The sequence below is a fragment of the Agelaius tricolor genome, unplaced genomic scaffold, assembly GCF_023055355.1.
Source record: "Agelaius tricolor isolate 1412-34295 unplaced genomic scaffold, bAgeTri1.0.p SCAF_34, whole genome shotgun sequence".
Lineage (NCBI taxonomy): Eukaryota > Metazoa > Chordata > Aves > Passeriformes > Icteridae > Agelaius > Agelaius tricolor.
This window is the reverse complement of record NW_027269294.1, coordinates 3,837,215-3,907,891: the sequence shown is the minus strand read 5'-3', so window position 1 is coordinate 3,907,891 and position 70,677 is coordinate 3,837,215. Positions and strand designations below refer to the sequence as shown.

The 70,677-nt window shown below is 46.5% G+C and overlaps 1 protein-coding gene and 1 long non-coding RNA gene across 10 annotated transcripts; one reads left to right on the top strand and one right to left on the bottom strand.

The window, feature by feature from the left end:
* Nucleotides 1-36,844: 36,844 nt before the first annotated feature.
* On the top strand, nt 36,845-45,010 carry LOC139602494 (uncharacterized). Of its 9 annotated transcripts, XR_011683255.1 has the most exons (6): nt 36,845-37,293; nt 40,467-40,591; nt 41,261-41,386; nt 41,980-42,246; nt 42,599-42,753; nt 43,857-45,010. XR_011683255.1 is itself a non-coding variant. In XM_071452386.1 (4 exons), exons 1-3 carry the CDS (start codon nt 36,860-36,862, stop codon nt 43,973-43,975), a joined length of 678 nt encoding a protein of 225 aa, XP_071308487.1. In that variant the 5' UTR covers nt 36,845-36,859; the 3' UTR covers nt 43,976-43,982; nt 44,353-45,010. The 9 variants fall into 9 exon arrangements, 4 of the variants coding, with proteins under 4 accessions (XP_071308487.1, XP_071308485.1, XP_071308484.1 ...); XR_011683252.1 differs by lacking the exons at nt 41,261-41,386; nt 41,980-42,246 and having other exon boundaries at nt 43,857-43,982; nt 44,353-45,010; XR_011683251.1 differs by lacking the exons at nt 41,261-41,386; nt 41,980-42,246 and having other exon boundaries at nt 43,857-43,982; nt 44,320-45,010.
* Nucleotides 45,011-56,054: 11,044 nt separating this feature from the next.
* Nucleotides 56,055-70,127, bottom strand: LOC139602498 (uncharacterized). The gene is made up of 7 exons (XR_011683257.1): nt 70,017-70,127; nt 69,147-69,221; nt 66,084-66,292; nt 62,698-62,849; nt 60,927-61,943; nt 60,064-60,150; nt 56,055-56,437 (listed from the first exon to the last, which is right to left on the bottom strand). It is a non-coding gene; the product is annotated as an uncharacterized lncRNA (long non-coding RNA).
* Between the last annotated feature and the right edge of the window lie 550 nt (nt 70,128-70,677).

Genomic DNA, 70,677 nt, shown 5'->3' with positions numbered 1-70,677 from the left:
GTATTAGTATGATTTAGAGGAAGAAAAAAATCAAGAGCAATGCAAACCAGATCCCTTTGATGGCTGAAATGGGTATTTCTACTGCCACAGCTGAGCAGTGTCTCTGCACTCTGATTTGTTTGCCATCTTTGCACTTCAGTTTCACAGGCATGATGGAACAGCCCAAATTCCAGCTGATCTGCAAACCTGTGCACTTCCCTCTCTAGCTGTAGTAGCAGTGTGGTGGTTTGCTTGTCTGTCCTTCTACCAGGCTTACCACAGAATCTATTGGGCAACATTTAAAGGCAAATTATGTGAGTATCCCTCAGCTCTAGCTGAATTATACATTACCTTTGAGCAGAAAGGAAAGGTGAGTTTATGTTTTAATTTGGGGTTGGCTGCTAAAGTTTGTGCTTCCAGGTGGGAGCTGTACATGTACAGACTTGCTGTGTTTTCTAAAGTTGTGTTAAGGAAGTAAAACAAACTGGTCATCTGGCAAATTAAAGACAAATGCAGGGTGGAGTAAGTTGTTTATTATTATTATTTATTTTGTAGCTAAGCCTTTTTAAGGTCTTTCATTGAATTGTGTAATAAATTTTAAATTACAGAACAAAATTTCTTAATTTTGTTTGCTAAAATGTGCAAGAGATTCAGGAACCTTTGAAAAATCTGAAGCTTGTAATTCTGAATGAGTTTGCTCTGTTCGGCAATTGGAGCCATGTTTAAAGAAAAGGAAAATCTTTTATTTTACTGAAGAAAGGATAAATAGGATTGAACTGTAGCCACGACCTCCCCAACCAAGCTGAGTGACTGAGAGAGTTGTTGTTTTACCAATCTCTTGAGGCAATGAATAAATCTTAAATAATAAATAAATCTTCTAAATAATCTTAAATCACAGTCTGCCCAGGCTTATTTACAGAGTGCCAGGGCAGCCAGACAATGACCATGCTGCTAATTATAAGTAAGCAAACAGTTTGGTTCATTGGCCACTTCAGCACTGATCTTTTTTTTTTTTTCCATTTCATTTCCAGCCAATTTACATTTAAGCTTCTTTGTTCAAGGAATCCTCTTCCTAAGTAAGAAGCAATGACATTTGAACACTTAATTGTATAGTGTCATAATACTTACACTTCATTTTTATTGAAAAAAAAAGCCCATTTCTAAGTAGAAAAATTCAACCAGTGCATTTTTCTTTACTTAGGTTTTCATTCCAAGGATTGCAAGGGGATGTTATGGAGAGAATATGGTTCCTAAGCAGCCCTGTTATCAATAAGCAGCTAAGAAGGTACATTAGGAACTTAGAGATATTAAATGCATCAGGAAGAAGAAAAAAATTGGATTACTGTGGTCATTTCAACTCCTGGTGTTGACATTGCCAGGTAAGGCTGTAGTATTTAAAAGCTCTCTTTTGTTCTTCCCATGATTGTTTGTGTTAGACCTCACAGACTCCAAGCTTTTTTGTATTTCCCCAAAAGCCATCAGAGCTTGTGGATATCCCAGTGGGATGTAAATTGCCTTGATGTCTCAGGGTCAAAATCAGCATGGCAGATGCAATGGCACATCCCCTTTGGAAAAGCAAAAAGGAAGAAAAGCTGCAGGAGTGCCCAGCCCCTCAGAGCAAGCTGGTGATGGATTGGGAGCAATAGAGGAGGGATAATCCAGGGCAGTTTGTTGAGACACAGGAGGGTTGAAGATGGATGACATCCCTAGTTTTGCACAGTGCTCCTTCCACACCTACTATTAAATCCAGACCCGAAAGTGAAGGTAAAATACTGTGGGATGTGCTGAGTGTGGCTTTGCACTAACTTCCAGTGCTGTCATCATTTCATTGCAGTGTTGTCTTTAATTCCATCCTGTAAAAATGTTGTGTTGAAAAGATAAATCGAGTTGATCAGGTATATGGTTATGCAGGACTGCTGCAGTTGGATTTGATAAAGCAATACCAAAGTTTCTCATTGTCCTATTTCCACAAGAGAAAACAAATGGTTATAAAGAATGGAACATCAAAAGTAGTCTTTAAATAGTTTTCCAGTAAAAAATATATGGATTTAACTTCTAGTCCGGAGTAACATGTAGTATCTGCAGAAATTGCTTGTTTTGTCAAACAAAGATATCAAAAGAGGTTTTTGTTGTTGAGTTGTAGATTTGATTTTTCTCAGAAGTCATCCTGGCTGTTATATCCTCTCTTTCCAATCAGGTAGTAATTGCATTCCACCTTCTCCACAGCGTTTCCATTTCATGTCAAAATGGTGCACATCAAAATGAAAACACTGGGAGAAGGGAGAAAGGTCTAAGTCACAAACACTGAGGATGATGCTGTCACAGAGACAGGCCCAATATCCACCTCAGTCCTAACCTCATATCCTAAAACCACCAAGAGTTCATGCTTGGGAAGAGTGCAAGTATTTCAAAGCAAATAGTGGTAAAAGGAAAGACCTCTAGGGAAACTTATTTGCAGTCTACCTGTCTTAGCCTCTCTTGGTGGACATTACTTAAAAGTCATAACAATCACTTCCTAGTTATAGAGAAGAGCAGAACTCACCAGCTATTGTGCAAATTTATTTCCAGTTTGAATTTTTTTCCATTTGCTGAAAGAGTAGAATGATTAAGTAAAATCTTTAGAAAAAACAAATGAGTAATATTTTTGCAAGGAGAAGGCATAGAGATATTGCTAATAAGGCTGCATTCCTTTGATGTCAGGCCTCACGCTGCATAAACTTCATGAACCCGTCATTAGTCCTTGTCAACTCTTAGGGTCTTTTGGCTTGGGGCCAAACAATTGATATAGTGGAGAGCTTCCAGCTAAAATAACAGCCTCTGCATCTTTATCTTCCCATCCATCAGATTGTTGGTGGAAGATAGGGCTAATTTGTCACTCTACCCACTTGGAAAAGTTTGATAAATGGCTTAATTAGATTTTTTTTTTTTTTAAGAAATCACGTTTCTTGAGAATGAGAGGTTGGGAAAACAAGGGCTAAGGATTGAATTAGAAAAGGAAAATATTTTTTCTTCAATACAGATCAGAGGAAGCACAACCATTGCACAATCAGGAGAAGTGGAAAGATTACAGTTGTTTGGAAGGATTTCCAAGGACATAAAAACCAAACCATCCTAACACACAAATGATCTGTGGGCTATGCAGCTGCCCAAAGACTGTGGCAGACCAGTCTCTATAGAAACATTCACCTGAAGAGTGCCTTTTTAAATATGCTGCCCCCCAAATTGCAAATTGTGCGCCTCAAAGCACAAAGTTGCTTCTGTGTTTAGAGCTCTAGAAAAGATAGCCAGAGGCAGCCTTATAGCTAAATGAACATGTAAATAGAGAATTAACTAACTCTGTGTGATGCTTTTCCTGTCTTCCAGCAGGCTATGGACACCAAAGGGAACTGTGCTGTCCAGGAGGCTCCTGGGGTTAGTGCCTGCACCACTCAAAGCTGGGACTCAGCTTCAAATCTCCCTTTTGGGATAAAAAGAGGGCTGCTCCAAGGCCATGGATCAAGGGCTGAGCAAGTCCTGGTCACAATTTTCAATGTTCCTGCTCAGGATATGCTAAAGGTAAAAGGATATTTGCGTCTTCTTCTTTTCTTCAGGTAACTTTTTGACTTACGAGTCAAACAGCCTACGTGGATTAAAATAATTGGTTTTGATGTTTTTCAAACTTGAAGCCAGAAAAAGGGAGAGAGAAGCTGAGTAAAATTTTTCTCTTGACTGTTGTTTCCATCACTGTGTTTGGATAATTATCCTTCCACTTTGCATAATTATGGCATGTATTCCTCCATGTGGATATGTTGGTGACAGCTGCCAATCTTAACATGTTAGAGATGTCTGGGCTTTGCATTTCTAAGCATCTCTTTATGTGACTATTTCATTTGGGTCACCAGGGGAATATATTTCTCCTTTCTCTGGTCTGACATAAATTAATAAAGCAAGAGACAAACTGCATCCTCCCTTTTTTTGATAAACTGTCCAGAAATTGGATGTAATTCAGAAATAATTTAAAAACTCTTGAACCTCTGGGCAGAAATTTATAATAGTAAGGAAAAGAGAAACATTTTTCAATTAAAAAGATTTAGAATCCCTTTCTCTGCACAACACTAATCTGCAATGACACTGAGGGGTAATAGGCCTGGTGTTAGTGCTTCCCCAAGGAAATGTCTTATCTTTTGCACTTAATTAATTGTGTCTTTCTCACACATCCTAAAGCTGTCAGTTTGGGCATTCTGTGTAAGGAAGCTCATGATTTAAAGTTTCTGAGAAAGAAGGCAAAACATAAGTGTTTAAACAATGATGACCTCTTATGCCCCACTCTCCAGGACCCGTTCTGAAGAGGATAGCCATTAACATTAAATCATTGCCATTCCTGGGAAAGTCATAGGGGCAAGCTGTGGGAGCAGTCTCTGTGTGGGTCAAGTCCTGGAGGTGTGATGTGCAAGAGCACTGCAGCAAAAGCCAGGATAAAGTGGGGATGGCTTGGGATAACACAGAGGTCTGGCAAGGGCACCATTGCAGAGTTCTGCTGTCCAGCCTCTCAGCACAGTTCCAATCAGAGATGGTCCCTCCTGACTCCTTGGTGGCCTCTCCAGCACCAAATCATCTCAGTGCAGATGGCACGTGGAAAGAGTGCTGTTCCCCCATGCCAAGGTGACAGAAATGGGACCTTGGTGACCCAGTGGCAGCTGGCATGGCCTGCCAGGTAGGATGGAGCAGGGGCTCCTGGAATGGTAGAGAGTGGTGGAGCTGCTCCATCCCACCAGGGAGGCCATGCCAGGAACACGGCTTCTTGGAAGGGTGGGTGCAGACACCTCACAAGCACCGGGACCTGGGCTTTGGTACCTTCCCTGCAGCAGTTTCTGTGAGTGGCTGATGAGTCTCCAGAAGCCTTGTCAGGGCTGTCTTGGCCTGTTCTCCATTGCTGCCTCCACCCAGGCAGGAGGGCTGCCCCGGCCTCCAGCTCAGCAGATGCTGTTTGCAGAGCCACTGTTGCAGAAAGTGCCCCCTGTGCTGTTCTGCATCACCCTGCTGCTGGCATCTGTGGCCAAGTGCCCTCTGTTGATGCTGGGAGATCAGAGCTCTAAGGCTGTGCTTGTCACTTTAACATAAGGGGAAAAAAGGAGGTACAAAGGCATCTTATGCTTCCACGAGCTGTGCAGTGGTGATGGCTGGACCAGCTGCTCATGGACAGGATCCGCTCCCAAGACAGGAATTACCCAGATCCCTAATGAAGTGAAGAGAAATTGTATTTACAGCTTTAGATCTGCTCTAGGAAATCTGATTTATCTAATTGTAGAATCTAAAAGCTCAGCAAAGTGGCTGCACATTGGGACATGGAAAGTGCCTTTACAGGATTATTTTTTTGCATTGAAGAGAAATCAAGCATTTTCTTCTGTATAAAGAAATGTCTTGGACATGAGGAAGAAAAGGAATATGTTAATCCCTGTGTTACTGATTTGCTATTTTAAAGTAAGTGAATATATCCAATATGTTTTACTTTGTTTTAAAAGTAAGAACTGTCAGAAATAAAACTCTCTTAAGTCTAGAGTAATTCTTTTTGATTTAGAGCCAGTTGTGGTTATTAATGTGTTAAATGAATTCAATATGTTTTGAATGGCTTTGCCACTTGGTTTACTTGGAAACTAAAACCATTTGTAACAAAACAGTTAGACTGGTTCTAAGTCAGACCAGTGTTTAGGAGCATGTAAAACTAATGGTGCACTTCAGACAATGAAAAACCAATCTTCTGGACTAGATAAAGGACAATTATTAGAAACCAAACCTAAAACTCTTCAGGTACTTGGTAAAAAAAAGTAAATCTCTTTTTAAATTTGCAATTTTAAAAAACCCCAACTCAATTGAAAGGAAACTCAAGGGTCAAGATGAAATTTCTGCACACACTGAGCAGCCAGGAGAAACTAGCAAGAGTGGACAGGAACTAACTGGAAGTTTTGCAGCAAGTCTGCTGTAAATCCAGACATAGATACAGTTTTCAGCCTGCATAAATGTGTGTGGTAGGTGATCTCACAAGGTGTTGCTTCATTTATGGATTAGATACTTCCCAAGAATTGAGGGAGATGAACTTGGTTTCTTCAAGCTGTCAGGTATCCTTTTTTCCCCCCAGTTTTACTACACATAGAACAGGCTCAGATACTTTTTTACAAGCACACTTTTAATACCTTTTTCAAAATGATTGTAAATCTGCCATCAGTTTGCTTGTTTATACATGTGGCTTTAGAAGAACCTGTTACATGTAATAAATAGAATGGAGATTAATAAATAGCTCCTAACATGTGCAAATCACTGTGCAGGAATCATCTCTGGCAGTTTCTCCTAAGACATGAAATGAAGCATGCTTTCAGTACTTCACCTTACAGTAGACTGAGTTTTATTCCAACCAAAGTCTTGAGAGTTTTATTTAGAGCCTGAGCTGAAATCTGCACTCCTAAACTCTTCATAAAATGCTTGGAAAAACTGAGTTTTCAATACAGCTTTTCAAAATGATGCCTTCATTTTTATCCAGTGGAAAAGGGTAGAAAAAACAGAAGTAAAAGGTCAGATTTATTGAAGTGTAAAAACCTGTACAGATGGATCTCAGGTGGAGTTCAGTCATGAGCAAGGGTTTCAGGATTTTCATAGGGATGGCCTTGTGGATTGCTTAGCTCTGGACCCAGCTCACTTCTGGGAAGAGTAGGTGGAATCTACCTTGAAATGGAAAAATTGCCAACCCTCAACCCTCTCATGGCCCAATGATCTTTGAATAGGAGTTTTAGTTATGGGCAGATCTAGCATTGGGATGTGTCAGATAAATGGGAATTTTGTCTAAGTACATGTGCATTGTTAAGGGTTTGATCATTTGGATGTTGTCCGAGGGGAGAAAAACAGCACGGTGAGTATTCAAAAACTTCAGTGCTTCATTGTCCCTCCAGTGACTGTGACAGTAACAGATCTTGTAGTTCCTCTGGCCTCATCTACTGACCAATAAATACAATTTCTGCCTGAAATATCTAGCCCACTACATATTATTATAAATTAAATTAACTACATTTTCTTTTCAATACAGATTCCAGTTGTCCCTGGACCCACTAAGAATGTGAGAGGGAAACAGAATGATGAGGGGCTATAAACCCAAGGGCCAGGACATAAAGCACAGGATCCGTATGTACTCAAAATGGTTTATGTATGTTTGCTTTGATCTTTAAATGTAAACCTAATGCTTATCACAAGTTAGTGATTGCTTGCCAGAGCCAGATTTGCCTTGCACTGTAGCATCAAACTTGAGGCAGTGAGAGCAGCATGAAAAACAGCTCGGCAGAATGAAAAATAACTTCCAAGTTGTTAAAGCCTTGGACTTTCTTGGCTTTTCTTTGCCTGTAAAACCAGAGGTGAACCTATCATCCTTTTAAATTTCCTTGATAAGTCTCATTCCCTCTAGGATTAAACATTCCTGAACATTTTTATGCCTCATTGAGCTCTTTCAGAGAAACAAAAATTAATACTTTAGCTCAACCTTTATACTCATAAGACCTTATTCCCCTTGCCTGTAGTTATTGTAGCCATGGCCATTCCTGCAGAGTTACACTGTTACTCTCCTGTCTGCTTTGTGCACTTAGATTTTATGTACAGAGATTTTGTATGGCTCTGACCAGTGGGAAATGACTCAGCAGTGTCCTGCAGGGATGGGTTGGATGGGTGGATGTCAAACACGGATTTTGGATGCAAAGCCAGGACACTTCTTTGCATTTATAATCAGGCTTAACCACTAAGTATTTGGCTTTGGGTATCACAGCTGAATCCAGGCTAAGCTGAACACATAGAGACAAGAGTTAGCACCTCATAAATACTCAAATATTTGCAAAGTCATTATTGGCACAATGTGACCCAGCTCTCCTGAAGTAACTGGGCCACCTGATTTATACCTGTGGAGGAGACCTGGCAAAGGTGACCGGGGACACAGCAGATGGGGTTTTGAATGGCTGCCCTGTGGCTCCTTGGAAGGATATCTTTACTAGCCACAGTCTTTTTGGTTATCTGGCCCTCAGTTCTTGCCAAGCAATTTCCTGAAGTAACAAAGTGAGAGTTTTGTGAACAGCTCAGGTTTTATACGATGGAAGTTTGCTATGAGACGGCTGAAGATATTTTCCATTATTCCTGTTTGCCTTTCTGACAGTCAGATAAATCAAACCTGTATATTTACACAAGGAGCATCCCAATAAACAAGTCATGTGCAGTATTCAGTATCTGTGTAGCAGCTTAGAGCAGGGAAATGGGTGTGTGAAGGTGATAGAGACTTGATAGAAGGTGAATTTTTGTCCCAGCAAATCTTTGTTAAAGAAATCACTGCCCAGGAGGAAGGAAGGAATGATCCATCCCAGCTCGGACAAAACCTGAAGCACCTATAAATTAGTTTAATATTTCATCTTTTCCTGTGTAATCTTAAATTACATATCTTGGTAATGTTACAGTTTGAAAGAGTGAGATGGCACACCAGGAAATACGACAAAAAAAAAATCTTGTGAACAAGAAGAAAAGCACATTTTCTACTTCAGATGATGACTGGTTTAGAATGAATAGAACTTGTAAAAGGGCTATGTCCTTTTATCTTCCTATGTCACATAAACAGATTAGGAATTCTCTGCTTGAGGAACACAAGGCTTTCTATATGATAGAGTACTGAAGTGCTGAGGTGCAACAAAACCAGTCCAGTGATGTGAGGCACACCTGATTTGCCTTTTACATTGGACCTGCTGCCTGGCTGCTGAACAGCCCTCCTGCAATGGGATGAGTGAAATTACAGCCTCATTTCCTGTAGCGACAGGGACACTGCTGAAGGAGGGCCCTGCCACACTCAGGTTCACTTAGATGGTCCAACAAATGCACAGATGTTTGTTCCCATCTCCTCTAGTAAAGGAACTGGGATTGTGCCACTGTGACAGTTCCAGTACTCTGGACAGGGCAGGATCCATCCAAAAATGCTCCTCCTTGCACGGCAGAATTAGCTCTGTCAAGGAGTGCAAAAGCAGCAGAAAATATATGAAGTAGTCTGCAATTATTTTTTCCAAGTGGCATCTTTTGGGGACTAAAATAAGAAGTTTACACTATCTGCTATTCTGTTCAAATATATACATTAATATATACATTTATTATATATACATATATATATTAATATATACATTTCTAACTTGTATGTTATATATTTTGCATAGTATGGATCTAATTAAATTTGCAAGCAGATAAATAATTCCAGATGAAGTTAGAAAGAGGTGACCCATAATACTCAACTTGAGTGCTTTCATATACTGGCTCCCTATTAGATTTCATGTAGTAATTTTAGAATTTAACAGTGCCAGCAATTTAGTGTTCATACTTAAGAGTTACACTCTCAAACTTAAGAGTTATTCATTTTGACTAAAACCAATTTAATCACCTTTTCCCCATCTATTATCAACTCAATGTATTATATAGTAAAACTGACCTCCTAAACCACCCCACGTAAAAGCCAACTAACCAAAACAACTGAGAGCAACTAAAGGTGATTTCAATAGCAGAGTTTTCTGGCAATTTAATTCTGTTACTTTCAGAATTACATCTTTGATATTATTGTCCTTAAAAAAATTGAACAAAATACTAACCAAGTTGAAAAAGCTCAGCAAAAGCTAGGCTAGTGAAAGCTTCATATCTCAAATGCTTCAAGTGTCCTTTAAGAAACTTTGTTCTGGTGTTCACATACATTAGCCTATTATAAATGTATTTTGAGGGGAAAAAACCCTAAATCACCATTTGGGAGCTGTATTTCCTCAGGTAACATTGGTAAGGCCCATAAAATTCCTCCTGCTTAAGCCAATGTAATCTTGTGAAATCTGCAGGCTACCATGAAGCATTTATGAAAATGTGGTGCCTGCACTGGCCTTTGTGTGGTGAATGCCAGAAGTACCACCATGTACAGGACATATTTTTAATATTGATGAAAATGGAAAAGCCAAGCTCAGCTAGATTTGTGCCCCGGGCTTGGAATGTGAACACTGACCACCACTCTTGGCTCCATCCAGCAGTGGAGGATGGGGAGATCAACAAGTGCACAGGCTCTCAGTGGTTCCTGTGTGCTCCTGGCTGCCCTCATGTCTGGCAGTCATCTTCCTGCCTCTTCTGTGTGGTAAGATAGGATTAAATTGGAGTTTAACAGAAAAAGCTGAGTTTCAGATAGACCAGCACTTGCCAGCCCAGTGGTGGAGGAGGCACCACCAAGAAGTGAGTGATTCCACCCACAGCCCAGCCTTGTCTGTTCCTCTCTCCCCACTGAAGGCAGAGGGAGGTGGGATGGGAGGTTAAACCAGGTACTTCTTTTTTATATGCTTAAATTAGGAAAAAAATGAATCTACCTTAGCTGACTTCCCCAGCAACACACACAATGCTTAGCTGGGGCATGATTAACTATTCCATCTGCTGGTATCCTAATTACAGATACTGTAACCATGGCTTTTGTCCTGCTGTATGACTGGGGAAGGAGAAGACAAAGAAAACTAGGCTCAGCAGACACAAACAATAAGGGGGTGGATTTTTGGATTAGTTGTTTTTTTTTTTAACCTGTTAAAAAAGCAATGTGTTCCTCTTGTCCTGGAATGTTATTCTCACCCAAAGTTTAAGTTTTGAAAATTCTAAGTGTTTTAGCTTTTTCTGTCTTCTAATTGCTTAATTTAGTTCAGCTGCAGCTCAGCTCTAGAGTTCTTTGTGAATTATATAAGGAAAAAAAAATCTTTCAGCCCTTAATTGAAACACCCTTCCCAAGTGTTGCTTCCTTTGAGGGCAGTGGTACCGTTTGTGCAAGAGAAGTAATGAAGAAAAATGTGATCCAGACTTCAGGACTAGTGACATCTCACACTGACACAGTGCCTTGAGAGAACAATAGGCTAGGCTGGCACATCTCCTGTAACATAATAAATTAAAATAACCAGAATAAATACCTGAAAATGCCACCACATATTAATAAGGTATCACCAATGAATGGCTGCACTTCCCATCTCCTTGAAAAGGAGAGGTTTTGTGTTGTCATTATAGTGCAAGAGTTCTATTGTCATTGCATTGCAAGGGTTCCACATTGCTAGAGTTTGGTACCTCCTTGATGTTTCTTGTAGGCAGCTCCTCTAAGCACTGACTCTTCCTCTTTCTCACAGCAGCCAAGTGACTCCAGTTCCCCTCAACCAACCAATCCACTCTTTTATAACACTCTTCTTATTATTGGCTACAGCTGTGACCTGTTCAAGTCAGGCCTGCTCCTAATCTTTAATAATTAACCCAGCTGCAACTCTTTAGGGGGTAAGATTCCTTTTATACTACCTTTATATTCTTATATTCTATCCCCCTACAATTCCCCCTTTTTCTTTTAATTATGGAGTTGCAACATTTCTAGAAGGACATGTTCAAATAAATTAACATTATGACACATTCATGTATTGCATTGAGAACTGATAGTTATACAAATGTTCAGACAACATATTATAGTACGAATATACATATTTCTGAGTGTTGGTTCAGTTTTGCAGCTTTTCTCAGTTTACAGAGCACTTATCTTCAAAATCTTTTATACTCATATTTAACAAACATTAATAGCTGCAATGATATATTTTACCAATCAATAAACACCTTGTACCAAATAATAGAACTATTTTTTTCCAGTTTTTACAGTTACTTCAGCAAATTCTCTCCTTCCTCTTTCAGTTTTGTTGCTTTTCCTCTTTCAGTTCTCTACCCAGATCACCATGGGATCACGTTGCTTAATGTTTAAGTCTTCTTTCATGAATCACTACAGGATCACGTTGGTCAATACTTAGGTCCTTTTTCCAAATCACTGCAAGGTCATATAGTTGAGTATTTGAGTCCTTTTTTCCGAATCATGTTGGGGTCACCTTTTGTTGTCATTATATTGCAAGGGTTCCACATTGCTCAAGTTTCATACTTTCTTGATGTTTCTCATAGGCAGCTCCTCTAAGCACTGACTCTTCCTTCTTCTCACAGCAGCCAACTGACTCCAGTTCCCCTCAGCCAACCAATCCACTCTTTTATAACACTCTTCTTATTATTGGCTACAGCTGGGGCCTGTTAAAGTCAGGCCTGCTCCTAATCTTTAATAATTAACCCAGCTGCAACTCTTTAGGGGGTGAGATTACTCTCTACACTACCTTCATTCACCTACACTCCATCCCCCTATAGTTTTGTAGTTGAGACACAATTAAATTATAACTATCTTTTACACAGAATGAGCTTTTACTGTTGAAATGACTGCCTGGGCTCCAGGCACACTACCACCAAGGAACAGGCACTCCTTAGTTCTCTGCTGCTGCTTCAGTTCTATGTGGCCTAAGAGACAGGTGGAGTCTGGCCTGCAAAGTTACCATTATAATGTCAACATATATATAATTCCATTTTCTCCAGCAATGGAATTAGTGCCACCAGGAAACAAAATCATTTCAGGTTTCTCCTGCTGTGTTTGTATGAGCTTGGGGTCTAACTATCAACCAGGGAAATTTGCCCTTTGTGCTCAAATAATGCAATGCTGTGCTTTCCATTCTGAGATGAAATTACTACTAGCGGGATTTGTGCCTTAGGAAAAGAATTTGTGCTGCTAAATCTTTTGGTAGTTGAGGCTGCTTTGTGTCACCACATAAAGATAGTTATTTACATGGCCATGCATACACAGATGCAGAGCTAGAGCTTATGTGCATGAGTGTGTGTTGGTTTGGGATGTCTTTTTAGGAACATTAGTGTGATGTGAATCATTTTAAGTGCAATTTTTATGAGGAAGAATATGAGCCTCCAGGTACCTATTCCCTACCTCTCTGAGTGCATTCATTTTTTAAGGTTCTGGAGGTGGATGAGGGATCTCAGCAGTAAGCCCTGGGATGCTGCTCCCTGCATCTCCTTATTGCAGACCCAGGCAGGCCATGCTAAGGATTTCCTGGCAGGCCATCTGCCCAAATTTTTCCTGGTGAAAGCAAGGATTGGATATAGGAAAGGGGAAGGACTTGGTTAACTATAGACTTTTATTCTGTGTTTTAATGTACCACTCAGTTGGGAAATAAATGAATCACTAGAGATTGCTGGAGCATTTCTTGTGCATCAAGAGGAGGTTGGCTTTTCCCTCAGCATCACAGAACACACAAAATTAGCTTAGAGTGATGGTGAAGAGCTAATTCTCCCTATAATTGTGCCTCCTGTGCCAATATTGTAGTGTTCCCAAAAACGGTCTCAAATGAGATTAAAATCAGCAAAATGAAGCCAATTTCTCTTACACATAGCCTTAAGCCTTTTTTTCAAAGAAATCTGAAATTATACTGCAGGATAAGTATTCCAGCTGCTGCTTCAGCGGTGTCCAACTGCAGTGATTTAGAGCAAAGTCTTCATGAAAGCAAAGGGAAATTTGTGCTCAGCCTTGCCTGGCCAGCTGGATTCCAAGTGCAAATTAAGCCCTAGTGCTGCCCTTATTCAGGGATAACAGTACAAATACGTGAGGAGAGGTTGGCATTTTAGGTCACATCAGAAGGGCACTTCTGAAGCAAATTGCCTGATTTCTGCCACTTACCATGCTTTTCCTTGTACCTCCGGTCAGAGCATAGGAACTGGGCTTTTGGATGAAACCAACATCAGAAAGGTACTCCAGGACCATGCTTCCTAAGCTCCAGCCAGTCCAGACAAGGGGCTAGACTGGAAAATTCAGCCACATGCAAAGTGTGCATGTGGCGTCCCCACTACCAGCTGTGGATCTGCTCCTGTTTAGCTTTCCAGTGTAGGTAGAGCCATCTGACACCCAGGTGAAACACTAGTGCATTGCAGACTCTCATTTTGAGCAAATTGGAAATTTAAATAAGTAGTAGAAACCTTAAAATAATACAGTGCTCATCCCAAGTGGTTTAAACTCAAGGCTTTCAACTCCCTAGCACAGTTTCATTCTTCCCCTCCTCAGCTGAAGAAGCAACTCTGCTTTTAAGACTCTCCATTACCATATGCATGTTAAAAAAACCCAGCTCTTTTTCACTGTGATTTACATGCCAAATTTGCTTATTTACTCCTAGGTAGATTAATCTTGTCTTTAATTACTTTTATAGCAATTACATGCTTTTAATCTGTGGTTTAGTGATCTATTACTTACAGCTGCAGTGAACAAAATACACACAGGCTGGGGGAAACACATCCCTTGTGTAGGTGGCCACTGTGGGCCTCTTTTAAATTATACCAAGCCTCATGAGTTAACGCCTAAGTAGTTTTCAGGATTTGAACAAATGAGGACATTTCAGTCAAGGACATCATTGGCAGCTCTTTATTGAACGTGCAAAGAGTGCGAAGCCCAAAAAACTTGTCCCAGAAAGCTTAAGATCACAAACTTACAGGATTGTGTTCAAACTCTCCGTACTGGTTTTAATCTTTCTCTTGTTTTTCTCTCATTGCAAGTGTGTCAAATTACTCAAGTTGGGATGGGAGAAATTAATTCACAAACTTCTTAGCTATCTGGATTTAAAGTTTTAGTTGGACTGACTTCTAGTGTGCAAGAAGTGTACACTTGTATTGCTCTCCCCTTCTAAACATCTGAAGATGACAGCATTAAAGAATTTGACCCCAGAGCATTATTATCCGCTTCCAATTGATGGGGCACAAAGAGATTTGATGGCTTCTTCAATACACTGTGGTAAAGCTTGGAAAGGAATCCAGATGTCCTGGTTCCTCATCCTGTCCCTGAACCACAAACCACACATCCCTGCCTTATTAGCGACAATCACAGCACATGAAAAGAGACTATTTATATCTGAATATTTCATCTGTTCTCACTCATTATTCCCTGACTCACCAATGTAATTATGTTGGCAGGGCGACAGTCTCTTTTTTCCCGGTAAGAGCAAACAGATTGTTAGGTTTTCTGCTGAGATACAAGCTGCACAAGAAGAGCTCCCAAATAAATCAGATCAAAAGGACCATGTTTCCATTGAAACATCCTTGGTCAGGCAGCAGTGGGAGAGAAGGTTTTGTAACATCTTCCTTGGCTGACTCGAACAGCTGCATTAAAAGCACTGATCAACAAGGGTTAACTTGGAAAAGAATATTAACCCAGAATAGGTTTAGCCAAAGAGGGAAAAAAAAATCCAATAAAAAGGGGCTTTGGAAAGTTCTGGTTTTTGAATGTCATGCAATATTTAACAGTCCTCAGAGTTTGCATAACCAGCAGCTTTGGAGAGAAAAATGAGATGGTCTGAGCAAAATAAATCCAAGATTCACATTTCATAAATATCACTACAAGTCGCTTTGGTGATTGCATATTCTCTGATTAGCACAAATGATGCTTGTTCTGGTAAAACACTTGCTCCCATGTATGGGGAATATCATTGCACCTTGGGCAGAACACATGGCTCCTTGAGAATTTCACTGCTGGAGTCAGACACCACATTTCACTCTGTATAAGGCAAGCAACTTGCTGGTCTTGGCAGTGCTTGGGCTGCCTCATACTGAAGTGGCAGCTGTGCTCTGTGTCTCAGATGCAGGCATTAGAGACAGGTAATGTGCATAATCACAATCCTTTTCATTTCCCAGTGATGTGCAGGAGTCAGGTTGTGTTTGTTAGTGTGTACACAATATGTACAATGGTCCTGCTCAATAGGACACCACAGTTCATTGCCACAAAACCTCAAGTTTCCAAGCAGACTTAGAACAAAGGCTGAGAGCATAAAGTGGATTCATAATGTTCAGGTTTCAAAAAACAATCACCAATAACAGGAATGTTTTGGCTGGCATTTTTTCTCTGCTGAGAACGTGCATCCAAATGTAACCCTGAGAAATCTCCCCTGTAGTGGAACACAACCAGTGGTATTTGAGAACACTGGAGGGAGAAGGCAGCTAAAGAGCACCGTGTTTTCATCTCTTGCTAAGTCAGAAACTCTCCACTATGCACGTGCTCTTCTGTGTTCCGCTGGCCACGGTTTGGTGACTTGGTACAGCCCCACTACATTTCTGAAACCCTCTGTTGTTTAACACCACAAGTGAAATGGGCACCATAACCTCTGTGTGGCCCTGGAGCTGCACAGGAATGATTTCCTGCTCTCTGCAAAGGAAGATGCCTTCAGATTCTGTTAAATGATAACAAATAAGGAAAAGGAGGCCTCCCCTAGTTCTAGCAATCCTATCCCTCCCACTGGGCTTTCCTAGAGGTGGCAGAGTTGAAACTCGCAGGTTTTATTTTCAGAACATGGTCATTTCTCATTTTGGTATTTTAAAGTAAACAATCCTTGGTTCCCATGTATTATTCAAGTAGAGAGAAGTGGGTATCCAGTGCACAGATAATCAAACATCCAGCCTGCACCAGACAGCCTTCTCAAATCGCTTGAGAAACTTCCCTATTGCTGTTGTTATCATTCTCCATCCACTTCCTCCAATTATCCAGCACATCAAGCATTATTTTGTGTTTTCCCCACAGCTGTGGGGTGAAGCAAGCAAGAGCTGTGTTCCTTCCTCCACTGTTAGCTCCCCTAACAGTGCTTGCCCACAGGAGAAGAGAGGGAGCTGCACAGATGTTGCTGGTATCACATTAGTACAGAAATAACCTGTTGAAAGTAGATTTGTTTTCAAACCTTTCAGGGAGAAAATATCAGTTTCAGATGGAGGAATTAATGATTTTAACCTGCCTATCAAGCTCTTTCATTGCCAGCATGTAAAATAGTTATTGATGTTTCAAGTTGCAAGTAGTAATGTTGAGGGTTTTTTCACTGCTGCCAAAACATTTACATGAAGCTGCTATTCAGATCAAATTATCTTGAAACTGCAAAGCGTGCATGGATTCCAAATTATTCAATTGGAGAGATTGTTGCACGTTGAAATTACACGGTAGAAACTCACAAAACACCACGATTGCCTCAGATTCACAGGGATGGCAAAAATAGCTCTTGAAAGAACTCTTCTCCTTAAATGCAGTAATGAAGCAGACACAGGCTTTGGTTGTCTTTAAACCAGAATTCCACCAGCCCTGCTTTGTGGTTCTGGCTTTGCTTCCACCACCCTTCAGACACAGACAGCTCAAAGAAAGGGGTGCTGGGGAAGTGATGCATCAGGAAGCTAAAGCACAGAGGGTAAAGAGCTGTGACCTTCTGGGGAATGACAAACCAAAAATGTAAATTCCAAAAGTGCAGTAGACACTTAGAGGTGCTCAGTGCTGGTAGGATCCTATTAACTATCTCACATTTACCTTTCAGGAACACACCAGTTGCAGAAAAGACCAGAATATCACCAAAAAGAGGATTGGGCAATTTCAAGTTTTTGATGAACCATCATTCCAGGTATTTTGATGTGCTTTCCTTTGCATGATGTTCTAAATAACTGCTGGTTTTTAGTAAGGATTCTGTGTTGCAGTGAAAGAACAATCTGGCCACATCAAAGACATCCCTAAGAAAAACGTGCTTCCCTCAAAGAACCCTAGAGGTAATTTTCCAAGAATCACAGGAAGGGCTGTCTAATTTAGCACCAAAGGTAAGGAGTCATTTCTCTCTAGCAGAGAGGGGATGGACAGAAGAAAATGCAGAATAATCTTAGAGATAAAACTAAAAACTCCTAACTGCTATCAGAGAAGAGCTGGCAAAGAAAAGTGAGGGCTGTAGAAAGAGCTCACCTGTGAGGAATATTGAGTGTGGCATTGGAGCAGGGTCCTTTGCCCTTTCAGTCACTGGTAATTGGAGATTACCATCTAAAATTTGTGTGCTTTTCCCCTGCAAGTTTGTAGTTGATTTGTTCTCATTCCTTCAGTGAAATGTCCTGAAAAGCAACAGAAAAAGCAATAGGGTAAGACAGGTTCCCTAGATGTGGTGGGGAGTGCTCAATGGGTGTTTGTCTGCCACAGGAAATAAGTGCCTGTGTGCTCTGCCACTGTGGTGTGTTTTATCATGGCATGAAATCACAGGGATTTCAGCATTAGCCTGATCAGCAGATACTCTGCACTGGTGGATGTCCTGTGCACAAGGCACAGCTGAGGCATCCTGTTCAGAACAATCTGATACACTTCTCTTGGAAAGCGAAAAGGAATTAAAGAAAGAGCCAGATCGGGAGGAAAGAAATACTGATGATCTCTTCAGGGGCTGTGCTTTTTCTGCTTCTTCTTTTAATGTGCATGCACTGACAGATCTGTGAGTAAAGTACCAGAAGAATGCCCATGAGCTGCCACAGTGTACACATTTCAAAACAATCTAATACCTGTTCTCTGTTGCATTCAGATCAGCTGGAGTTTTGTCCTGAAAAGACCTAAGGATTGAGGGTTGCACATCTTAGGAAAAAAACACTTCTGCAGTACTTCTGACATGGTACATCTGGCAGTGCTCTTCATGTCACCTGGGAGAAGAGGGGCACGAGGTTTCCCACATCATCTCCTTTCTTGCCAACCCTTGAGGCTTCCAGGAGGGAGATATCTCTTTGTTCTCCACCTTAAAAGAAAAAAACAAATCTGAATTAGTGGCTTTGGTTCATTAGGGCATTTCAACACCTAGTTTAAAGCTTCAGATGGGCTCCAGTGAGTACAGGAAGTGTGGGGGCAGTCAGAATGACACAAGCACATATGTAAATATTTCCCTGGGTGAGGCTTCAAGTTGCATTTGGGAAAATGTGAAGTTACATAAAGAAAAGAACACATTAATTCCTTTTTTTTTTCAACAGTATTTAACTACATTTTTCTTGAAGTAGGGATGTGTGAAAAGCTGCACTATTGTAGATAAAAATATATAAAATGGGGCAGATTAAAGATTTGGAAATTAATTTCTCAGGAGACCTTTTCCAGTCTAGACTCTATTGACATATCCTGCCAATTTGTTTGTCTGCTCTCCCTGTGAACATAACATTTGATACTGTAGGCAATGCAAAGATCTCTGATAAGCTTGCTGCTTCCTGCAGCACTCTGTGCTCACAATGAACTTCTTAGATACAACTTTCAGCTTCTCTGCATCACCCCCATTCTGCATTTTTTTCACCATGTGCTTTCTCCTTTTTGCATCCTTTGCCTTCATCCCGTGGGGGACCATTCTCAGCTTCCAAATCTCCTGTGAGGACAAGGATCTCTGAGCTCCCACCTCCTGATCCAGTTCACCCTCTGCCTGCTGGATGCACACTGCTGAACTGGTAGGATTTGACTGGGATCTTGCTTGTTACCTGTCCTCACCCTTTGCTGGTTTGTACTTGGGTAGGAGCTGCTGGAGGGAAAGGTGAACCTAAGGAATTAAAGGGGTTTCCAGCAGAAAAATTCCAGAAACAAAGCTGATCTTCAGGGGGTGATGCTGACTCCATTAATGGTACTTCTTGCAGTGCCTTTACTGCTTTTTAGTTAAGCACACAATGCAGCTCTTTAATTAAGCTGCAGGCATAATATAGGACAAGAGTCACATATGACTTTTTTCCCTGTTTTTAATTTTCTTTCTTGTAGTTATTACTGGGCCCACTAGATGTGAAGAACAGTTGTGCTTGAATTTTGCCATTTTAGATTAATCTGTAAAACTCATGGTGTTTCCTGAAAATTATATGTTTATTGCAAGTTAGATAAAGCACATATTTATGAATGCCTTCCTTAGTCCAGATATTTTGGATTGAAAAAGAAAGGCAGAAATATTTGGAATTCAAATTAAAAAATGACCTGGGAATAGGAGAAGTCTACAAGCCTTGAAATTTAGGGAGAGCAGGCCAGTCATCCACCAGGCAAACCATCTCTGTTTGGAGAAGTGTCTTGACACCCTCACCTGTAAGTAGTGAATGAAGCTGAGTTCCAAGTCAATATCCAGGCCTGCTTAGGTTGAATTTCTGTGAAGAACCCATTACAGGATGCCAGTAAACATCCATAGGGCTACTTTAATTTTCATCATTGGAATAAGCACTCTGCACATGCTATCTCATCTCTGCTCCTCAAAATCCCTGAAATGCTGTGTTCAGTCAAGGTGTTCAATCGCCTGAGTATCCAAGAAAGGAAGAGCAGCTGGAATAAGCTGTGTATCTTGGTGCTGCAGAATCAGCTGGCTGGTCAAAAATTTATTAGGATTCCATGTTTTTTTGCCACAGAGGCAGTAAAGCATGATTCTAGCCTGCCTCTTAGAGAACCTGGCACTGGTCTCAAAACAAAACCCCAAAGCCCTGGAGAAAGGCATTCTTTTAGGAATATGTGTTTCTGTACCTTGATCTCACCAAGAGGTAGAAATGTTCACATTTTCTGTAGCAAGGATGCAATGTAGCTTGCTAGGAATAACCTTGATGTATCCTTGTGTGCATTAACAAATGCTTCCCACCTTACAGATTTCCTCTGGGAAGCTTGCTTCCTCTGGCTGATAGCAAGTTCCCAGTAAAATCAGTTTGTACTACAGAAGCAGAGGAGTCTTTGTCAGAAAGAAATTCCTCCCAAACCATGGATAATCATTATCCCCTCTGAATTACCTAATTATCTTTTGGGAGTTTTGTTTATTGTGTGGAAAAAGAAACAAGGAGTTTTCTTGCCAGCTCCCTCAGAAGTGGCCCAAATGGCCACTGTCTGAGGGAGATCACAGGCTCAGGCCGCTGTCACATTGTCCAGCTGGGTGCCTGCAATAGCCTGGCCCCATAAAACAGACATTTAGCTGAACAGAAGCAATTAGCCCTCCATCGTGGCCCCTGCTCACAATAGCAAAACCAGCTGATGTTCCCTTAACTTGGAACAATGGGAGGACAGGCATGGGCTGTGGAACTCTTACAAGCACAGTAACTCCTTCCAGAGGGGGACCGTGAGAAAGTGGAGCCTGTAAAGAGCCTTTCAGTGGATGAACTCCTGAACAGTCTTTTATACAGTGAACTCATCAGTCAGCTGTCTGTGGGTGCAGCTCTCTTTAGAAAACCCCAGCTCAACTGCACCATGCCAGTTTGTAGTGATAAACCTTCCTGCTGAATGATATTCTGTCTCAGCACTGTGTTCACCCCGGTATGGATTTATTCAGCAGCATCTTTTCCCTCCAGCCCTCTTTCACATTCCTTACTGTGCTTGTTCCTCTTCCTAATGATCTGGGAATAGCAGTGGCCACCAATTAGAGCATGGCAAGAACTGAATGTTGCTCATGACAATGGCAGTGAGGCTTCACTTAAGATTCAGATGCTGAGAAAATTCCAGCAAAGAAGCTGGTGAGCTCAGAAATTCAGCTCTTCCATATGAATCTAGTAATTCACTTCCTTTTGACTACTTTCTCCTCCACTTTTGCCACCACCCCTAATGAGTGGATAGCCAGAACTCAACTGCTAGCTGTGTTCAATAAATGACAGCTCTTTAAAGCTGTGTACAGCACTGTGCCCCTTCCCACCTGAAATGTCTTCCAAGCACCTTCAGGCAAATAGTTCATCACTTGCAAGTATGAAACTCTTTGAAAACACTAGGCCTTTGCTTTGGGAAAACAGTCCAGAGTAAATAGAACCATCTATTTCATTCAGCATCTTTAGCAACAGTCCAGTGATTTGGTTTCCAGCTGATGCCATGAGTTTTCTGTAGGCACACATTCCTTATGAGCCTCGTTTCTCCTCGCCCTTGTGCTAAATTTGTTTCCTTGTTTAGCAGTTTGGATAGCACAACCCCAGAGTTCTGATTTCTGCCTGGGCAGGCCTGTTGCCAGCCAGCTGCAAATGGATATTCTGTTGCTTTTGGAATCTCCTTCCTGAAACCTAATCTAAAATCAAATTAATTATTTAGTGACTGAGTAAGAATTTTCAGTGAATATCACAGAATGGTTTGGGGTTGGAAGTCCAGCCTCCAGATGTCTCACATCTGCTGCTGTTACCATGGTTTGCATTAAACACCCCTTTCCTTTGTTCAGCCCCATCATGGATCTGTTTCCCCATCATGTCTACTCATTAAATGTTCAGCAAGAACTAACAGAGTTGGCTCCAACATACCAGTATAGGACACTGAGAGGACTGGTAGGACGTTGTGGTCACTGAAATGTAACTGTGACATCTCCCCAAAAGTGCCACTGGAAGAATGAGGAGTGAAATAAAAGAAAAGCCACTACATTTATGAACAAGATGGTGGCAGAGAGCCCCTAGCCCTGGATTATCTGTCCATCCAGGGACCTGGGTAAAACAACCAAACAGATTTACTGGTTTTATGGGCATTCTTCTCTTGCTCACCAATAGATGGGAGCAGAGATTTCTCTTCTCAGGAAATTTTCAGGCTACAGCGCTTGCAGTTTTTGTACACTGTGAGGGGCAGAAAATAAAACCAAACAATGTCAATATAGCTCATTCATGTGTCCACAGGGGGAAGGATATTGTTTTGTTTAGTAGCATACAGATGAGGTTTGTAATGGGAGTCAAATAGAAACCAGGAGTCAGCACTCTTGTATTCTTTAACATTGGAATTCTCTGGTTTGGTATCTAGAACTGGTCAGAGGGTATTGAATAAGTTTACAACCCCTCATTGTTATTTCCCAGATTATAAGTGTGTTTTGCTTGGATCCAAGCCTTTACAAAAGCAATTGAATATGTCTTAAACTTCCATTCCTTTTTCTTACAAGATCAAAGAGGAGAAGCTGTCCAGATGTAAATAGCTAAGCCTCTAATGAAATGATCAGTGAATTGTTTCTCTCTTGTGTTAGAAGCATTTAAATTACACTATTGCACTTAGGGCACTCTGCACTTCTGGCTTGCATAGCAGGACCCCAGCACCTAACACAAGCCAGACAAATAACTTCAGCACTTAGCTTTCAGCATAGGTCCCTGCCCTCTGACCTCTGCTGTTCATCAGAGGTGAGCCAAATGCTTTGTTAAAAAAAATATTAATTGGGCCTGGCACTCCTCTAGGGCCGGGCACGTCACAGACAGTTTCTAACAGCAAGGAGCTGTTGGCAAGAAGCAAAACCTCTTGTATTTTCTGCTCAACAGGAGGCTGCCTTAGCCCTACTGGAGTTGAAGCAAAGCCTGATCTGTGGAAGCCTGGGAATGGCAGTGCAGCAGCTGCTCAGGTGGCACCTGTGTGACACTGTCAGGACTCCTCCCAGCTGCCAGCGAGGGACAGGAGGAGCAGGTTGCATAGCCTGAGGTTGGTTGGTTTGTTTGGGGGATGTTTTGTTAATTCCCTCTATTCCTGCATAAATATTTTGTGCAAGCATAGTAGGAATATAAATTTAAGTGCACTGGAGCTACCTATAAAGACAAGGGTTGGTGGGACAGAGAGTAAATAAACCTCCTCTCTCCTGCCCAGCTTTGGGACAGGGGCTGGTGTTTAGAGCACGTCAGTACAAACTGGGGGTGAGCTCAGGGTGAGGTGCTGCCAAGGAGTACCAGGGGTGTCTGCAGAGGCAGAGCAGGTGCTGAGGCAGGAACAGAGGATTTCCTCTCTGCTGCCCCTGCTCTGCACCTCACCCCAGACAGGGCCTTTGCTGAGCAGCACTAACCAGGGAGGTGCTTTACCTGAGATTCTGCCTGGCTCCCAGTCAAGCTCTTTATTCCTTACCTGTTTTTCTTTCACTGATGTTCCTACCATGTTCATAATTTAGAGCTGAAACTTCCAGAGAGAGACAAGCAGGAGGTAGGAACATCTGGAGCTTTCATGAGAGAGTCATCCAAGCTCCTGAAGAGAGCCTAAAGAAAATGTACTTACCTAAACACATTCAGTCTTCTTTTTCTAAGATATTTCTTCTTTATATTAAAAGTGAGTTTACCACCGTTCCTATGAACCAGCCTTCCAAGACATAGAAACCTTCCAGAGTCTTGATCTTGTCCCAGGGTGTGATGTTGGCTTTGAACAGCATTTCTCAGCTTTTTTCCCCTTGCTTTACTCCCTGATCTTTCCCTTGCTTTACTCAAGGGGAAAGATCTCTCCAGCTCCCTTTCATGACAGGGCTTCTCTGATGCAAAAGTCTAAAGTGATGATTTCTTTTTAATTCTGGCAGTAATCCTGCAGATAACACCACTCTTAACTTGCACAGCTAGAGTAGAAGTTGCCAAAGCTCTGGGGGGAAAAAAAAGGAGAAAAACAAAGGCAGCTGACTGCATGCTAACTTTGGAAGTTAAAAACTCTGATTTGTAGTTTGGGTGTGTTCCAGATTTATCAAAGCCATGCCTTCATTCTAGTAATAAGCTCCACTAAAAACCTGTAAAACTGACTTTTGACTTCCTAATTTAACAGTAACAGCAGCCTTTCTGAAAAGATAGTTTCTGTTAGTGATGAGTTAAAAATTAAAATTCAAACCTTATCCTGCAAGAGGGAGCAGTTTCACAGATTTTTAGACTGTTTATGGTAACGTGGAGGAGGAGTACTGCAAAATCACCCAACAAAACATCAGATTAAGATGCCCTAGTGATTAAAAATTTAAGGATGCCAGTGCTGCCTACCTTGTGTGCCTCTTCTGGTCTGGAAGCCAGCAAAAGCCCTTGTGTGACTCGAGTGCAGAGGCTCCAGGCCCAGCCTGGGCTTTGCACTCAGGTTATTGGGCTTTGACAGCCCCATGGCATCTTGGTTTTACATAATCAGCTCTTTTTGTTATAAACTATGGGCTTCAGATAACAGCCATGAAAAACAATTTCAAGTGGAAGCAGCACCCTGGGTACAGACCAAGACGGAACACATTTAGAAAAATCAAATATTTCTTACCTTTTGTAATCACCTGTCTTACAGCAGTTGAGTGTTGTCTGCTGTTTGCTGACAACTTGCTTTGCAGGAAAAACAAAGTGAAAGAGACAGGAACAGAGGGCTTTTCTGCATTTCTGATAAACCTGTAGTTATGCCCTTCAATGACAGATTGGCCAACAGCAGAGAGTAAGACAAATATGTGCAGTCTGAAGTGTCTGGGAGCAAACTCACACATGCCTTCACTGCACTGCTTTTGTTTGCAGAATGTTTCCATCTGGATGAGTAGCAGGAACAGGAAAGCATTTGAAGCTAGGAAAACCACCATACTGCTGTCTATAAAGCACTGATAGGATTTTTATGTGGAGCCCTAAAGAGAATGACTTGCAGTGCTTTTTTTTTTTTTCTTTTTACCAAATTGGAGAGCTCAGATGTTTGCAAGCAAAACAAAATAAACTCAGGCATTGGAACTCCTTCCTGAAATGTGGCTGATGCCATGGCACATCCCCAGCACATGCATTGTGCACCCCTGGGCACTGCTGGGACACTGCTAATGGCACCCATGGCACAGAAGGGAAGGTCATTAGCAGAGAATGATTATTGCTGCAGCTAGAAAGTAGACAAGTAATCTTTTGGGTTTCAGTCCATTTCCTCAGTGTTTTCAAACCAGCACCTAATCTTCCCAGACCCCACTCTGTGGCTGTTCCTTTCTTCCTTTCTTTTCTTCCCTCCCCTTTTTGCAGGGACTGTGGCTTATTCTGATTCACTCCATTTCTTTCTTCTCAAACAGCCAGAGGGCAGGCTCGCTGTTGCCAGGGATATGGTCAATGCATGTGACATCGTGCCACCAAAAACAATCCCGTTTATTTCTGGTGTGATGCTGCTGAAATCGCGCCGCCAGGCTGGGAGCAGGACACCTCAGTCAGCCACGAAATTTTGTGAGAAGAATTTTCCTTAAAGGAAGTGTTCTTAAAAAATAGCTCTCGGGGAGAAATGTGCAGGCTTTGCTCATAAAGTGATTGTTGGCAAAGGTTTCCTTGCCAAAGTCCAGTAAGAGTATCAGTGAGGGATGGTAAACACATGCCATTTTGACAAGAAATTAGTAGGTTACATAGCACTGTGGAAAATATTAGACTTTCTTCTTCCCCTGACCTCAAAGAGCCTGTTAGGAGATTAAGAATCTCCAGCTCTCAAAGGTATAGCTGTTTTACCAAAATTCAATTAATGAAGAATAATATTTAGGGAACAAGAGAAAACACCTCTGTTGCATGTGGAGTGCTAGGAATAGATGGAAAGTTGCCTGTACAAACAGTTCAGCAACTCTGGGATGAATTATAGGAGCATTTGTATGCATGATTGCCCATCTGTGTAAAACAAGACTGTGCAGTCACACACAGGAATGATGTGCAGGGCAGACCTGTGGGGCTGTTATTAACTTGCTCCAGGACAAGCCCTGTCCCATCACATCCGAGTGTGACCCAAGGAAGTTGAGATAAATCTATGGAAGTAAATAAATAGAGGAGGAGGCCTCACTGGGAGAACACTCAAGGTATGCTATCTCCATCTGTGTTTCTGTGTTTGGGGTTTATTTAGACTCAAGTCAGATTTTGGACTGTTACTTCTCCACTTGAAGTTTTTTTGGCAGTTCCAGGAGGGCTGGAGGCTCAGATCCAGCGGGTTCCTTCCAGCTGCGCGGCCCAGCGGGCACCGGCAGGGTGTGGGGAGCTGCAGGACTTCAAACCAGGGATGCTGTCAGGGGCTCTGCCTTGCACAGCTCCCCCCTCAAATACCAGCTGCAAAATGTCAACAGCACCTTCCTCAGAGAACACAATTAATTAAACGAGGCCTAATTAATTAGTGTCAGGAAAGCAGATGTAGCGATTATGGCAGAAGTAAACAAATGTACATATTGTAAATTGTTCTGCAAAGGATTTGTTCTGGAATCCCTGTGGCCCTTTCACTCCTCCCCAGGATGCTATTGGGAAGACCATCAGGGAAAATGCAGAATAAACTGCAAATTGATGAGGAACTAATGTACTTTTATAAGTTTATATCTCAGGAAAACAATCAGCAAACAGACTCCTTTATTAACCCCTTGGGACTTGGGGGTGAAATACAATCCTGATATTTAATTTCCAGATCGTGCAACATCATGTACCACAAATAAGTCAAGTGTTTAAAGTCTGTTTAATGTGAGTGTGAAAAAGCAAATGTGGAGCCACCCCAGACTGGTGTTTGAGTGGAGCCTTTAGACTTTGTAAAGGATCTGCACTGAATGACATCTCTCATACCTTGTAGATATGAGGATGCTCCAAGCTCAATATAACAGACACTGGAATAGTGAAACATACTTGGAAACTCAGATAGAAAAATTTCTGAGCTGCCTTTCAAAATTTCTTCAAGATGATAAAGAGGACAAATTAGGCTGGTTAGGGATGTAGCTGTAGAAGCAAGTGGGACTAATGTCTGGAAGAACCAGTCAAGATATTAAAAAACCAAGAATACTGTGTGTGAAAGAAAATGCATTGCACAGCCAGTGCCATGCTGAGGGGAGCAGTCCCTTAGGCAGCCAGGAGCAGTCACTTTCTACATCTCAACAGAGATTTTTACCCTTCACTCTGTGCTATTGTTTGCTCTGCAGGTAATGATGGCTTTGGTGCAGACAGGATGGGAATGGGATGTACTTCAGGGTAGAGCCAGCTCACTGATTCATGCTGTGAAGGAGCTGTGAAGGTGGAAAATATCCCCTTGCCTTGGTGAAGAATTAAAGGATTAAGGTAGGCAGCAGCAGCCTGTGAGCAGGAAGTTGCAGTCAGAGGCCACTGCTCTTCCACCTCCTTGTGGTTCCCTTTTCCCCCAGATGATGCTGGTACAAGTCAGAAAGAGAGGCTTCCATGGCTCCTGCCAGGATATCTCCTTTATTTGTTCAGGTGACAGCATTGCCTGTGCAAAGGCCTGCCAGGTGCCAAGCTGCTCATGAATGCTGCTCCAGGGCTATGGGCTGCTCCCCACCAAGGTGAGTGCATTGCCCTGCTCACGGCAGATATTTGTGCATTTGGGGTTTTGTATTATGGGCTTTGTGCTTATGTGAGCTTCTCCTTGCTATCAAAAGCCAGGATCTAAAGGTGAGTACCTCTGTTTTATCATGGTGCAGTGATAAAACACCATGCTTCCTGAATGGAATGAGCTTGGTTTCTGTTCACAGACATTCACTTCTTTAGTGCTTGTCTGAAACAATTTTTGTTCCAGTGAGTAAATGAGCAGTGAAACAAGTAATGAGAGGAGTGAAGGTGCAAACAGAATAACTAGAACAAAGTTTAAAAATCATTCCAAACAACCTACCCATGGTAGGATGTGTGAGAAGAGGAAAGGCAGCCTGTTCCTGTGCCCAGCCATAGGATGGAGAATCTGTTCAGGCAGCTGACAAGGCAGATGGATAATTAGTGCCATGGGTTAGGACCTGGGCAGGCAGTGCTGGTGACCTGGTAGTTGCTTTTGGCACTTTATTTGGAAATCTCTTCCTCCTGCTTTAGGTATTGGCAGAGTAGCATGAGACCATCTTGCATGAGGGACTGGGGCAGCAGCAAGACTGCTTGACTTTTCTGAATCTTAAAAGGAAAACAAAACCTTGAAAAGAAAGTTTGAAATCCCCCTTTTTAATTCTCTCCTAAACTCTGAATTCTCCCCTTTTGAATGGGACAAAGGGCTCTTTTTATTCTTCTCTCTCATTTAAAAAATTACTTTTTTGTGTGCATTCTAATGCATTTTAGAGTTTTTACAAGACACCTCTGCCAGCTGTCAGCTTCCAGCTAGAGCTTCTATGATCTGAGCACCTATTCAGGCAATGGTAACTTTACATTAAATAGTCAATGACAGGTTTTACACAAACAGAAAATATAAATAATGTCTAGGGATTTAATGTACTAAAAGCCAACCAGTCCTCTCTAACATCCCATCCTATTATTGTACCTCATTTTGTATTTTAGATAACACTTAAGAGGCAGGGGGGTAATTAAGGTAGTGGAATGAAATGCTGTGATAACAAAGAACATTTTCTTGTTTGTAAGAAGTCCTTGGTCAAATCATACAACATCTACCTATGCAGGAATTCTGAGTGAGTGCAGCACCATTACTGCATTTCAGAGCCCAGGCTCATTTGTGGAGCTTGTACCAGTAGATGTCCACAGGCATCACCTTTCCTGCCTCTTCCATTTGCCTGTCCTCGTGCTGCACCCACACAATGCTGCCAGTGCCTTTCCAAATCCCTGTTCTTTTTCAGCAGTCAGTGAATGACAAGCCAAAAGCAAATGGCATCAAATTTGGCCAGGCAGGGCAATGTCAAAATGAGGCCCAGCAGGGTGGTGTGGCTGCAGTCTTTGCTACCTGCCTGCAGCTGAACAGGTTCCATCCTCATATCCTGTACATTCAGCTTAATTGGCCTGGGCCTTCCAAAGAGAGGCAGCAGCACTGATTTACTGCACTGTATAAATGTGTTTATAGCTTGGCACCAGCACACTTACGCTCACTATTTTCCAACATGGATTTCCAATAAGCCCTTTGCTCAAAAGAGTCTATTAACTTTAAAGTGCCTGAAGGTGAAACTGAATTATGAGAGGCAAGCTTTGGGGATTGAAGCCCAAAGCAGCTGGGAAAGGCTCCCAGAGTCTTCTGTTAGTACCTGTTGTGGTTGATATTTATATTAAGGAAAAATAATGTAGAAAGTAAAAGCAAACCTGGGACACACATGGCCTCAGCCTGAGCTGCCTTTCACTTCAGCTGGCACTCAGACCCATCCCATTCCACAGAATATTAGAGCAACTCCTGATTTAAGCCAATGTGCAATCAGAACATAGCCTATTCCTTCCTCCCCTTAGGAATTTAACTTGCAGGAGTCACGCTGCCCTGTTTCTGCAGCGGGGCACCACAGCCTGCAGAGAAGCTCATCTGACCCTGGTCCCTTGGGCAGTGCATTTCACAGCTCTGTTTGCTCTCTGGTGTTCTGCAGAGCTGAGACACACTTCCCTCTCCTCTCCCAGCCTGGGGGGCTGCACACAGCTGCTCTTGGAGCCTCTCAGTGCTGCCCTGCTCGCTGCCAGAGGGGCTGGGATTCTTCCATGTGGAACACCAATTATCATCCCTGCAGGGATGGGAAATCAGGCAGAAAGTTTTAGTGGACCCCTAAGTACAGTCCATAATTACCTACCTGTACTTGCTCAAGGTTACATCTCCCCAGCTAAGGAGTAAGACTGATTTCTAGTTGCTAATAGCTTGACTCTATCTGCAATAAGAAAGGAACTCCTAAATACCCATGGAGGGGAAAAAGATTAGTGGAGAATGGAATTAAATTATTAAATTAGGAAAAGTAGAATTTTGGATGAATGTCAGGGGTAAAACTGCCATAGTAATGTCTTCTAAACTGTGGAATGATCTCCCAGGGTGAGTGAGTGATGGAGCCCCTCAGTGTGAAGAATGAAAACAGCATCAGGCAAAGCCTCAGGAAATCAGAGTCTGAGGAGGCAGCATGGCCTGACTGTGGCAGTGCAGGGACTGTGCCTATGTGGGAATGTCCATTATCCATACACAGAACCTGTTCCTGTCCTATAAAATCTGTTGTGTTGCTCATGTAGCTGTGATCTGCAGAGCTTTAAATCCTGCTAGCAGTTAAACTGTTGGGAATCTTACAGGCTGATCCAGCAGCAAGCCCTCAGAGGACACCAGTGACTCTGGCTGATGCTCCCCTGTCCCATCCTCAGCACGTGATGCCTTAAAAATGCTTCAGACTTACATGATGTAGAACATGACTTTTACTGGGCATTTCTGCTTTAAGAAAAAGTCTGCTTTTGCTTTTACAATTTTTTTAATCCCAAGTTATGGGCTGATCCAAGGAACTATGGCTGCTCTGTCAGTTGGGAACTGCTCCCTTTCCACTCCAGTTACTTTTTGTGCCAGTAAAATGTTTGTGTGGCAAGTGAGGAAATCTCTGTGCACCAAGGTCAGGGTGCAGTGTCTCTCTCTCCATGGAGATCAGCTTGCATTGCCTTGTTCCTGGATGACATCCATATGAAAGACCTGCAGACATAATGAGAGGATACAGGTTTTAAATTTAAAATTACAATGTGCTGTTATCACATTATTAAACAGATTGAATTTGTGAATTTTTGTAGATTACCCAAATTTAGGAAATAGTATTTCTTGGTGCAGTATTGGGAACAGTGCAGTATTTCTTGGACCTGCTGTGATGAGTAAATACAGGATTGCATAGACAGTCATTCAGAGTAAAGACAGTGGGATTAGATGAGGGAAAATTCACAAACTTGCTTTGTGTAACACTCAGACACGTCACAAGGTGTGAGAGATTTTACCATTCAAAACAAAGGTGTGGACACATGCTAGTCATGACCCTTTTAGCTCTTCTCTGGAAATTCTTGTTTCTGCATAAAAGAAGAAACAGGAGCAGAGAAGCAGCGAGTGAGGAAATGCTCCCTCTCCAATCTGTTTGGACTAAGTGTGGGAAGCTGAGGGGGAGAAGGGCTGCCTGAACCTGACCTAGGGTGTGCAAACAAATCCATCTCCCATGGCTTTCCTCCCCATGGACCTGGGGAACAGAACAGGTCTGCAGGTAAGCAGGACTGCTTGAAAGATATGTTGTGGCAATTCCAGTTTTCCTTTGTACCACAGAATATGTGGAGCCCCTGGATTTTGTCCAACCACTCAGACCAAGGCATTCAGTCGCCTGTCTTTAGCTCCCTGGCACCAGTCATGAGGCAGTGCTGACAGACTCTTCAAAGTCTTGTGGTTTGGGTCTGTTCAGGGGGAAAAAAAAAAGTGCCTCTTGCCCCTCACCAGATATGCTGGAGGGCTCAAAAAATAGACATGGAAAAGCAATGGCTGTGGCTGCTGTCCTGGCTCTTCACAGATGTTGCCTGTCCCATTCCTCAGGTTAAACTGCTGCTTCACAGTGCACTTCATCTCCTGGAATGAGGTTGGTGCCATTCATTTATGATCTGTATTTTTTTTCCATATTTGGGATTTTTCATAGTCTGGAAAGCTTATCCCCTATGATTTTTGGTTTTGCTTGACAGGCTCCATTTGCATGGTAACTCCCTTCCAATATTTCCCATTGTGGCTCAGAATGGCTGGGGGGCTGCACCAGGTGGGAGAGCCAGGATCTCAGTGGAGCTCTGCAGCACAGGTCCAGCAGAGATGTCTGATCCAGCAAAACTCTGCATCAGCCTGGGGCACACAATAGATCCTTCCTTTCCAATGGAAACTGAATCTTTCATTTGCTCTTTGTATTTTCTGCCCTTGCTTTGGGTTTGTTTTCTTCTCTTTTCTTCCCTTGCAGCAATTGTCAAGGCAGCATCTGGGAGTTTTATGAAACAAATGTTACCCATTAAAAGCCCATCGCTGCCTGCCAGAAAGGAAAATGGCATCTTATTGAAAACAATATGTAATGGTTATTGCTGTCTTGTTGCAAGTTATGCCCTTGAAAAATATTAGGGACTTATTTAGTAGCAACTGATGGTGAGGAAAAGCCCAACTAAACAGAAAATTAACTGTTGTATTATCTTTTATACAGCTTCTAACACCATCCTACAAATGCCTGCTTTGTTGTTTTCATAGCTGTGTTTACAGTTGCCTCAAGGACAAGGAACAACACTTCTCCATTATGCTTCTGTTGCCTCAGTGTTGGAGTCACAAATAATTCCTGTCTGGTTTCACGTACCAGCCTTGGAGCAGCGATGGAGACTCTGGTCCTGACCAGGAGAGCACAGCTCCAGCCATGTGAGTAAGAGACCCCCTGTACGCACAGCATCCCTTGGGCACTGTCTGGGCCACCCTGTGCCTCCAAGGAAAACTTTTTACCTTCAGTTGGCACCTTCAGCACCTGTATTGCCAGGCTAAGCTGCTGATTCACTCACAGGCTGTTAATCTTTCTTAAAGTTTCCATCTTAATCTATTTTGTATTGCCTTTTTTAGTTTTACCTTGTATTAAAATTAGGATTAAAAAATTTAAATTAACCGATTTTTATAAATCAAATTGGGAAACACAGATCTTTTGTCTTGAAAACACAGCATTAATTTCTGTACACTGCCAAAGCCCCTCTCAGCACAGCCTGGAACCGAGACTGCTGGCAGAACTTGTCCTTCCTAAGAGTGGGCTACCATGAGTAGGGTAAATGTGACTGAGGGTAACAGCCCAAATCCCTGACAGCCTCAGGTGTGGCAGCAGTGGATTTCCACGTGCCTCCAGCTGGGGATTGGGAGCCTTGGCTGAGCACAGAGCGCTGAAGGTGCCGCAGACGGTGCCTTTATGAGACCTCTGGTGTCAGGCACCCTGCAGAGGTCCCATGGAGGCACCTCACCACCTCTGCCCTAACCCTCCACAGCCCCTTGGTAACTCTTCTCTTTTAGAGTAGGTAGAGGAGTAGGTAAAGGAGTTGATCCTACTGAAAGATCCCCCAGATCCCATCGCTGCTCCTGAGAGAGGCCAGAGGCAGTTCAGGAGCTGTGGGCACCACCCTGGAGCAGCACCTTCCATGCTCTCCTCTGCTCCCTCCCACAGGAGCCGCAGCAGCGCCGGTGTCAGGGCTGGCAGGCGGAGGGGAGGGGCTGCCATGGTCCCTGATGGGCAGGGCAATGCTGCTTCTCCCTTCCAGGTGAGAGCATTTCCCAGGCAGGAGCAGGAATTCCCCCCTGCTCCCCAGGGGCTGTTGGAGGCTGCAGATGCAATGGCCACGTGCTGTGGCTTGGGCCTGCAGGAATATTCACACTCTGGGCAGGATTATTGTTCAGCAGGGCAGGCTGGGCCCAGTGAGGTTGGGGTGTTTTAAAAGGGGCCCCTTCAGTTCCAGGAGAAACAGATTCTGTCCACAGAAACCTGAGGGTGTGTGGAACTCGGTGATACCTGAGCAAGGAGAGCTTTTCCCTGTCAGTTCCTGTAACTCACCTTACAAACCCCCCAGGGCACACAGCAATCCTCAGTGCCAAGGCTGGAATCTTCCAGGGCTGAGGTGACAGCTGCAGAAGGTCAGGTCCCTTTGCCAGGGGACGGAGCTTTGTCTGCACCACTCATTGTTCTATTGTCACCCCCCCTTGAAGGCACAGTAAAATTCACCAAGATATATTTGAGTAAAGCAGGGATTTCTTGGTGTTTGCCACTGCTTTTCCTAGAGAACAGGGTCTTCTGCATGAAGAGTGATCTCTCTCTGCAGTCTTGGAAACATCTGTTTTGAGTTTCTGATTCATTTTGACAGCACCTGACACATTCCTGCCTTAAAGGTCAAAGCTGCTCCTTGCCAGCCCCATCTGACAAATGAGAATATCCGTGATGGGTTAATCTGCTCTTTATCAGCTGAGCCTGAGAGGGTGCTCTTGGAAAGGGATTGGGGACATTCAGCACAGGCACTTCTGAGGCTGTCAAAAGCTCAGCCTGAGCTTTGCTGAAGCAGACCAGAACTGATCGATGTCATAGCTGAGAAACACTGGGGGATCGAGGCAGGTGCCACGTTTTCCCAGTCACTTAGGATTGCTCTGTCAGTGAACCTGACTGCATAACTAAATCTGCACAGGTGCCTTCCAGACAGAACAGGTTTTCCAGGACCTCACTGGCAAAAGAGCTCCAGAAAAGGTACTTTGTGTTGTTCTAATCTGTGTTTCTGGAGCTGAAAAATAGACAAAGGAATTGTAAATATTTTGAAAACCCCTGAACCAACTCAGTTTATTCCATGTATGTCCACAGTGGCACTGCAGGTTTGGCTGGAGTGTTTGGCATAGTAAAATTAATATGGATGGTTGGGCTTCTCAGAGTTTGGGAATATGGAAGTATAGAATCATTTTGGTTGGAAAAACCTCTTATGGTCACTGGGTCCAGTGGTGAAATTCTAAATGGGCTTTGGGCTGCCCCCAAAGAAATTATTGCCTTGGGTCTCAGCAGCGCCATGCACTTGAGGCTGTGCAAAGCTGAGCCCAGCTCAGGAGTGAGACATCACCCTGTACAAAACATGAATCTAACTATACAAAGGTTCAATCTAAAACTGGTACACGGAAAAACCTAACTGGGCCACTTGATAGGTAATGCTCCAGCAAACCAGGCATCCATTGGAATTCCTTCCTGTACCAGAGTGTTCAGGAGGAGCTCGGTCAGAGCCGTGCCCCCGGTGCCAAAAGCCCTCAGGCAGAGGCTCTGAAAGTGCTGGATGGGGTCCATGGAGTCCCTCTGCTGGTGAGGTGACACCCACACAGTCCTGTGACAATGAATGCCAGCAGCGTCAGAGCCATCTGGGGCCGGGCTCCTCTCCCCTGGCAGCAGAGCTGTGCTGGTGCTGCAGGGACACCCGAGCAGGTCATTGCCCCGTGCCACTCCCCCCCAGCCCTGGGATGTGACATCCCAGCAGGGCATGGGAACTGCAGGGGGAGTGAGGCCTCTGCTCTGCTGGCTCACAGCAACAGGCAGGGAGGGGCCCTGGGAGCAGCAGGGGCTTCTCTGGGACAGAGAGACATGGAAAATAGCGAAGGGCATCATCTCAGCAATGCCACAAAGTTTCCCTTCAAAGGAGCGAGCTCAGAGAGGCCCAGCAGCCCCTCAGCCGTGCCCACTGAGCACCAGAGGTGCCAGGGGTGGCAGTGCAAGTCACCCTGCCAGTGCCTGGGCAGCACTGACACTCCAGAGGGAATTCCTGTCCTTATCCAAGTCAACTCAGTTGATTTGGATGGGGGAATGAATTCCTCCTCCGAGTGCTCCTCTGTGCAGTCTGTCGCAGTTGCTCACGCTGTCCCTGAGAGAGGCGGGGCAGCTGCCATGGCCCGGGAGCGCGGCCATCCTTGGCGAGCTGCTCCTTCCCGGCGGCGGCAGCTGGGAGCTGCCTCAGCCTGAGCTCAGGAGCCGGGCAGGAGCGCCCGGATCGTCACCCGCTGCTGCCCGCTCCGGCCCGGGCACCGGGCACCCCTTCGCCTCCCCCGGGCCGAGCGGATCCAGGGCTGTTCCCTGCGCCGCGGCAGCGCCCGGAGCCACGAGCGGCATCGCTCCGTGAGCCGGAGGCGGCGCAACAAACCCGGCTGGGGATAATGGGATATCGCAGTGCTGGGATAACGCGGTATTGCAGACAGGCTGCATTTTATGGCATCCTTTCAGGGCAGGCTTCCTACCTTCTAATGCCACGGGTGGGTTTTTTGCTAGCCTGAAGCAGTTCTCACAAGAGAATCAAATGTGTGAGAGGTCCATTCCTTATCACCATCTGTGGGGATGGCCGCAGTCAATTCCACGACCCTGTGCACTGAGACTAATAAATTGGGCATTTTTCTGGTCTCAGAATCGGAGTCTTAAGTCCTGTGGGTTTGTTTTGTTGGTTTGTTTTTGTTTGGTTGGTTGTTTTGTTTTTTGTTGTTTTTTTTTTTTGTGGTGGTGAGGGTGAGGAGGGCTCAGGGACAAAGTCCTCCGCTGCTGGCACTTGGATCCAGTCCCAGCTGGCCAGGCCGAGGGCTGTGAAGCCGGGACTTGAGCCCTGTGTTTCGGGGGTGCAGAACGAGGCTCGCCCAGGCATCAAGCACAGAGGCCGAGTCCTGCATTTTGGGGCCTGGGGCCAGAGCCCAAATGCTGCGTGCGAATGCTCGGAACGCGGAGCCCCGGCCAGGATTTCAGGGTGAGTGCAATGATGCAGTGACTCCTGCGGGGCTGGTTCTTTGTGAGTGCTGTCTAAATGAACCATTTCTGACAAATACAGGCAGGAGCAGGGGAAGAATCTCTTCCAAGGTATTCTGGGCCACTCAAGGAAACACAGCAAGAACACACAGGTGACAGAGGAGAGGGGGGTCACTCAGGTTTGAACACGAAGCCATTAACCACAGAAACAGTGATTACAGTCTATATCTTACCTGAATTTATACATTTGATCTCATTTGCACTTACACTTCATAAGCTTAGGATTTAAAATGTCTTTTTTTTTTTTTTCTGTGACTATTCGGAATAATATGATAACATTTCATACCAGAAGGTGGTGGCCCTCAATTTCCATCACTTAGCTTACTGTTTCAGTGGATTTTCTTACAGGGATTCAGCCTCTCTCTGACCTGAAGGTGGCTTTTTGTCACTTGGTTTGCTTTGAATGCTCCCTGTGCCATTTGTGTCACTTGTCCAGCGAGGACCTTCCCATGAAATGTGCAGCTCCTTTCGGTTCGACCGACCCCGTAATGTTCAGGTGGGTTCGGCTGATCTCGCGTTGGTTCGGCTTATCTAGTTCGGTTCGGCTTATCTAGTTTAGTTTGGTTCGGCTTATCTAGTTCGGTTGGGCTTATCTAATTCGGTTGGGCTGAATGCGGTTCCGTCCCGTTCCGTTCAGCTCACCTCAGCTAAGCTCGGATCGATTCGGCCAATCCCGGCCAGAGTCGGCCGTTCGGGTAGGCTCGGCTGTTGTCGGCCACACTCGGCTGTTGTCGGCCACACTCGGCTGTTGTCGGCCACACTCGGCTGTTGTCGGCTCCACTCGGCCACACTCGGATCTTCGGCCCTACCTGACTCTGCTCCGCGCTGCAATGGCGGCCGCTGGCTGGGCCCCGCTCCCCGGCCTGAGCCCCGGGAGGGGACAGAGCGCTGGGACAGCCGCCTCAGCCCGGGTCACCCTGTCCCTGCCCGCCCCCGCGTCCCCCGGAGCGCGCCCTGCAGCGCAGAACGCGGCCTTTGGGCCAGGAGCGGGGACAATGCCCTCGGCTCGGCAGCAGCGCCGGGAGGCAGCGGGCGGTGCCCTCAGGTGAGCGGCCGGAGGGGAGGGAGCTGGGCCGGGGGCACCCACAGGGGGCCGGGGCTGCTTTGGGCGCTGCTGCGTGGGACCCGCTGCGGGTGGCACGGCTCTGTCCCGGGCCTTGCGGCTCTCTGGGATCGTGTGCCGTGGAATAAAGCTGGGGCTCGTCCCAGCTGCGGGAACAGCGTTTTATTGGGTGAGAAACAGAGTTCACTCTCTAGAATTTTTACACGTTTGTTAAGGGATAAAAGGCAGCGTTGGGGTGCTTGGCTGTTTGCCAGGAGCACCCGGTTCCCTTAAACCGTGTTCTCTAGATTCTGTTCCATTGCAGTGGTGTGTGCATATTCATTAGAGTTTATACATATTCAAACAGGCCTTTCAGTTTAGATGTTCTTTTGCTTGGTTTGAACTTTCGTGCCATCTTGTGGATTAAAGATCTGTGGTGCCATCCTGTTTTATTTTCACTCGTTATTTGATAACGAGGGTCAGTAAATTTTTCCTTTTTTTCAGTGCTCTGGTTTGTGTTTCTGTTATCTTGTGTTTCAGATAAGATTGTCCCCAGCTGTGGGAAATCACCTCATTATCTGACACCATTTTCTGAGTTCCTTACATGTAAAAGCATTTGAACATTTCACAGTCTCTATTATGCTACAGTCTAAACTAGTGTCTGTTTCAGTGCTGTTTATGAAAGCTGTGCAGTGCATACACGAACTGACAGATTATCCTTGATCCAGAGCAGTAGTTACAGACTGTCCCCTCTCGGGAGTTTTGTGCTCAATGACACCGTGCCAGAGCTCAGACATAAATGGCAAGGGCAAGAACTGCATTTGTTCTGTTCCATTCTGGGCTGGGCTGAGCTCTGTTTGCCGGGAAGCAGCGGGATGGGTGTCCCTGTGCCCACCCCCCTGGGTCCCAGAGAGAAGCTGCTCCTGTGGCTGCAGCTGAGGGGCACTGGGAAACCTGAACGGTCCTGATGGAAACCGATGCCAAACCGGGTTTGGTTGGGTTTGGGACTTGCCATTTTCCCCTGATCCGTGGGTTTTGCCTTAGGAAACAGGAACTGGGCACCGGGACATTTTGTTAGCCTAGAAGGGAGGAGTTTGTTTGTATTTATTTCCTGAGGCACCTGGATCGATTTGGGTCTCAGTTGGCACCCGAGAGCCTCCTCTGTGTCCTGGGTGGGGTGGTGGCTACCAAAGGGGTAAAAGGTGGAGCAGGAGGGTGGGTGGAGAGGAGAGCAGTGGCTCTGTGGGGATTTGCATCTGGAAAGGGCCCTCAGTTTCCTGGCGGGAGTCCTGGAATCAGAGCTGAGAGTCGCTGAGCAGTGAGGATCGTGCAGCTGCAGGGCCGAGAGTGCAGAGGCTGCAGTGGGCGTTGTCTGCTCGCTCTCCTGATGTCCCATCTCTAATGCTGGGCTGGCACCCAGGCACCTCCCAGGGCTGCACAGCCTCAGGGCAGGGGTGGTTTGTAAATGTTTTAAATGCTGCAGCAGCTCCCTCAGGCTGGATGAGTGTGAGGATATCCAGCTCTGCCTTAGGGCTTGGAGCACGGCAAGGGTGCAGGGCTCACGGTCAGTCTTGTTTAAACACTTGTAATAGCAAAATATTTTAAAGCAGAGACTGTGAGGCAATAACAAAGGCGAGTCTGTGGCAAGGATAGGTCCGAGCTGTCTTTATTAAAGATCCACACTGCTGGATGTTGTGTCAGAGCCCTCTGGGGACAGAAGGTGTCCCCAGAGCTTCATGAAGCCCTTGTTTCCTGCTGGCAGGGCAGGGGGTGAGCCCAGCCTCGGGGGCTGTGTGGCTCCTCCTGCCTGGAGCAGGGACAGCCCGTGGGGCTGAGCCCCAGAGGTTCAGTTGCTGGAGCAGGTGGGGATCTCTTTGTGCCTGGGAATTGTCGCTGCTGCGTTCCTGTCCCAGCTGCAGGGTTCCCTCAGAGCCCGTGCCCTGCAGCAGCACTGGGAGCTCCTGGGCTGGGCAGGGAGCAGCTCTGGCCTGGGGCTCTCAGTCCCATCAGTGCCCATGGAAAGCCAGCTGGGTTTGTTCTGCTGCCATCAGCCTCTCTGCTGTGCCAGCCTCGGTGCCAGGGCACAGAGCTGTGGGAAGGCTCCATCCCATCTGTGCCAAGCGCTGCCAGCGCTTCCAGCAGCGCTGCTGGGGCACCAAGGGCTGCCTTTGGAGCCTGGCTGGCACAGAGGGTGACACACTCTGCCCTGCAGCACCCAGCTGCATCCCACAGCTGCACAGTTCAGCCAGCAGGGAGCAGAGTCAGCTCTGGGCCCAAACCAGGTTTTGTCCCCCAGAGAGCCCCTGAGCTTCCTGAGGCGGCACACAGATGTGCCCTGGCCTTTGGGGCTCATGGTGAGGGCTGCCAGGGCATTGTGATAAGGCTGAGCTGAAGCTTTCTTAGAAAAGCCATCAGCTGTAAGGAGAATCTCTGGCAAACAGGTGGCTGGGGCACTGGCTGGGAGCAGGTCCTGGCCTTTTCTCTTCTTTGCTTTAACCTGTTCTTAAGAGGAGCCCAAAACTGCAAAATGGAAAGGAAGGGGGCTGTGGGGGTGAAAGTTGCTTTGCATTTTTTGAAGTGTTGCTGTGGATTTTGGTGTGTCAAGTGGCACTACCAAAACAGCACTGGAATAACCAAACTTCAGGACTCTGCACTTAATTCCTTGAATGTGTTTGTGTGGGTGCAGGAAATGCCAAATCCCAAAGCAATTCCGTGGCTGTAACTTCAAGTGCAACATCTTTAAAAGCAAGTGCTCAGTGTGGGCTTTCCATGTGGGTGCAAATGGCCCAAGGCCTTTCTTGTGTCCCAAAAGCAAAAAACCTTTCCCTGGGAGGTTTTGGAGGGGATTCTCTTTGGGATTTCTTGTGATGCAGCATCCCGGGTGTCCCTTCCTTTGTGCAAAGTCCAATGGGAAAGGATGGAATGGCTGCCACGTGGGCTCTGGGATAAAAATGGTTCTGTTCAAATGAGGCAGAGAATGCAAGATGAAAAATGAGCATCCTTTTATTGTCTGAAATAGTCAGGAATAAAAGTGCTGGCAAAGGACACGTTTGTGTTTGAATTGGTGTCACCTCTCCTGGGTAAAACCCCATAGTGAGCCAGCAGAGCAGAGCTATGAGAGCTGGGATCCTTGGACTTGCACAGTGGACTTAATTTTCTTTTCTCCTCTCTTTCAGGGCAGGAAAAATCATCCAACTCCTCCCATCTTTGCCCAAAGCTTTGGTGTTGGAGCAGCCAAAGGCAAGAGGCTTCAGCAGCAGGGCTCTGCGCTGGAGGGCTCTGGTCCTGCCCACGCTGTGGGGTGAGTCAGAGGGACACAGGGCTCCCCTTTTCCTCTCTGCTGGCATGAGCTGCCATGGTAATGCCATTGCTGCCAGCCCAGCCCCAGCTGTGCCTGCTGGAGAAGGGCAGAGGTGCAGAGGCAGTGCCAGAGTTCCCTGGGGATGCTGGAGCTGTGGTGCTGGCTGTGCCCTGAGGGCAGCTTGGGCATTGTCTGTGCAGCCCAGGGCTGCTCTGGGCCTTCCTTGGGGAGCTCTCAGTGCATGCCCAGCTCTGCCAGGGCTGGCAGCCGCTGCAGGGCTGGGTGACAGCCTCTGCTGGGGCTGGGGGCAGGCACGGCCCTGGCACAGGGGCAGGGGCAGGGCTGGCAGCATTTGGGAGCCGTGGGAGCAGAGTGAGGGGTGGTGCTGGGCACAGGGGTCAGCCTGTGCTCGTGTCAGCACAGCCCTGCAGGGCCCTGGCATCTGGGAGCAGCTCCAGCTCTCCTGGGGCCCAGGGATGGGCTCTGAGGGACTGGCTTTGCCTGTGCCTTTCCAGGGCAGGTACTGGTCTGGCACCAGAGCTGCTGCCCTTTGGAGCCATGTTCAAGGTGTGACCATAGAACACTTTGGGGGCTGTTTTCAGCACTCTGGGTTTCAGAACTGCTGTCCCCAGCCCGTTGCCAGCCCTGGGACATCTGCTCTGCTTCCAGGCTGTCCTTGCTGGAGCAGCCTGGTCCCTGCCGTGCCCAAGCCCTGAGACACAGAGGGAGCCCTGTGCCCAGGGGCCTTTGGCACCTTGTCAGGAAGGTGGCAGCAGCCCCAGGAGCAGGCTGGAGGTGAGAACTGGGTGTTGGGAGCTGAGGAGTGCTCATCGGGGCTGGGGGGAAGGGGCAGGAGTTTCCATGCCCCTGGAGCTTTCCTGCTGGCATGGGGCAGCACAGGGAGCAGCATTCATTGTGCCCCTCCCACGGGCAGTGCTGGCCTGGGTGTCTGTGCTGTGCCACCAGAGCGTGGCACTTGGCTGCTGTCACTGCCACTGCCAGCCCAGCTGGGGGCTGTGCCCTCCTGCCAGCCCCAGCCAGGAGCTCCAGGGGTGCCTCTGGGCCCTGCTGGGAGCGTTTGCTGGGAATGTGCCCCATCCCTGGGCTGCCAGCCAGAGCTTTGGGCTGCTCAGGCTCAGGCTGGGATTGCCAAAGGCACCGAGAGGGAGCAGCACAGGGAGGGTGCTCAGAGAGGGGCTGGCAGAGCCCAGCTGGCAGGCTGGGCTGGCTGCTGCAGGTGGGGCTGTGTGCACTGCAGGCAGGGAATGTCCCCTTCCCTCAGCAGCCCTGCAGATCCCAAGGCCTCCCAGAGCAGGATTTTATTCCTTACTTCCCTTTGTGGAGATTGATTCTCCACATAGCCATGAGCAATTCTTGGATTTCTCTAGGAGCAAACCTCCCAGCAGAGCCAGATTGCAGCGGAGGGCAGAGCTGTGTTTGGAGCAGGGAGTGCTGAGAGCTGCGTCTGCCTGTGCTGCCCCAGCCTGAGCACAGGCACAGGGAACAGCCTGGGCAAAGGGATTGGGGCAATGGCTGATGCCCAAGGAGAAGAACACAAACCCACAGCCATTCAGCCTGACAGTCCCCTCCACTCAGCACACATCCTCACAGGGAAGCCCAGCAGCTGAAGGAAAAAAAGACCACAGAAAAAAAAGGTGAGTTATTTTGCTGTAAAGTTATTTCAAGTTGTTATTAAAGCCCAACCAACATTTGCTCTTGATTTTGGTTGAGTCACTAACCAGCAGTGGGCACAGGTGATGTCATTTATGTGGCTGAAAACCTGGTGTAATCTAGAGGGGATCCAAGAACTGTTTGTGTAGGGCAATGGAATGTGAGGGGATGTCAGGGGCAGTGAGGTGGCATTTTGGGGGGAATTGCTGAGGTCATTGAAGGGAGACCAGCAGACAATTTCCCTGGGAAATCCCAGGCCCCTCGGGCCCACAGCCAGGACTCTCCAGGGCTGAGGGGGCAGCACTGGAGACTCCCTGTGTCCTCCTTCCTTGGCAGCAGCCAGCAGGGAAGGGAGAAGAGGATCCCTGTGGGATGAGACTGCAGAGAGCAAGCAGAGGAGCAGCCTCGGGCTGGAGAAAGGCCAAGGGACCAACACGGTGGCACCAGGGCACCTGTGAGGAACAGAATGGACACTTGGAGGCCACATGGAGGTGAGGAGTGCATGGTTTGGGCAAAATGTCAGTGAATCTCCAGAGAGATAAGGAGGGGATATTTAGGAGGGAAACGCTGAGGTGAGGAGTTCACCCAGCCTGGCACAAGGTGTGTTTGCACAGGCTGGGGCCAGAGGCGAAGGTCAACCCAAAGCCAGCCCTGCTCAGCCTCTAAATCCCAGGATAAGTTGTACAGGCTGCCCACTGAGGGATTAAAAATACATAAAAATGAAACCAGGAGCATTAATGAGATTCCTGGGAATCCCATTAACTTGTTGGCAGAGCTCCTGACACAGTTTGGAGCTTTGATGACAAGAATGCATTTCTTTATTTGGATTATTCACTGTGTGGGATAGGGGGTTTGTTTGGATTTCAAAGCCCTCATGGTGGCCCTGACACTGCTCAGGAGCTGGTAGAGAAGCAGAGTCAGAGCTCCTGGCAGGCACAGGGTGTTTTCCCCCATAGTGGATTGTGGAGCAATTGTCTGGGACCTGGATTGTCCCTCTGGGTGATGCCACTTGCTGTGGTTTGTATCATTCCACCCATTTAATTCCCAAAACTTCTCAGCCCAGGGGTTGGAGCTGACAGGGCAGGACAAAGATTGTTCTCTGTGTGGTGCCCAGATTTGGGGTTCCCTGTCAGCTGTGCCAGTTCTGATGAATTATACCCATAGCCCCAAATTCCCTGCTCCATTCCCGCTGCAGTAACCTCCCAGTGCCCCATGGAGTGTGGGCATTCCCATGCAGAGCTGCTGCCTTGGACAGCAGCTGTGTCAGGAGCCAGCAGAGCTTCCAAGGAAGCTCAGCAGCACAGGGACAAGGCCAGGGTTCTATTCCATAGAAATGGCTGTTGAGAACCCTCAGCCCAATGGTGTCCCTGGGCTCACTGGCCAGAGCTGCCTGGAATGGAGCCCATTTCACCCCCCTGAGCTCCAGGATGGAGAACATCCAGTGGATGGTTTAGAGCAGGAGAAGGCAGTGGCCAGATGTGCTCCCAGCCTGAGCTGAGGCAGCCCCTGTGCCCAGGGGGGGACATCTCTCCCTGCAGAAGCTCAGCTCCTTTCAGAGCCTCAGCAGGGGCCTCTACAAATTCTTTTCTCTCAGGAAAGGGATGCACAGCTTTGTCTTCAGCACACCTCCAGTGGCACCTACCTGGGAAAGCTTTCCATCACTTCTGCACTTCCAGCTGGATCCCTGGAAAACTCCAAACTCCATCCCACTGATTTTCAGGTACCTCTGAGGGCTGCTGCCTGGGCTTGAACATCTGTGGGGGAAGATGGCCTTGGCTCTGATGCTGCTGATGGCCAATGGCCTCAGGCTGGGGAGGAGGGAAGGGATTTGGGGTGGCTGGGCCACAGCTGGCAGCTGTGTGGGAGCTCTGAGCCAGGAGTTGCTGCTGAGCCCCTCTGCAAAGGGCCCGTGCCTCCATTCCCAGCAATGCCAGCTGCTCCTTGGGGTCCTGCTGGGCTGCTAGTGGTCTCTGTCCAGGCTGAAGCATTTCCAGGGGCCTGCTCAGAGCAGCCCCTGGCCCAGGAGCCACGGTGCAGGCACAGCTCCTCCCCTGCAGATGCCAAAGACACGAGGTGCTGCTGCCTTTCAGGAGCTCCTGGCCTCCTCCTGCCCTGCGCTCCCAGCCAGCTGGGACACAGCCAGGGAACACCAAGGAGCATGGCTGGCAGCCAGCAGGAGACACCAAGGCCCCTGGGCCAGAAAAACAGCCCTAGCCCCAGCAGCCCGCATGGTTTGGAGCTGGCAACACTCACCTGCAGGCAACGCCCCCCGGCACTCTCCTGAAGAGCTTTGGCCACGGTGCAAGGTAACCCTCAGGGCTTGTCTTGTTGGCTTCTTCCTGGGGAAACAAAGGGACATTGTGGGAGCACATTTACAGCTGCTGGGGAAATCTTGGCAAGGGCAGAACAATCAGGGCTATGGGGAAGAGTTTGGTGCTGCCATGTTGAGTGCCAGCCAGTTCTGCCCCACAGCCATTGCAGGGGCTGCTGTGTAAAGCAGCAGTAGCAGAAGGGAAGGAGCTGCATTTGTAGAGGAGTTCTCTTAGTGGCAGCAGTCATTCCCAACCCACACAGGGCCTTTGGAACAGCCCTGGGATTGGCTCAGGTGTTTGGAGCAGGGTGCTGAGAAGGCCAAAATTCTGGGTTTGATGTGGAGCTGGGTCGGTCACTTCTCAGCATTTGACTTGATGAGGCGGGACTCCTCATGGCTCTGGAAATAAAGAACAAATAGTTGCCACTGTTTTTTAACCCATGGAGTTTTTCCTAGTGCTTCCCTGGGGCTCCAGTCCCACCCCAGGCACAATGGGAGCGAGAGCAGCAACGCCTCGGCCCCAGCGACCGTCCCAGAGCGGCTGCTCGTGGCTGGGAAGCTGCAGCCCCCAGCAAGGGCTGCGGGCACGGAGCAGGGGCTGCGGGAGCTGTGGTTCCTAGGGGAGCGCGGCGCTCGTGGCGTTACTAGACCGGGGGGACTCGGTGTCCCCCCAGGATTACCGGGCCAGGGGGGTGGTGGCGCTGAGCAAGTGGCGATGCCGATGGGGTCCCGGGGCCGGTACGGGCAGTCTCCGTGTCCTTCTCGCTGCCAGGTGCGATCCAGAGGCTGCTCCGGGGAAGCGTCATCCTCCTGGCGAGCATGGCAGCGGCACAGCACCGGCTCCCTGCCGCCGCAGCCAGAGCGTGCCTGGGGCCTCGGTGGGACCCAGCCCCGTGCTGGCCGCAGCCGGAGCGGCAGCGCCTGTCCCGGAGCGGCTTTTCCTGCCCGCAGTGATGGTGGCCCCAATCCCAACCACAATCCCCTCTCGATCCTCCGGCCCTGGCGCCCATACCTTGTCCGCCGAGAAAAAAATGGCTCGGCCCAGTTCCTACAGAAAATACCAGCAGGACCAAGACTTGAATCATTGGGCCAAATACCGGTCCCGGTCCTACCTGAGTGCCTTGGATCCCGCGCAGCACCAGCAGCAGTCCCCGATCCGGATCTCCGCACAGCGCTCCGACCGACGCTCCCGCCGCCTCCCGAGATGAGCAACCCCCGCAGAAAACGGGACAGGCGCGGATCCGCCGGGATTTATGGGCGGGCGGGGGGCGGGGCCTCGGGGGCGGGGCCGGCACAGGTGCGAGGGGCGGGGCCTGCACAGGTGTGAGGGACCACAGTGCGGCTGCGCGGGGCGGGGCCTTGGGGGATTTAAGGCGCGGGGAGGGCACGGCTGCGCCATTTGCTCCTCGGCGCTGGGTGAGGGAGGTTGCTGCTGGCCGGGGCCCTATATCTCTTTTTCTCTGCGTTTCTTTTCTGTTGTATTTCTTTTTCTCTATACCTCTTCCTTACACCCTCCCTTCCTCCCCTCCCCCACCCCCCACACCCTCCCCCCCCCCAAACCCCCCCCCCTCCCTCTCCCCCCTAGCCCTCCCCTCCCTCCCCCCCTGCGGCCGCCTCTCTATTCCCCTACCCTACTCTACCTTTTCATTCTCTTTCTTCTCTCCCTAACCGGGCACCCCTTTGTCTCCTCAATCCTGTTCCACTTCGCCCCCCCCCCACCCGCCCTAATTCCTGCTCCTTCCTCCACCCTGCTTTCCCCCAGCCCCGTTACCTGCTGCCCTGCACACCCTGGTCTCCTCACCTTCCTCTCACCTACCGCTCTACTCCCCTGTTCTCGTTCTCCATTCCCCGATTTCCTCCTTTTGTCGCAGCCGCGGGGCTCGGGGTGCCGGGCAATAATAAAGCCCTGAGGGCCGGAGCCCGGCGCCCCCGCCCTCGCTGGGGTCCCCACACGGGGCCGGAGCCGCTCTGCGGGTCCCCCCATTGCAGTCCAACACACCGCCCGACACCGCCGGGGCTCCGGCTTTCCCAACATCACACTGGGGGGGTCCTGGGGTGGGGGGCCCGAGTTACGGGGGCCCCCTCATTAGGAGGGGGTCCCAGGGGGGAGGGGGGTTAGGAGGGGCCCCCTCATTAGGAGGGGGTCCCGGGGGGGGGGGGGGGGTGGGGGGGGGTTAGGAGGGGCCCCCTCCGGAGGAGGGGGGTCCCTGGGGGGGTCGGGGAGGGCCCCCTCCGGAGGAGGGGGTCCAGGGGAGGGGCCGGGGCCTGGGGGGGGTAATTCCCCCTCCAGGCTCCGCCCCCTTCCCCGGACCCCCTCCTCCGGACGGGGTCCCGCCCCGGCCCCCTCCAGGGACCCCCTCCTCCGGACCGGGGGGGGGGGGGGGGGACAGGGCGGCAGGGGACGGTCGTGTGTTTGGCAAATTTTTTTTTTGCTTTAACGTGTGTCCACGCTGCAGAGTGACGTGCCCCCCTTGGCTTCCCCCCCACCCCACCCGCCCTCCCCCGCCTCCCCCCCGGGCCCCGGTCCGGAGGAGGGGTCCCCGGGAGGGGGCCGGGGCGGGGCCTCGTCCGGAGGAGGGGGTCCGGGGAAGGGGGCGGAGCCTGGAGGGGGAATTACCCCCCCAGGCCCCGCCCCCTCCCCTGGACCCCCCCCTCCGGAGGGGGCCCTCCCCGACCCCCCCCCAGGGACCCCCTCCTCCGGAGGGGGCCCCTCCTAACCCCCCTCCCCCCTGGGACCCCCTCCTAACGAGGGGGCCCCCGTAACTCGGGCCCCCCACCCCAGGACCCCCCCCAGTGTGATGTTGGGAAAGCCGGAGCCCCGGCGGTGTCGGGCGGTGTGTTGGACTGCAATGGGGGGACCCGCAGAGCGGCTCCGGCCCCGTGTGGGGACCCCAGCGAGGGCGGGGGCGCCGGGCTCCGGCCCTCAGGGCTTTATTATTGCCCGGCACCCCGAGCCCCGCGGCTGCGAGAAAAGGAGGAGAGGGGAGGACGGGGAGACAGGAGAGATGGGGGTGGTGAGGAGGGAGAGGGGTCGGAGTGAGGAGGGAAGCGGGAGAGGAAGGGAAAGGCCGAGGGGGGAGAAAAGGGACGGTGGAAAGAGGAGGAATAGAAGGGAGTAACGGGGAAGGGACAGGACGTGCAGGAGTCGGGGGGGGGGGGGGCGGGGTCGGGTTTGGGAGGAGAGGAAAGGAGCGTTTTAGGGCGAGAGGGAAGTCGGAGAAAGAAAGGGAATACGCGGGGAAGGAAGGAGGGGTAAAGAGAGGGACAGGAGGGGAGGCCGAAGCCTCCGCGCCTTACCTGCGGAGCCCGCACAGGGAGCTCCCATCCGCACCGTGCTCTGACTGAGCAAATGGCGGTCGAGGCGATTTCCGGGGTCTAAAACACCTCGGCCCCGCCCCGCGCAGCCGCTCTGGGGCCCCGCACACCTGAGCCACGCCCACCGTGCACACCTGAGCAGGCCCCGCCCGCCGTGCACACCTGAGCTCCGGCCGCACCCCTTGTGCCGCCCGGCACCGCCCCCGGTACTGCCCCTTGTACCGCCCGGCCCCGCCCCTGGCACCGCCCTCTGTTCTGTCAGGTCCCGCCCCCTCTGCCGTCCGCCCCTCCTTCCCGGGATGGGGGCGTGGCCATCGCTCGCGGCCCTGCCCCTCACACCTGTGCCGTCTCCGCGCCCCAACCGGGGAACGGCCGCGATCCCGCACCCGGCAGCGCCCCGTGCCCGCGGCCATCCCGGGCCCCAAACCGGTCCCGGGCCCGATGCCGCTTCCATCCGCCCGACGGGGGAGAGGCGGCACCGCCCGGCACACCCCAGCGGCGCTCTGCCCCCCACGCCCGGCCGCGGTGGCACCGTCTCAGCGCCCCGTGCCCGCGCTCCGTGGCCCCGCCCCTCGCACCTGTGCCGGCCCCGCCCCCCTGTTCCCGCCGGTCCCGGGAGCCTCGCTCGGCGCTGTGCGAGCCCTGCCCGACGGCTGCTCCCGCCGGGGACCGCTCGGAGCCCGGGGCGCTGCGGCGGGGCCGTGACCGTGGCCCGGGCTGCGGGGGCCGAGCGCTGCCTGGCGTCCCGGGCGGTGCCGCCTCTCCCCCGTCGGCATCGGGACCGGGATCGGCATGGGGCGGGAGGAGCCGCTCCGGGCGGGACTTGGGGCCGAGTGTGACACCGCCGCTCCCGTCCCGGAGGAGCGGGGGGGGAACCGGGCGGGACAGCGGCGGCCGTTCCCCGCTGCAGACGCGGAACCGCGGCCAGGACCGGCCTGGCGCGGGGGCTCCGACCGGCACCGTGTGCTCGGGGAGCAGCCTGGGTTGTGGGCGCCGCCCCCCAGCTCCCCATGACATGAAAGTTTGATAAGGAAGAGTTAATCCAGGAGAGGAGGCCGTTTCAAGAGTCCGTAATTATTTATTTTCATCTGTCACACATAATCCATCAAGAACAGGTCGTGGTTATCTCCTGCATTGGAAGGATTTAGTCCCGAGCTGCAGCTCACTGTCAGTGCAGATCCCTGGGAGAAAAACCCGGGATCTTCCATAAAAACCAGCTCTGTCTTTGTCCCAGGGGTGTGGGCTGAGAGGGAACATCTGGCCTCAGGGGGAGTGCAGGGTGCATGGGGAGGCTGCGTGGATTTGGGGGCCAGGGGTCTCACTGCAGCAGCTGGATCTCCATCATTCCCTCTCACCAATTGCCCAGGCAGGACTAGTGAGGATCACTTCAGGTGGATCTTCTCCTCTTCCCATAGAGTCTCTTAGGACCCTAGGGTATGATAAGATGCTGAATTGTCGTTTTTCTAGGGACAAAGGGAAAGCTGCACTGTAGGGAGACCCTGCAGAGCTCTACAACACTCCCAGCAAAAGTCTGGGATGGGGCTGCACAGCAGAGACCCCAACCCAGCAGTGGCAGGAATGAAACCTGAGGTGCAGTCTGGAGCTGAGCTTCCAAGGATAACAACCAGCATTTCCCAGCAGCACCAGCGGGTTTGGGGTGCTGACATCCCAAAAAAAGTGTGTCTCCTTCCTCAGGATGAGATAGTATCCTAAGCACACAGGGCTTTCCACTCACGGGGTGCACAGAGTGCTTTTCCTCCTCTTGTCGCCAGTGTTCCTCCCAGCATCCCTCACAGACCCCAAGGTTTCAGGGCCACCCATCCCTGTTTGTCCAAGTTAAGGATTCAGAGTCTGGACCTCTGAGGCCCTGGCAGCCAGGCCCCAGGGGGCAGGCCAAGGACGCTTGAAGCCCTCTGGGGTTCATCATTCTCCCAGCTGCTGACCCTGCCTCCATAAAAACCCCGGCATGGGACTCCTGGTGCCGCTTCCTGGCAGGAGGAGAAGAGCCAGCTCCAGCATGAGGGCAGCCGTGGCCCTGCTGGCCCTGGGATGAGGGGCACGGGGATGGGGCCTCAGTTCCAGAGGTTTTCAGCGGCCTCCCCTCTCCCAGCCTGCAGCCAAACCGCTGGGCAGGACCAGAGAGGGAAGGGAAGGGAAGGGCTGGGAGGATGGTTTGGGATCCAGGATGCCACTGTGGGGTGATGCTGGGAGATGTGGGATGGGGAGAGAACAGAGCCACAGGGATTGGTGTTTTCCTTTCTAAAGGAAAATTGGATTTCCTGACCCCCCCCCCCCCGCCCCGGGAAGCACCATTCCTGTGCAAAACTCACCCTTGGTGGAGACAATGCTCTGCCATCCTTTGCTGCCTTCTCAGCTCCACAGGGAATCCCCCAGCTGCCAAAACCACCTAAAACTTACCTTTCCCACATGGCTTTGTACAAGTGAACACAAATGCCACAAGCTGGGATCGGGAGTATTTTTTAATTTATTTTATAATTCAGTTTATTTTCCTTTAAATCTTTCCTTGAGTTAGTTTGGGATGAATGGAACAGGAAGCTCAGTGTGCAGAGACTCTGCCTGTGGCCTTGGGTGTCCTTAACCTCCAGCCAGGACAGCAGGACACGAGTGGACATCCCATGCTCAGGTCAGGGTCTCCACCCTCCCCCGGACCCCTCCTAATGAGGGGGCCCATGCGGGACCTCCCCGGCCCGGGACCCCTCCTGAGGAGGGCCCGCCCTGACCGCGGTGTGATGCAGGGACAGCCCAGGGCGGGCAGTGTGGGGCCGTGTTGGCATCTGCAGGGGGGGACCCCCAGAGCGGGCCCCGACCCTTTTGAACCAGGACAGGGGCGCCGGCTCCGGCCCTCGGGGCTTTATTGTGCGGCGCCCCGAACCCCGCGGCTGCGGGGACACGGGGAGGGGGAAAGGGACAGAGGGACAAGAGGGAGGCAGAGGGCAGCCAGAGCGGAGGTCAGGGGGGGCAGAGAAGATGGAAGGAGAATGAGAAAGAGGAACAGAAGCGGGGTCAGGGTTTGTAGGGGAGCGGGGCAGGGAGGTGCATGTAGGAAAAGGCAGAGGGGGAACGGGGAGGTGCGGGTCGGGGTGCATAGGATGGGCAAGAGGAGGGAAGGGGGGGTCAGGAGGGGAGAGGGAGCGGGGTAAGGAGGAAAGAGGGGTGGGGTGGAGGGTTGGGGTGTGCAGGGAGAGGACGGAAGGGAGCAGTGAAGGGAGCGAAGGAGAGATTCAGGAGGGGAGAGGGAGTCGGGTAGGGCGCAGGAGGGGGAGGAAGAAGGGGTAGAGGGGGGGTCAGGGTGTGTAGGGGGAACCAGGACAGGACGGCAGGGATGTCCAGGAGCGGAGAGGGAGCGGGGTGAGGGCTAACAGGGGGAGATCTCACCTGGGCCCCGCCGGGGAGCCCCGACCGGCCGCGGCCGCCACCACCGCGCACTGAAGGAGCAAATGGCGGCGGGCGGCACTTCCGGGGTTTAAATCACCTCGGCCCCGCCCCGCGCACCTGCCCGGCCCCGCCCCGGCCCAGCCCGCGCACCTGCGCCAGCCCCGCCCGTGCCCAATTCCCGCCGGGATCTTGGCTCTGCGCCGGGCGGGCTCCGGCCCGAGGAGGGCGCTGTCGGCGGGGCCGGGCCGGGAGCCGGACATTGGCGCCCGCATCCTCCCGGTGCCCTGCACTGGCTGCGGCCGGCACGGGGCTCGGGGCCCCGGGCGCTGTCCCGCTCCGGCCGCGGGGCTCGGGGCGCTCCCGGGGCAGCCCCCGCGGTCCCGTGCTGAGCCCGACGCGCGGAGCTGGGCTCTGCCCCTGGCCCCAAATGCGGGGTTCGGACTCGGCTCTGAGCCCTAAAACCGTCCCGGGCCGAACCCCAAAACGCGGCACTGGGGCTCCGCCGCCAGCCCCAGAGGCACGTCCGGGTCGCCGGGCCCGAGCTCTCCCCTGGACCGGGTGAGCCCGGCACTGGGCTGTGCACACCCCCAAAATACAGGACTTGGTCTCCTGGCTGAGTGACCCTCAAGCCCGGTTGAGTGGTTTCAAGGTCCCAAAGCACAGGACTTGGTCTCTGTTTTTGAGGCCCTCAGATATACATTTGGTCTCTGACTTAAGCCCTGAAAAAGCACAGGGCTTAGTCACTCTTCCTGAGCTCCAAATCCAGCCATAGAACCCTGGTTTCAGTGTCCAAAATGCAGGATTTAGTCTCTGGTTTTAAGCGCTGAACCTGAATTTTGAGACCCTTAAATACAGCCTTTGGTCTGTCTTTGGGAGCCCAAAAATGGATCAAGTGGGTCTGGTTCTGAGCCCCTGAAACATAGCAGTGATTTGGGTCTGGGAAAGCCCAAAACTGCCTGATTAGGTCTCAGTTCTGAGGCCCCCAAACCCAGCACTACATCCTGTTCTTAGGCCCTCAAACCCAGTGCCTGATTTACAAATCATTATTTTTATATAAATATTCCTCTAACTGCTAAAGCAGGAGGGAAGATCTAACAGGATTTCCTTTAACAGTTTTTACTTAAAAATCTACAGAGAAATTGAAGCTTATATGTCCAATTGTCTTCTGGAGTATTTAATAATTCTTCTAAATATATTTCTTTTTACATATTACTGATTTGAACAGAGCAAACTCAGTATTTTCCATTTGACCTCCAGAAATACTGAAATATGCTTTAATGCAGAAGCATTTTCTAAGTCTAGGAAGTGAAGCAGAGACAGAATGGTGTTTGCCCATCTCCTCCTGCTGTTTCCTCGTGGGGAGCAGTGCCGGTGCTGCCGGATCTTCCTCCCTGAGGAGGTGCCAAAGGGGAGCTGTGAGCAGAGCCTGGGGCGGGGCTGGGGTGATGGTGAAACGACACCCTGGGAGCTTGGTGCTGCATGGTTTGGGCAGCACAAACCCCAGCAGGCTGGAAGCCAAGTTCCTAAGAACCCTTTGGCAAGAAGGGAGGCCAGTACATCCACCTGTCACAAAAGGTGGCTGTGAGAAATTTGTCTGTGCCCTCCCACTGGTGAGATGTTTCCTGGGCACTGTGGGTTGTTACAGCACAGCCTGGAACCAAGACTGCTGCAGAACTTGTCCTTCCTAAGAGTGGGCTACCATGAGTAGGGTAAATGTGACTGAGGGTAACAGCCCAAATCCCTGACAGCCTCAGGTGTGGCAGCAGTGGATTTCCACGTGCCTCCAGCTGGGGATTGGGAGCCTTGGCTGAGCACAGAGCGCTGAAGGTGCCGCACACGGTGCCTTTATGAGACCTCTGGTGTCAGGCACCCTGCAGAGGTCCCATGGAGGCACCTCACCACCTCTGCCCTAACCCTCCACAGCCCCTTGGTAACTCTTCTCTTTTTATGGCCCTGTAGGTCAAGGAGTTGATCCTACTGAAATATCCCTGAGGCTGCCAGCAAGGAGCTGTAGAGCTGCTTGAACAGCAGTCCAGATGCAGGGGATCAGTGTGCTCTGACAGGGCAAAGCTGCTCCAGCTCCACGGGACAGTGACACAGAGCAGCCCCAGCACGGCCAGAGGCTCTGAGCTGGCACCAGGCTGACAGGGAGCAGCGTTTGTGCCAGGATTAGCATCACATTTGGAATAAATCGGGGGATAAATCCTCATGGGTTTTTTTTCCTCCCTCATGTGGATGGGGACTGGTTGACAATTGCCTGCATTCCAGTTTGGAAGAAAGAGTTTTGTGTCTGACCTTTTATTTTCAGTGCTGTGGGTCTGCCTGCCCTGCTGACACGCCTTCCATCCAGACCATTCCCTTCCATTTCAGTTACAGATGAGGAAAACTGAAGTAGCAACACTGCTCTTTTTCCTGTTATGCTTTTGGCTTAGTGTTATCAAGCTGGATTTAGTTTCTGCATTCATTTCACTGCTTTCATAAAACCAACTTAGCAAGTTTGGATGACTGATAAGGAATGAACTTTTCTCACCCACAGCTGCTCTGATGAGATTTTTTTTAAATCCCTTTGGACTGAACAAATGCAGTAGATACTACTGACAATTTTAAAATGAGATAATAAATCTCAGTAAGGTTTTTCATACATCTGTACTCATGAAGTCAGAGTTTTATCAGAACACAATCTGAATGCTCTGAAAATTTCCAGAGGCCTCACAAATATGAAAATACTTTTCTCAAAGTCACAGGAGGATTAAAGTGAGAGAGAAAAAGACATTACCAAGGGAAAACAAAAAAAAAAAAAAAGAAAGAAAGAAAAAGCAACAAGTTATTTCAGTGTAAGCACCTTAAATAACTGGCATCTGTTCTGAAGCCTTGTGAAACAAACTGTAGCTCTCTGCAATTAAATCCCATGTGTTACAGTATCCTGTGAGATTAGACATCTCTAGGGAATGCTGACATGACCTTGGGTGTAGCAATGCAGTGCTGCCCCCTCAAAGAACAAAGGAAAGCTCCTGGGAAATAATTAAAGAACATTTTGGGCAGCTTGGGATGCAAATACAGACATTTCAGGTTTTGCAGAAATAAGCTGGAAGCCCACAGACCACCACCAAAACAGACTAAAGGAGACTGACTGATGTTTGTCCAAATGGGCCTCAAAGGAAGAGTCTGTGAAAGGACAGGAATCTTTCTGAGTAGCTGTGGTTCCTGAAAACCTCTCCTCTCTGTCCTAATTTTTTATCTTTGTAGTTTGAGTAATTGTAGTTGAGTAATTTGAGTAATTGTTAGTTAAACCAATTTGTAGATTGGTTTAACTTACCAATCTTTTCATTAATCCTGAATCCTTCTCCTTCATCTGGAAAACTGACACCAATTATGACTTTAGCTTCATCCTTGACTTACTCAGTATCTTGTTACAGAACAGTACTTGCATATACAAATTTGTTGTTTTCACTGGTCTGTGCCTATACTGTGTGTCAAGCAAAGCTTTTCTGCTGTTTCCTTTTAATGGTGTTACAAATAGCAGGGTCTCCTCATTACCTTGAGCAGGCTTGATTAGCGCAATACTTCCAACCGTTCTTCATCTCTTGCTACTTTTTTGATTCAAGAAGAAAATTTACTGAAAAGAATAACAAGGAAAAACAAGTAGTTTAAAATTGATCTCTTAATTGCTGATGTCTATCTAAGAAAGCCATCTTTGGGTTATTTTGGCAACAGGGTAAATTTAGAAGGTAGCTGACCTTAAATGAGGCATTTCTGGATAAAAAACCAGTCAAACTTAAATCAAGACTTGAAAAATTAGGACACAAACTACAGGGAGGAGCCAAGTCATAAAGTCTCTTTCTCTTACAGCCATAATTCACTAAGGGAGTGTTTGAACATTTCCACGATGCCAAGAGTTTGGACAGAAGGAATGGGGAAGGAAATGCATTTTACCATTTAGCCTATACATGGTGGTCTCCTCCTATTCAAAGATGTAAGCCTGAAAAATGAAGAGGTGTGAAGTACATACAGTCCAAGGCATAAACAAGAGACAGATATTTAAATCACTTCTATCATTTTTTGCATGTACTGATGTTTAAAACAGCATTGTTTAATGACACTGTGTTTTTTCTAAGGTACCCAAATCCACTTGAAGGGATTATTCCATTTTTAAATAATTTGTGCAGCACAATGAGGAAATCTCACAATGGCTGCATGAGCATTCTTGCCAGTGCTTGTGGTTTGAGGTGCAGTGAGTTTCCTGGACCATTGTGAGAGAAAATGATGTGCTGAAGGTGCAAGCCAGCAATGAATCAGTAAATAGCTGCTCCTCCAAAGATCAGCTCATGAAGAAGCAGAATGAAGTAAGGTTCCTGGGGAGTCTGTGGCACCACACCTGCCAGAAAGAGAGGCAGGAAACCTTGCTATGTGCTATGACCAAGCAAAAGGAATTTCTACCTGGGCAGGATCTGTGGTTAATATTCTGCTCTTGTGCTTTGCCCACGGAAGGCCCAGCGTGCTTTTGTTTATGGTGTGGTTCTTGTTCAGCACATTTCTGTGTGAGCAGCTGCCAGTGGCTCCATCACCCTGGGCACAGAATGGAGCCCAGCTGAAATGCCACAGGCTGCAGCTTTCTTTTGGACATGAAGAAAACCAAAGAAAAATATCACTTTTTTTTTTTCTTTTTTTTCCATCTTTTTTCTTTTTTTTTTCTGTGTCAAAAGCCTCAGCAATAGCTCCCTTATTCAACAGAATGAGGTTGTATGGATATATAACAGCTGGTCAAAAGACTCCAAGATTATTAGGCTTTTAATTAGTTTTTTTGTACTGTTAGTTTTGTTAGTCATAAATAGCTAAATGACACAGTATTTGTGTAACTTAGCAATACCCAGCAATAGTCACAGCTTAATTAAATAATTCACATGCCAATCTCTAGTCAGGATGCAAAAAGACCAAAACACAAATTAAAATTCTCGGCCAATTTCTTGAAAAAGAGAAGCAGGCTGTGTTGAGACATATGGCAAACAATGTTTTCTGCAAAACAGCAAACTGAAACACATCACTTCCCCCACGTGGTAGGAGGCATGATGCATTTTCCAAGCACATTCACCATGAGCTGCAGGCGTGTAACTGAGCAGCTGCACCAGTGGAACGGGGAATTCGACTGCCAGGAGCTGAAATGAGAGAGAGAAGGCAGGACAGGGGGTGAAATACCACAAATTCAAATCACCATTTCCCAACCATTTTTTTTTTACTGTTTGGAAATTTGTGAAATGTGACAAATAAAGAAGTGATTGAGAATGTCCACTGCACTGAGATCTGCCTCTGCCAACATGTGCATAAGTAGGAATCAGTGCTGGAATTAGCTTCAGTTAAATCAGGCACCCATGCCAGGGGGAGTGAGGAATGAATACATAGATTTAGTTGCTATAAATCTGCCAGGATTTGGGTTTTTTTTTCTTATATCATGGCTTCATTATCTAATCACCCTGTTAGGATACATGCATACTGTATGCAAAAAATATGTACAGCACAAAAATCCAGAAAATCACTACATATTGCTTTCCATTGTGTTTAGCAGACATTATCCCACAAGTGAACAACTTCAAATAATAATAGTTTTCTCTTGAGCAGGTTCTCTGCTACAGTGATGTGATTTATCCTGGTGTCACACAAGCAGCATTGTGCAGGGCAATCTACTGGTGATAAGTGTGCCACCACTGTGTGCTATTTGTTCATATTTTTCTATATTTGAAAAAGTGAAACCCAAACAAAACTGCCAAGATATGATATTCCTTGAGAGAAGGAACATGGTTTATGTGTCTCAGCTTTGCCAAAAATTCTGAAAACCAATGTTTCAGTTTGTGAATAAAGATGTAGGCACTGCCTCAAGCAGGGTGAGGACCACCCTTGGGCAGAAGTGTTTTGGAGCTGCAGTGGTGAAAGGATGGGGGTGTGCTTTGTTTTGCAGAACATTTGGGTGTGTATAACAGGCCTGTCTAAACAGAGTTGGTGTGTCTGATGGCTGATTCAATGTTCCAAGGAGGTCCTCTATTCAGAACTTGTTTTCCTTCCCATTTACCCTGCTTGGTGTATTGTGCTAGATTATACTGGTTTCGTAAGTGGCAGTCACAGTTACTGTCCATCTGGATAAGTTTTGAGGCTCTATAAAGTTTTAACAACTGTGAAGGGGGAGAATACTGAAGTATGCAGCCAGTCTGAAGTGGTTATCTTGGGCTTTAACTTACTGTCACCAGCAAGGCACAAAACACCCTTCACAGGCCAGGTAAAACTTATTTCATTTATACCTTAATAACACAACAAAAAGCATTCTCTTATGAGTTAAGAGATTATCTCTTTGTATCTAAAACCTCTTTATGAATGAAAATTGTTATAATATTAAAGTCATAGTAATGTGTCTCTGCACATTGAATCTTGATTCAGGACATGTATAACTGAATAAGATACTTGATTAACTCTTCTACTTGGTCTTACTGCTTGTTTTTAAACTAGAATATTTTATACTTTTCAATATTTTTTAGTAAAAAAATTATTCTCATGCTATTCATTATGGGATGCCAATCAGTTCTCAAAACACTTGTGCATGCTTGTCATGTTTTTCCATGTTTATTTTCCATGCTGTCCCATACTAAATGACCCTGTCAGTCTCTGCCTCCCAGCTCTGTGATGACAGATGATGACAAACATCTGCCTAGGCACAAGCAGAGTGCTGCACATGAACTGCTCAGGTGCTGGGGGAGGGGGGAAAAGTTACTGTGGGACCATCATAAGGCAGAGATGCTGTTGAAATCCACAGCAAAGGATTTTCCTGAAGGTCCTTAGTACCCATCTGCAATAAATTTTTATGAGGGTTTGGATGAAAGAGAGGCCTGGGCTAACCAGCAAGTTAGTGGTTTGGAAAGCTGCACAGCACAGGGCATTACTGGCAAATCCTTGCTTTATCCATCCTGACAGGTCCCACCATACCATTTCTTTTTCTAATGCAATAATATAAATCACTGTCAGGTCATCAGCATTCCCACAGTTTTCCAAAGTATTTTTGTGTCTGCCAAAGGTTCCCACTGGACCTCTAGGCCGATAGGATGCTATATAAGCTCCTTTAATGGAGCATGTACAGCTGAGCTGTGCTCTGCTCCAGCATTCCTGCTCAGAGGAAGAGGTACAAGGAAGGAGGTGATCCCAAGAGTTACAGCTTGAGGAGCATAATAAAGACCACCTCTAGTGATAAAATGTCTTCAAACACTAAAGCAAAGCAAAGCAGAATTTTACTTAAACAAAAGCTATTTTCCTTTCACTGTCCACTTAAGAGAATCTGATATGAGAATCCCAAGGTCAAGCAAGACCTGCCAGGACACTGGAATCTCTGCCCATGCTCCAGCTGCAAACAACTCAAGTGCAAGGTGTGCTGGCCACGTGTTCCCCTGTGCCTTGTTGCTCAGCTTTTCTTCCAGGTAACTTTCCCTTCTCCTTTTCCTAAACTGTGGTAGAGCACTTCCAAAAGATGTTTAAAAAGGAAATATAATTCAGGTCACTGATTATTTTGTGAGAATCTCATTTCCCTGTGAGTTAAGTTCTGCCTTTACCAGCCAATACCACGACACAAGTCCTGGCAGTAAGAGGTGGAGTCTCAGACCCCAGTGCTGCCCACGCCATCCCACAGCCATGCCTCAGTGCTCTGGGCTGCCCTGCTTTGCTCAGTGTCAGGAGATCAAAGCTCCAGCCCTGCTGAAGGATTTGAAGCACAACAGGCCCTTTTCAGACCATCTCAAGAGAGCAGGAGGAAACCAAATGGCAGCTCATGGATCGAGGAGGGCCTGACCTGGGGATGAAGTGAAGGGCTGCAATAATCTCCATCCTGACCTTGGTGCTGTGCAGCAGCTCCCTGATGTGCTTGGTCACCAGGTGAACCACTCTGAGCAAACCACACAAATTTTTTGCCTACAACACTTACAGCAAAGCTTGGGGTACTGTTAAACACCTGAATCCTCCTGTAAACCCTTGCTTTTCATTAATTAATGACTACTTTCATCCACACTATACTCACTGATAAACTTGCCATATTTCTGTGCACTGTCCTTTCTTTGGTGTTCTGATTTGTTCCTTCCAAAAGCAGAAAGTATTCAATTTTCTAGACTTAAAACATTTCTTACTTAAATTACAGGCTTTCTTCTTTGAAAAAATTTAATGCATGACTTCTCTTTGTTTGGCTTTGTTGTGAGGGAAGGAATGGTCTGGCTGCAGAGCTGTTTTTTTTCAGAGAGCATTGGATGGGTATATCAGTCAGATTTTTGCTTTTCCTTCTTTGAAGGAAAGATAAAACTAGCTAATGAGTTGCAGAGTTTCTCTAGGCAATGGCCTCTCTATGCTTGTTGTTAAAACCAGCATATGCAGTACTATCCACAAACCTTATTATGGAAAAATGTTTCTGTGTCCTTTCCTCAGAGACATTACACATATCTTTCCAGTGAGGAAAAACAGTTTAGCTAAATCTGGAATTTTTCTAAAACAAGAAAGAGACTATCTCTGCTCAAGAGAACCCATGAGGATTTATTCCCTGATTTATTCCCAATATATAATGTCCCAAATGAATGCAGCCATACAGTTGATATAACATTGGGCTGGAGAAAATCTTGAATGTACAAGACTTAACACCAATACACCAATGGTATTTCAATGTGGAGAGAAGAAACAGCCATCTGATTTAAAACAAACCAAACAGTGAACAGAGGTAGGAAAGCTGATCACGATGAAGACAGTAAGTGAAGGAAACTCTACTCACCATTTCAGGACTGTGTACGGAGTTCTAAACACCAATGAAAGTAGCTGCACTGAAATACAGTATGTCACCTGGATATTCCACCTGAAACTGAAAAATACCAGGCTCTGAGCTGGTAACAGGATCAGTTGAAAGAAGCACTGGGGTAGGAGACAACTCTTGTTATGCAGACAAGGCAGGACTTGGATCTGAGCTCTGGAAAGCAGAGGGAACTGAGCAGTAGGCTGTGCAGTCAACTAGGTGGCCAAGAAAAATGGAAAGGAACTGAAGAACAGAAAGGATAAAAATAATCCTTCTAAGAAAGTTACTCATCTCCTAGTCAGGATGGAAAGGCTACCAAGGAATGGGTTTGGAAACAGTGGCAGCATAAATCAAACATAAGTCTGGTGTATTTGTACCAAAGGTACACAGATATTCTACTGTGACTTGGCTATGAATTGAACAGATTAGAAAAGTGCAATCAGAAGTTTTTGAGAGATTTCCAAAGTAGCTGTCTGTTTGAAGTGTTCATATGGGTGAAGGAAAGGTGGAGGGTACTTGGAAATGGATGCAAGTTGTTTATAACACAAGCATTAAAGACAGTATGCCTTTGTTTTGTTGGCATTCAAAAAAGATACCTGGATAACCTGTCATCTCCACCAGCTGTTCCAGAAAACTTACTCCTCTTTCCCAAGGAAGCTGTGTGTGATTGGTCTCTGAAGCAACTGCTGAGTTACAGGGCCACAAGTGACACAGAACTGCTGTCTGTTCGCATTCTCTGGCACAGTCAGCACTGTCACTTCATTGAGATTGTAGGTGACATGGCTCTAGGAATCCTGTCTGGCCCTTTGAATTGGCCAAGGGACTCCCTGTATAAATACACTTACAGGATTTTGTGTCAAGGGATCTTCTAGTTCAGTCTCAAAAGGTCAGCACATCTTCAGTTTGGTTGATTTCTCTGAAGTGAGAAGGAACACCACAGTGAAGAAGAATCCCACTCCTCCCAGCCCCTAGGCTGGTTAATATCTGAGGTGCTCATGCATTAGCACCATGAGGCTTCCAGACTGACAGAGCAGCTGGGCAGGAGAGAAAGGACTTGGTGTCCTTGATGTGTCTGTTCCATGGTACATCAGACCCAGCAGAGCTCACCACTCTGAGCGTGCTGTCAGCGTGCATTCCCACTGGCACAGCTAAGCACCTTGATCTGAAGTTCTAAAGCAACATATATCCCTAGCAGGAAAGAGAAAGAAAACCCCAGAAGTGAAAGAAATAAATTCAGAGTCTTAATAAAACAATCAGAAGTATAACAGAAAGAATAATGAAACATTGGAAATTATTTATGGCAGCAATGGATCACTCTCTATGTCTTCACAGAAAGAAAATACCCAGATTACCTCAGCTTTCATACTTATATTCCCAGTGACTGCAGATGAGGAACTTTGAAATATATGTTTAAGACTGGAAATGGTTATAAAAGATCAGAGGCTTTCAAAACTCACTGTGTACCAGGTCTAGTGAGTGCAATGCCAAGAGCAATATATGAAATCTGATCTGACAGTTTCATAATTTTCCTTTGTTTGAGGAGATCCCCGTGCAATGAAAATGTACAGCAATATGCCAGGACTAAGAATTAGTGGAAAGGACTCAGAGGTGAAGACCACTAGGCAGTTTCTCACTGGCACAATATTAAAAAAAATAAAAAAAGAAGAATTAACTACATTAAGAAATCCCAGGGAGTATGGTTTAGATTAAAGGACAGTCTTTTCAACCAGGCCGCTGGAAGGTTGATGTAGCACTGTTCCTGCAGATGTTTGGAAAGTATTTCACAAACTCAACTTTTGGAGAGGGCTTCTAAAGGCTGTTGCTCTTCCACTGCTCTGTGCCACCTTCAATTTATCTTTAGCCTAAAATAGAAAAAAAAAATACAATTGAAACAACAGCTTCTGGTTAAATAGGAGGGATGTTTTTAAAGAAATACAGTAAAACATGAGATATTATGGTTCAAATCCTGTAGATCTTGTGTCTATAATAGGCTGGCATCCCTCCTTTTACCTTTATACAATAAAAACGAAGTAAAAGCAAATCTGTCAAAACTCAGCAGGTTTACTGCAATCCCTTGGTTCATACTGCCTGCACGTGAACAGTGCACAGAGCAATAAACTGCTCTACTGGAATCTTGGGAGTTCAGACCTGGTTGTGTGGTTTATCTTTAAAAGTCTGATTCAATATTATGCTCTGGCTATTGATTTTTAGCAGACAGTGAACCTGGCAGCTGTCCTTCAGCCCTTCTCAGATATGTTCCAAGCTGGACCATGTCCCTTAAACATTAAGCACACAAAAACGTTACTTAAGTAAGGGATCTTGTGTTTGGGCCAAATTCTGGGCCAATGCTCTGAAGTTTTGTTAATTAGTTTTGCAACTTTTTGTTCAATTCTGACTTTCAATTGATGAGGAGCTTTGAGTGTTCTTCAAGTCAAAGAGCAAGAGCTCCATTTTCTCTCAAACAAAAACAAACCTGCTGAGTGGTGCCAGTTCAGCTCTGAAAATGCTCAGTGTTGCTGCTTCCCTGCCTGCTCCCCATTTCTGACTTCCTGCATTTTTGTGTCTGTTTTCTGATCATCTCTCAAAGACTGACTCATTGTCTGGAAAAGGTGTTACCTCATGGTAATACCCAAGGAAACAGTTTCTCCTTTCCTTTCCACATTTCACAGTTGCAAGTGTAAGATGTGATGAGGGATGGCTCTTGTCTTAATGAAAGAGAGTGAAGGTTCCCTTGACTTCACCAGGGTCAAAACTTCACCCTCGGGGACCTGTTGGAGAAATGGGAAGGAATTTCCATTTTCACAGAGAATTTGCGACCCTTAATTGTGTTGGAACCTCAAATATTTTCTTCACGGGGCAAAGTTCGTCTCTTATTTCAGATGAATGCAGTGGCTGAGCATCATCTGCTGCTGGAAATTCTTTGGAAGTTACTTAGAACTAAAAGAAGCATAAAAGAGAAGCAGGGTGGGAAAGGGTTGTTTGCTATTAAACACCAACACAAACCAAGCTGGGCTCTTTGTCTGTGCCCTTCCCCCTTTTTGTTCACACACTCCTCTGCACCCTCCAGACAGCCTTAGAATGCTAATTTTTCAAACCACTTGGAGAATGAAAACTATTTTAGAAATCAACCAAAATATTATTTTAAACCTTGTTTAACGAGACTGGATCCCCACTACAAATAAAGTCCTGATCCTTCCCTTCTTAAAGTTCAAAAATGTTATTTCCCATACCCTATGCAACCTGTCACTTTCAAATTCAAAGCAAATAATTGTAACCATTTTCAAAACAGGATGTTTATACAAACTGGCAGGAGGGATTTGTGCAGACATGGTTTTAAATAAAAGTCTATTTGTCTCTTTTCACAGATATTTAGGATTTCTCTTCATATAGCAGCATGATGATATGGATGCCCAGAAAGAATTAGTGCAATGATACTGTACTGATAAAGATCTGATTGTGTTATTCTTTGTTGGGGTTTCCACCACTTTCTGAACTTTAAGGTCTTCAAGTATTTTGTTTTTCTCAAGGGTAAAATATGCATGTAACCCTCAGTTAGCACTAAGAACAATGTGCAAACCTTCACACATCAAAGATGCGACTATGTGCTTTTGTTTATTCTAATGGTTTGAGAGAAAATCTTAATAAATCAACATGAGATTCCTTTCTATTTTCTTTTTCTTTCTTTTTCTCTTTCTTACATTTTGTTGTCTTGATTAGATAAAAAATAATAGGGGGCTGTCAATCTGTTTTCTTTTCAGGACTTCTCTCTAAATTAGTTACAGCCTGCTTTTTGTAGCTTTACAGCCAGCCTGACCTAATTTAATTACCATGACTTGTGTGGCTTAAAGATAAATAGTTTTATTCAGCCTGCCTACTTTTGTAAAAGTTTTCCCTTTCACACATCTCTCTATATTTTGGCATTCAGAATTCTTGTCCTCTGTTCTTGGTAGGTTAACACAAGGTTGGTTTATAGCATTGTCCTTATTCTGACAAAAAGGCCTTTGATGCCTTTAGTCCCTGCTTTGCTCTGAGTCTGGGGGCCTTTGTGGGACACGAATGAACATTCACTGGGGCTCAGGAGCATGGGATGCAAAACACAGCCCTGTGTCCATCACCAGGGAGAAATCCTCAGAGCTCGTTCCTATACTGCTACCATCCAAGATTTTTTCTTTTTTCCAAGATTTTAGGAAATACTTCAGAAATCAAAGCTTGAGACTTCTCTACAGATGATGATGAAATGACATAAGTGGCTAGAAGATCTCCAGTCACATCACTCTGTAGCATGAAAATGCCTTCAAGCTGTCAGAGAACACAAATGCTTTACACAGAGATGTCCCTGATGCACAAATCCCTGAAGTTCATGCCAAGACCACTGACAAATCCTTCTACCACCCTGCTGGACACCATCAAATACAGAAAGCAAGCAACCAGCTTATAAACTCTGAAATCCTACTTAAAGGGATCATCATGTTCCTTCCTCTCTGTCAAAATGGAGGAAGACTGACCAGAAAACCCAGAGTGATACTAAATGGTTTTTAAAACATCTGATTCTGGTTCTGCTACATTCCTCTAATCACAACTTTTTTTTTTTTTTTTTTTTTTTTTTTTTTTTTAATCTCACTATAGCACTGAGATGGATGTGCAAGGACTACCTCGATATAAATATGTCATGTTTTGGCTATGAACACTAAATACATTTTATTGCAGTTCTTCATACAAATATAGATAGAGAATTTGAAGTGTCATTTCTTGGGTCATCTGTGTGCTGTCTTAATGCTGCTCAGAAGAGCCTCAAGCCCCTTTTTAAAAAGGCCTCTACTTGGGTTTAAAAAGAGTATATTTGAGGTCCTTAGCAAAGGAAATTGCCAGCACTAATTCTGACCTACCACAGGTTTTAACAAGAACAAACTGTGAAACTTAAAAGGAAACCCAACAAATGTGTTTTATGAATACACATGCAAAATTTCTGTTACAATCAAATAAAATGCTAATATGTGCCAGACACCTTGAAGTTGCTCTCCTGTGTCTAATTCTCCTGAGCTGAATTTAAATTAATCTCCCAGTACTTTGCCTCTTCCCACCCTTGTTAATAAACCAACAAAAGCAATTTATACCAACCACACCATAAGCAAACAGTAAAATAAAAACACTTTCAAGCCTTTGCTTCACCCTATTGGACACCTTTACCTAAAATCAAAATAATGCTCTATTAAATAAAATTACATGCATAGAATTTTATTTCAATATATAAAATGTTTTGTTTTCACATACCATATTCAAATGCCTTGTTTCAGTATTGTTGGTCCATTAATCTGATGGCAATATTCCACAGAACTAACATGAAACTAACCTGAACAACTGTAAAGCTCCCAGGAAGCTGATTTGCTTCAGGACAGATTATGACATTTCTGTAAGTGCAGAAAAAAAACAAATCCAAACCTTTCACATAAACTTTTTAAGAAATATTACAATCCTCAACAGTTAACACATTTTGAGAGAATTCAAAACTGGAGAGCCTGAGGATGTATTTCTCATACAAACAGGTTCACCTGCAAAGCAGCAATTCCAAGACATCCAGCTGGAGACATCTGAGTGGTTCAAGCAGGCTTTCCCATCATCCTTTTACTATTTAATGATACTTACTTGGAACTTTCCCTTGACTGAGCTGGTGTGTAACTCATGAATACAAAGAGACCAGTGCTAGACAGCTGAGGCAGCTGCTATCCTTGCCTTTAACCCCACCTGCTTCCTGTGTGCCATTGCCTGGATGGAAGGAAAGGATGAGCCAGAAGAGACAGGGAAGCCCTTCCTGAAGGGCTAAGGCTCACTTTACTATGGTAACTTACACCCACAGTCTGATATTAAAAAAAAAAAATTAGCACACTGTATAATAAAGAAGGCACCAGCAGTGGATAAGAATAGCAGAAACAGACACACATAAAATAGGATGGGAAATTTGCGTGGGACATGGAATCTGTGCTGAAGGAGTCAAATGAGAGTACCTGGGCTCCCTCAGAAGTTCTTCTGAAAAAGGCAGAATGCTCCTGGCAACAGTGACTGGTCACTTCTGCTCTTCTTTCTAGGAAGATGTAAATCTGCTTCCTTTATGTGTCCAGAGCATTTTGATTTTAAATGCCTCACAAAAGGACACCAGTATGAAAGTACAATGGTTCTTGACCTCATTTGGGGTCTACAGGTAGTTTCATGTTGCCTGAAAGTAATAAAAGAGCAAGCACAGATGAATTTTAGAAAATATCATTCCCTATTTACATATTTATCTTTGCTAGACCCTGTACAAAAACAATGTCATAATGAGATATGCCATGAGGGAAAAAAAGAAGCACAGATCAATTCACTGCTCTGAACGTGGACCAAACACCAACTGCACTTGGCAGAAGCACACATCTGATCATTACTGCAGCCAGATTCCAGGAAACAAAGGACAGAACATGGCACAGATTCCACTGCTCTCATCATGCACAGAAAACAGCTGATATTTTGAGGTTCTGAGGTTACAACATGTGGCTCTTCTAAAGAGCAGACTGCAACCTTGAGGGGCTTGTTTTGTTTTCCAGCTGAAATCTGACATGCATTACATGTGAACATTTGGAAGTCGTATTGTTCATCATGCATTACATATAATTGCTTGAACTTTTACAGTGTGCACTCATTAAACTGCCTTCCACAATAATGGAGCACTTAAGAGAACCCTCACCCACATGTGACCCAGCAAAGAGGAGGAAGGATCTAACTCTGCAAGCACTTTGTCCTTCAGCAGAGATGCACAAGCACCCTCTTTAAATCAGGGTGATGCTTGCAGTGGATAGGAAGCAGGCCACCCCGTGATCTACACAAGGATAAATTATTTCTGGCACAGATTTACTTCACTCGAGATTCTCTGAGCAGCAGGGAGACATCTGATATGTAAAACAGTAGGCCCCAGCCAATTAGGCTGTGACAGATAAGAACCTTTCCTTAATTTGTGTTGTAGGGTTTCTATGTGGTCTGTTCCTTTGATGATTTCATATTCCCCTCTGACTGCACTGAAACTCAGTTTGTATCAAGTGGGATTCTGGCATTCTTTCCAGGTGCAACAAAGGAATAGCCTGTTTGGAAGGAGGGAAGGAAGGAAGGATGTGTTCCTTGCTTCTGTCTTAGGGGAAGCAATGTTTTATACTTCTGTTCCTCAAAAACATCCAATCTGTGAACAAGGAAAGTAACTATTTGATTATCCATACAAGTGTACCCTTTCAAAGCATCACAGGGGATTCAACCATTAATATCCAACAGCAGCAAGACTCAGGCATGCCGCTTTGGAAATCTGCCTTGCCATGGTTGTGCAGAAAAAGTTCATATTAAAATAGTCAAGAAAAGTTTAGAAAATCTCCCCTATCATGAATATCTTACATTGCTTTTTATATCTATGCATTACTACCTTCCCAAAGTTAAGAAAAATAAAATTCTTTTAAGCCAACATCTCCAAGGTGCACAGAGACCTGTGGGGAGTGCTGTAGGTTGTTGAGATGTCAATGTTTTAGTTCCTGTTCCAGCTAGAGAAACTTGTAAAATTTTAAACTGGTACTTGCATTATTCCACTACATCAGCAAAAGCAGCACCTCATGCTTCTCTCAGTAATAATTTCACAACGTGAACCTCAATTTTCATTTACACCCCTAAAAAAAATTCCCATTTCCTTCAATCTTGTGGCTCTGCATTAAAAGAAAAGGCTAGAAAGGCTTCATTCTACTGCTGGGAGTGGAATATTCTGAGTGGCAGATGGAACAGCTCCTGAAACAATCTTGGTCCATGGTAAAGGCAGTAATTCAACAAAGGTTATAGAAAATATTAGAACAAATGTTATAGGAAGCAAGAACTACCTTCTCATATACTTCTACCTTAAATTAAAAATTGAAAGGCCTGGCAAAAAAAAAAAAAGCAAAACATACAGTTCTTTTAAGTATAGGGTACAAATCACTTCCTGAGGCCTTATAGGAGGGATTTTTATTTTCTTCTTCTTGTTAACTTGATTTATTTTTATGTATCCTCAGAATCTGCAGTCAAATTTCACACAAAAATTACTTCCAACAAAAGAGGTTCATACTTCTGGATAGAAAACAAGAAAAACTCAGATCCAAATTCCTCCTTTACTTCCATAACCTAGGGCAAGTACTGCTGCCTTTTAAAGTCTGCATGCTTCTCCTGTCCCTGGTGATTGTTATTAATACAGGTTAAGGAAAGCGGTGATAAAGATCAATTCCCAACCCAGAAAAGAAACATTAACTGCTTCTTTCATGTCTTCCATAGCCAGTGAGCAGCTACAGTTTCAAATGATCCCCAGATGTTTACTGCTCCTGGTGCTCAAAAGCAGTGTAGGTTTTCTCCAGAGCCATGTTGGGTACTTCTGGTTATCCTGCAGATTTCAACCCCTTGTCCTCAGAAGAAAATGCAAAGGTCAGATAGAAAGCTTGTGTAGTGTAGAAGTCCCCAAGGAAAAATAAGCCAAGGATGGTCTCTTACTATTGGCCAGCTTAAGCTGTGCCTCTGCACACTAATGCAAGGAATTCCTGCAGAGATGGGTATGGGAGCACCACAAGCTTGTCACTTAATTACAGAGAGATTTCATGATTCCAATAAAAGTGAAATGGCTGAGATTTCTCACAAAAACTATGCTGTTTTTCTGGTTCTTTACAGCAGTGTTTTCCTATTTCTTCTCACTCAGAGCTTGTACACAGGATAGTCCACCTACATTTGGAAATATGATAGCTAACAAAAAAATAAAAAAAAATATTTCCTCCTTAGATAATACAGGATTAAGAATAATCAGAACATTTTTCATTCTACTTCTCTTTCCTTTGCACTTTGTCCTAATTAATCCCTGATGATGTGAAGACTTACCTTTCCTAAACTTAGTCCCAGTGAAAGCAATTATAGTGATAAAAACAGGCTCTTTCCAAGAGCTTGGAACAGATTTTTATCTGAAGAGCCCAACAATTTTGTCATTATTATAACCAGGTAAGTTAAAGACAGAAGAAGAACATGCCATACAGGACATTCAAGTACTTTACCTTCTTGAATGTGAACTTCTGCCCCATTCCTCTCTCCTCTCATCTTCTGAGGAACATTGGCCAAAAGATTTAGTGCTGCAGAACAGCAGAGATGGAGAAAAAATACTCCAAACTCAATTTCTTACAGCTGCTACAGCGTGTATGACTTAGACAATGAAAAACAAAATGAAATGAAATAATGAAAAACAAAAGCCTCTAATCCTCATTTCAGGACAAATATTCTGATTGAGCACTCAGGTAACTGAGTCAGGCTCCTTTTTGATGAATGAGAAGATGCCAATATGACCTAATTGGATTAGTCCACATGGAAATTCAACATTTACAAGTATTGTTACACTTCTTCCATGCCAAATAGGCAAGCTTCAAATGGACTTTTGTGCTCACATGTAATGGTGAGAATTAACCAAGTTGTTCAGTCTCTGCAGGATCAGAAACAAAAGGTATCTCTGAATCTCTGAAAGGTATTTTGAACAGAGGATGGAAAAATGTGACCCTATTTCCTTGGCTGATAACTGAGAAGGTGGTAGGATGGCCTTGGAAAATGTGCTCCCAGGGGAAAGAGCAACTTTTGGAAAATATCATGTTATAACAGAGCACAGTTCTCCCAGTCAGTGCCCTGGCTCAACATGAAGCTACTCTTTACTCTACTGCAAAAACACTAAACACCTATTTCTGAGCAGAACAGCACCCAGTTCACATGTGGAACATCTTCATCTGCTAGCATATAAATGCTGATGAGGGTTGAGCTAATAGTCTGGTAATTCTTGGGTACTATTAGCCATAGATTTGTTCAAATGGAACTGAAAATTCACTCAATCAATAACTCCTGACTACATGCAATCTTACTTATGTCTAAGTCATGTTACTTACTGAGCAATTTCACCCAGCTTATCAAAAACAGGTGGAACAGCTCTGAAATGCAAACACCACAGCCAGAGGCCTTCCAATGTAAAGAAGCCAATCTTCCTGCTGGGAAAGCTGAAAAAGACAATAAAGTGCATCACTGCATCTCTATTTACCAGGAAAAGGCACATCTATAAGCCTTAAGAAGCAAATACAAATTGGAATCTCTCTTCCATAGCCCAGAAATGCAAAAGAGACATTAGAACTATGCTGACAATTTGGTGATGTGATTTGCTGCAAGAAAATGGTAGAACAACTCAAAAGCAACTTAATAATTTCCACACTGTTTCTCCCACTTGCAATTCACTTGATTTCAAGTTTTCTTTCCCCATTCCCAAGTTTTTCACCTTTTTTGTTTAGGCATTTAAAGAAATTTTTAATTTACAGACTTCCCTTTCTTTGCAATCCAGCAATTGTTTCCCTCCAGTGTCACCTTGGGGGAAGTAAATTTTCATAATTTGCTATATGGTTGTAGAGGACAAATGTGAAAATACATGGAAAAATACATATAATAAATTTTAAAGTAATTTTTTTAACGTTAAGAATTGCAGAACTATCTTCATCTGAAAATTAATTTCTTTGATAGGGATCCTGCTTCCAAGAGAAATTCTATTGTTAATTGATAAAA

Bases quoted from the DNA above. Each gene is read 5' to 3' on its own strand.
- LOC139602494 (XM_071452383.1), top strand. From the start codon at position 36,860: ATGCGGTTCCGTCCCGTTCCGTTCAGCTCACCTCAGCTAAGCTCGGAT. The intron at 37,294-40,466 runs GTGAGCGGCCGG...CCTCTCTTTCAG, and splicing joins GCAGCGGGCGGTGCCCTCAG to GGCAGGAAAAATCATCCAAC. The intron at 40,592-42,598 runs GTGAGTCAGAGG...CTTCCTTGGCAG, and splicing joins GGTCCTGCCCACGCTGTGGG to CAGCCAGCAGGGAAGGGAGA.